We start from the raw sequence: 72,089 nt of genomic DNA, 5'->3' as shown, positions 1-72,089 counted from the left end.
AACATTTAATTATTCCTCATAACATTGTTCCTCTCTTTGTAAGTAGTCTTGGCTTCTAATGGCTGAAAATGACAAGTAATACGTAAACTAGCATGTGAGATCTTTTACAGCATACACGTTTTTTTCAGTAATGAAGTAAAACGCCGTGTACCTCTTATACAACATGTTTAACTATTATAGGTAGAAACAAAACTGACGAGTAGAGGACAATCAAATAAGCAAATATTCCTAATAAACTTAGGTTTACAAACCAATGGTTTCCCCGGTAAGATGAGTACAGAACTGCAGTCATGCCAGTGTTATAACACTGTTAATGTCTAAAACAAACTTTATTTCGAAAAACCGCAAGTGAGGCACAAGTTACAAAGTACCTAGGTACTGGTAAATAGCGTTTCCATAAAAGTTTCATAGGTTGTGGCACGCCAGAACCTGTTAGATTCTTTGTGTGCGGATATACAGGGTGATTTTTTCCACAGTGTACAAACTCTAGGGATTGATCGATTAGAGGGCAAGGAAAAAAAAGGTCTAATGAACTTACGTCCGGAAATGCATGGTTTCCATGCTAGAGTCCGTTTATTCTATCACACTTTCTTACAAAGACTGCGATCTAATACGAGTTGTACCATGCAGTCACAGTTACAGTACGAATGGTTTACTCCTAGAGGGTGGTACAGTTTCTCATACGTCATGCCCTAGTGCCCTCTCCTGCCATAGTAACTGGTAATGTTGTGTCCGATTCACTTCTCTGGCTGACTCACGTTATAGTGGATGTGATACAACGTTGTGCACTATGGTTCCGTATTGGAATCGAGAGGTTGCCGACATGGTGTTTACGTACGGAAAGGCAAATGGTAACGGTCGGCGGGCAGCAAGGTTGTATCACGAGATTAATACCGCAGGGAACAACCACAGCATTCAATGTTTGCAACAGTGATCCGTCGTTTGTCTAAGACAGGTTCGTTTCAGAAAGCAGGAAATCATGAAGGACGCACCCGAAATGTTCGGACACCAGACGTGGAGGGAAGTATCGGCGTTTCTTGCGGGTGACTTTGTCTCCCCTGCTGGGAGAAGTGCCGCTGATGATTCTAAGGGCTATGTGACTGCTACGCGATGGTGCTCCAGCCCACTTCGCCGTTAACGTCCGGACGCATCTCAATCGTGTCTTCCCTGGTCGATGGATCAGACGAGGGGGGCTAGTTGCATGGCCTACTCGCTGACCGGCCCTCAATCCGTGCCATTTCTGCTTATAGAGCCCTCTCAAAAATATCGTGTATGCTAGAGTCCTGCATGACCGAGTAAGCGAGCACAAAATACTAGATGGGGCGAGCACACCCTAACTGGATAGGCTGCCCGCACTAGTTCTAGTGACCGAGCATAGAAGCCGTGACCGAATACGTAGCACATAACTTCAAACACTTTATACGTTTCATTATCCGTGTGAGACTGCAGCCAGTACGGGCTTCTCAATTGTGGTCTCTCTCTCTCTCTCTCTCTCTCTCTCTCTCTCTCTCTCTGCAATCATGCAGCGCGAGGAAGCCAGTGCAGTTAAGACGTAAGATTGAAACCAATGTTTACACATTGAAGAAAGGGAAGGTCTAAAAAGCCAAGTATGGAGTACATTTCTGTTAGTTGTAGACGAAAACAGTGCGTCTACTGGGTACGTATCGTGCATAAACTGCTCAACATTAGTGTGTTTCCAGTCGGAAACCACTCATTTAAAGAAACATAGTTGCAAGAAACCTCACAAAGGTACAGCTCCTTCAGGGATACCGGCAGTAATAAAAAATAATATTACAGCAAAGTGTGTTGCAATCTGTGCTAACGATGTGAGACCTTTTAATGCTGATTCCAGTGAAGGTTTCAGAGAACTAGGCAAAGAATTAATACATCTAGGTGTGCATTATGGAGAAGTTAACGTGCCAGATGTCAGCCAGTTAAATCCGGGACGCGTTAGTGATTTACTGATCAACAATAACTATAATTTTGTTTCTGTTGCAGACAAGTGAAAAGTATGACAAGTTACGTCTGTAAATATTGAATGTTCTTTGTATGCTTTCTTTGTGAAGATGGTTGTCTTTTAGATTACAGGGACAGCACTTATTCAATGTTTCCTGTTAATGAAAGGAAAAATAGATCTTCTGTTTGGAAATGACACTCGTCTTCTATCCGCGATTGTATTGAAATATCATTTTACTTTCCAAATGCTTTATGAATTTAGCTGTGTCACGTACCCGTTCTTGGAAACGTTACTTTTGTCTTAAAAGAGAGAGAGAGAGAGAGAGAGAGAGAGAGAGAGAGAGGCGTTGTATTTGTACAGTAAAGTACAGTGCAGCGAGCCGGGGCGAGGCGAGGTGAGACGTCGGCGGTGACCGGTCATGCTCGGTTATCCGCGTGTCCGGAATCCGGACATCAGACATGGGGCGAGTACGTGACCGAGCCGAGTCGTGTGGGGCCGGACACGAGCGGCTCGGTCCCCCCGTCAACAGGCGAGCCGTGACCGGTCAAACATGGAGCGTTGCAGCACTCTAGTGTATGCAGAGCCCATTGAAGGTGCGAAGACACTGGAGCAGCGTATTCATGCTGCCTTTGACACTGTTCGGATGCAGCCTGGCCGACGTGAACGTGTGAGACGGAGCCGTGCCTAGTATCCGCGCGGTTTGAGGCGCCATGTCACGGATTGCGTGGCCCCTCCAGCCGGAGGTTCGAGTCCTCCCTCGGGAATGGGTGTATGTTGTTAGTGTAAGTTAGTTTAAGTTAATTTAAGTAGTGTGTAAGTCTAGGGGCCGATGATCTCAGCAGTTTGGTCCCTTACGAATTCACACACATTTGAACATTTTTGTGAGGCGGAATTTGCTACTGCGCGTACACGCATGCGTTGAGGCACGTGGAAACCATTTTCAACACATATCGTAACTGTGGTTGTATGGTACAGGGCGTGCTAGACCACAGTCTCTGCAGCAATATATGATTGAATAAATGGTGTCTACCGTGGAAACCATCCATTTTCGAACATAAGTTCATTAGACCTTTTTTGTTCCGTATCCTCTCATCGATCAATCCATAGAGTTTGTACACTGTGGAAGAAATCAGCCTGTATAAAAGCTTTTGTGTATTCCAGCGTTATTGATAGTGTCAAGTTCAGGAAATGCATTATGGATAGTTGTCAATGCCTTCGGAATACGCCTGGGATTTCTGAAAGTGTATAGGAACCTGCTTTCACATGAACACTTGTTGTATTGTGTTTGTCTTCAAGTGCGTATCCGCGGTGTGTATCTTTGGGGACTGTGTTATGGGGTGTTCATGTAGTCAGTCGTAACGCGTGGTATCGGGGAAACCACTGGTTTCCGGATCTACAGGGTGAAAAGTATTTAAACCGACAAACTCTGGGAGGTTGTAGGGGACATTAAAACAAATATTTTTCCCAAATGTCATTTTCTCCTATGAGGAGTATTTAAACCGGTAGAGGAAGATTTCTCTAGCGGCAAATTAATTAAACCAACAAAAACTTTTCATTTTTTTATGACCAAGACACTACACATTAACACAACCCAATTTCAGTTACAGTAGATTTTCAAAAATGCCTCCACTGACACGTAAACAAAGGTTACACCGTCGGATCACGTTCTGTCTGACACGGGCAAAAACCTCAGGAGTATCCTGAGTTGTTCCTGCTGCTGCTACTATCCGGGCAACCTGATCCTCTTCTGATGCAACAGGAGTTACGTAAACAATGTGGCGCATCTCTCCCCACTCAAAAAAGTCCAGAGGGGACATATCTGGGGATCGAGCAGGCCACGGTACAGGACCACCTCTGCCAATCCACTTTTCTGGGAACCGTCGGTCCAGGAATCGACGCACACAAAGACTGAAATGTGCCGGCGCCCCCTCATGTTGGAACCACATGCATTGTCTTGTAGGGAGCGGGACGTCTTCCGGCAATTCTGGCAATGCTCTGGCGAGAAAATTCTAATAGTGCCTGCCATTTAATGGCCTAGGTAGCAGGTACTGACCAGTTAAACAGTCCCCAACAACACCGACCCACGCATATACGAAGAACCGCACTTGGTGAGCGCTAGTAACTGTGGCATGTGGGTTATCCTCACTCCAAACATGCGAATTGTGCATGTTGAAGACTCCATCACGCCCGAACGTTGCTTCATCGGTAAACAACACAGAGGATGGAAATGTAGGATGCTTCACACTGTCCCAGGTACCACTGAGAAAACTGTGCTCTGGGTGGATAATCAACTGGTTCCAGGTTGTGGACACGCTGTAAGTGAAATGGACGTAACAATTTCTCTCGAAGGACTGTTCTTACATTCGTCCGATTGGTCCCCATGTTACGTGCAATTGCACGAATCCTGATAGACGGATCCCGCTCCACATGCTGCAAGACATCTTCCTCAAATTGCAGCGTTCTTACCGTGCGACGGCGTCCTTGTCCAGGTAATCTACTACATGACCCGGTCTCACGCAACGTTGGTACACCAAAGGTCGTGTGATGCGGGATACGGCGATTAGGATATTGTTGTTGATAAACCCGCTGTGCAGCTCGTCCGTTGTGGTGCGCTGCGTAGTACGCACCAACCGTATCAGTGTACTCACCCCATGTGTATCGCTCCATTAGTAAACAGAGACAATGTACTACTACACTGGTGGACAGCAGTTGCCTACAACTGAAGAGCGTAATACGGCCTTTAACAACTGAAGAGCGAAATACGGCCTTTAACAACTGAAGAGCGTAATACGGCCTCCACTGGTTTAAATAATCCTCATAGGAAAAAATGACATTAGGGAAAAGTATTTGTTTTGATGTCCCCTACAACCTCCCAGAGTTTGTCGGTTTAAATACTTTTCAACCTGTATATTTACTGGAATTATTTGCTTGTTTCTCTGTCCTGCACTCGCCCCTCTCAAACTTATGCCTCTAGATGTCGGCACGCCTGAAGTGAGCACTGTAGCCGCATCGTGCTAGAAGTACAGTTAGGACCTGACATCGCCGCGGGTACTATCGGCGTGGATATGTGCGCGGTGTGTTGTGGATTGGCAAGAGAGCCAACCCGGTGTGAGAGGAAGCCGAAAGGCACGCGTTTTAGCTCACGCAGGCTGGCGTGAGGTCTGGAACAGGTCAAGGAAATTAGACTAGCAAAAAAGGACGTAGCTGTGGAATACTTAACTTTAATCCATAAATGGTGATCATCGCTCTTGACGGTACATGTTTTACAGCATCAATAGTAACTGGTAATGGCGCCTTGCTAGGTCGTAGCAAATGACGTAGCTGAAGGCTATGCTAACTATCGTCTCGGCAAATGAGAGCGTATTTTGTCAGTGAACCATCGCTAGCAAAGTCGGCTGTACAACTGGGGCGAGTGCTAGGAAGTCTCCCTAGACCTGCCGTGTGGCGGCGCTCGGTCTGCAATCACTGATAGTGGCGACACGCGGGTCCGACGTATACTAACGGACCGCGGCCGATTTAAAGGCTACCACCTAGCAAGTGTGGTTTCTGGCGGTGACACCACACGGTGGGCGTCATTCGTGACTGACTATAGTGCACAAAGGTTAGCCTGCAGTGAGGAACGACGGCGGCTAGGTGCTCGGTAAATTACTAGGCCCAAAACACACCTGCGTGGCCATCAGAATGCAGACAGTAAAAAGTCAAAATAAAAAAGTTTTAACCTCTGCTCTGCTCGACTCGGAAATGCGGATAATGGAACAAGAGAAAGTTCCAATCTACAGTCAATGCGAGCTAGCTGACATCTGTTTTTTGAATATCTAAATGCATACCCTGAGTTATTCCTCACGTTCAGATCTAACAGCGACTGTGTGATGTGTGCATCTTGTCCGGCACCATTTCTGAGAAACGCCGATGTCTCCTCATCTGCTCGCCAGAGCAACCTGTAAACTCCTGCGAAAGAAATTCCTGCCGAGGTTCCAACCAAAATAAACTGGCGTCGTCGCGTCTTCTTTCACTGCAGCTGACTGGTGTCTGCGTGCAGTGTTTCGCTCTGTTCTGTCTTCGGCTTATCAAACTGACTATATGTGAAGGATATACAACCACAGCGGTACATTCTTTCTTACAACCACTTCTTTTAAGACAACCTGCTGTTATATCTTACTAGGGATAGTAAAACACAATATTCAGCAATTTTTTGTCTCGTTATTAAACGTTGTGTTAATTTGAAAGTTTCCCAGAGTGGTGAATAACATTTACTAATGGATTGGACGAGAGTACCATTAAGGGCCTTTTTCCTGGATGAACTGAGTTTCCTTGCAGGTCTTTTAATTCGTCTGACTCAGATAAATGGTTTCGTCTCAGCTAGATTTACCCGATCGTTGCACGTTAATTCGCTGCGGCTGGATTCCCCTTCATATCTGAAGTTAACATTTACAGTACGAAGAAAAGTTTGGGAAAAGTATTGAGAGCCGTATCCAGAGAATCAAACCGCGAGTAGATGCCTGTTGTTACCTGACGCACCGATGCACTGGATAAAATGAATGTGGTGAAGGGCAAGTGAACGCACTGGCAAAGAAACGCAAAGGATAATTTTGTGTGAAACTGACTAGCGCGCAGAATGGTGGGATTTTCAGGATAAACTCTGCAGAGAACAAAGGTATTCTGATGAGAAAGGGAAGAGAAATAGTCTAAGATCTATATAATGGGAGTACCAGGTGTCGTGGAGGAAAGCTCTCACTGGAATACTCTAGAAGAAGGTAATGAGGAATATGTACGAAGCCGGGACTGTAGCGAGGCGGACGACGTAAAAGCAAATAGCTGTTGCGAAGTATTGTGAAAGAGATAATTTAAACATATTTTACATGCATGTGCCAAAAGTTTGTTCTACGTGATTTTAGAAGGGAGGTACGGAGAAAAGTAAACTTTTAGTTAAAATAATTAGTGTAAGTACAACTACAGCTATGTTAAGTTTAATGGTAAAACACAAAAAAAACAGTGCTGCATACGTGACATTTCAACGTAGTGAGAACACTTTGGCATGGCCTTTGGACCATCCAGAGGGGGTACTTCACGTCACGTTCGTGGCTGTGTACTCATTTGGAATAAAGCCTGGAGTAGTGGAGGCGGATCATTTTACCACAACATCAAACAGTTTATACAGAAAGAAAACAGTAATGAAACGCGAATGACAGGAACGAGATAGTGATAGTAATTTTGCACATTCGACTGAAAATGATAACGCTTTTGCTATTAGGTTGATTAACAGCGCGTTACGAAGATACGTGCAGGTCTATAGCAAACAGAAGCCAAAAGTGTCTCTAGTAAATGTCATAAGCTACAGAGTACTGCGCCACGCTATTTGCATGGCCAACACGACCGGGATCGAACAGCAGCCAGTGAAACATTTGAGAGCTAAATGCAGCTTAATACAGGTATTTTCCCTTGAGGTAATAAGGTTAGGCCAAGCGGAAGAAATGTAAACAGCAGTCTCCCTAAGTGTCCTAAAGTGTAAGAAGTTCTCTGGTACACTAGTGACTTAACTTACTTTTTAGAATCGCGCAAGAAAATAACACCCGCACCTCATTGTTTCCCTCCATGATGCTTTCAAATCATTTACACCTATTGGCACTCTGTGTGTCCTATACATTTTCTTACACGAGAAAACGTATCGTAAATGATATATTCTCAGTCAGCACTTCAAACTTCGTTAAATCGCCATTGTCCGAAGTATATACACTAAAGTTCTGTGAAAAGTTATTTTGGGGGTGGCAAACCACAGGTCCGCGTTGGTACACCTTCTTTTCACAACTATGCAGGGAATATACTGAAAGGCACGTCGCCATAAAGAAGTACGAACAGGTCCGTGAAAAGCAATCTCCCATTTTTTATTTTGAGATATTTTTATTTCGTAGTTGTAATAGTGCGATCAAAACGGCTCTGAGCACTATGGGACTTAACTTCTAAGGTCATCAGTCCCCTAGAACTTAGAACTACTTAAACCTAACTAACCTAAGGACATGACACACATCCATGCCCGAGGCAGGATTCGAACCTGCGACCGTAGCGGTCACGCGGTTCCAAACTGAAGCGCTTAGAACCGCACGGCCACACCGGCCGGCAATAGTGCGATGAGTTGGACCTCGGCGTCCATTTCCTAACCTCTTTCTACTCTCTATAGAAATGTCGTCCGCAGCTCGTGGTCGTGCGGTAGCGTTCTCGCTTCCCACGCCCGGGTTCTCGGGTTCGATTGCCGGCGGGGTCAGGGATTTTCTCTGCCTCGTGATGATTGGGTGTTGTGTGCTGTCCTTAGGTTAGTTAGGTTTCAGTAGTTCTAAGTTCTAGAGGACTGATCACCATAGATGTTAAGTCCCATAGTGCTCAGAGCCATAGAAATGTCAACAGAAGGCAACATTATATGTATGAAGAAATGGGCGAAGTTGACACGCGTATTAGATAATGGGCTGTGATCGGTTTCCGGACGCTGATACTGACACTGTCACTTGCGTTCATGAAAATCCGAAGAATGTTTTTAGGGCTGCTTCAGAGCGTATCAGAGCAATCAGGCGTTGGATTTGTGGCTGAAAGCGATAGATGTTGCTCATTAAATGCAATGGATGCACAAAATAGCCACTGTGTCGTTGACGCGATTCGTGTCGACTGCTGGGTAGCAGATGAAGTGTGTCACAAGCTTCCTTTCGCCTAAGACATGTATGGCAAATCTTGGGTGACCAGCGGACCCGATTCGCATGCTGCCTTACACTGAGTTGACAAAAGTCGTGGGACTGCGATATAAAACGGCAGTGCACTGACAGAGCTATCATTTGTAATCAAGTGACTCGTGTGAGAAGGTTTCCGAAGTGATTATGGCCGCATGGCGGGAATTAACAGACTTCGAACGCGGAATGGTAAATGGAGCTAGACGCATGGGACAAGCTATTTCGGAACTCGTTAGGGAATTCAATATTCCGAGATCCACACTGTCAAGACAGTGCCGAGAATACAAAATTTCAGGCATTACATCTCACTACGCCCAATGCGGTGCCCAACGGCTTCCCCTTAACGACCGACAGCAGCGGCGTTTGCATAGAGTTGTCAGTGTTAACAGACAAGCAACACTGCGTGAAATAATCGCAGAAATCAACGTGGAACGTACGACGAACTTATCCGTTAGGACAGTGCTGCGAAATCTGGCGTTAATGGGCTATGGCAGCAGACGACTGACGCGAGTGCCTCTTCTAACATCACGACATCGCGTGCAGCACCTCTTCTGGACTCGTTACCATATCAGTTGGACACCTGACGACTGCGAAACGGTGGCCTGGTCAGATGAGTCCCGATTTCAGATGGTAAGATATAATGGCAGGGTTCATGTGTGGCGCAGACTCCCCGAAGCCATGGACACAAGTTGTCGACAAGGCACTGTGCATGCTGCTGGTGGCTCCACAATGGTGTGGAATCTGTTTACATGGAATGGGCTGGATCCTCTGATCGAATTGAAGCTGTCATTGGAAATGGATATGTTCTGCTACTTGGAGACCATCTGCAGCCATTCGTGGACTTCATGTTCCCAAACAACGATGGAATTTTGTATGAATGACAATGCGCTATGTCACCAGACCACAATTCTTTGCAGATCATTCTGGACTGTTATAGCGAATGATTTGGCCACACAGATCAGCCGACATGAATCCCATCCAGCATTAACGGGACACAATCGAGAGGTCAGTTCGTGCACTAAATCCAGCACTGGCAACACTTTCGTAATTATGGACGGCTATAAAGGCAGCATGGCTCAGTGTTTCTGCAGGGGACTTCCACGTCGAGTTGTTACACTACGCCAGGAAAAAGTGGATCTGACACGATATCGGAATGTATCCCATGACTTCTGTCAGCTCAGTGTAAGCTCGCGGGCCGCTTCGCCACGTGACGCGACAGCAGCGCTCCTAGCGGGTTAAATGAAAACTATAGCGTTAATGTGTATGGGGTAACGCACCTGTGTAAATGGCATCCCTTTTCCCACATGTCACACCCACACAGTATCCCCCAAAACACGTGTTTTTGAGACTAGATTCTTTTTATGTACATCCCATCTTCAGATATTTGTATTTACTTAGGTGTCGAGAACGTCTTATCTTCGCTTACGATAGCTGTCTTAAAAACTTCAGTTGCAAAATTCTGTAACGTCGCTACTAAAGAAACATGTTCACTACACGTAAATAAAGGTAAACCTATGAAAATGGATTGCGAGGTATTTTGAATGTCATCATTGAAAAATAAACGTAACTGGTTGCAGATAATTTATTATAAATTACCTTCAGGCTCAACTGATGCAATGTGCTACTGCGTCAATAACGGACAATACTTATTTATTCATTTTAGCATGAGGAAGAACAGAATAACAGAATACGGCAATGGGACAGGCAATCCCAATTGACAAAAATTAGGAGTGTCTTTCATTCGCAGCCCGGATTGAAATGAATCGCTGGCCGCATCCTGTCTACGGGCCCCCCTGTGGCCTTAGTAGTGTGAGAATCATTATAAATAAACTCTCTAACTCTTTGTACCAGAGCCTGTTCACGTTGGACACCGTGAAAGTTTTTCAGTCATAAAAAAGATGTAGAGATAACTGTAGCCAAAAACTTTTAGCACCGCTTCAGGATGGTGGGTAGGACTTCTTTTCAGTATGACGCGAATGAGCAATTGTGTTGAAGAGAAATTTGTATAGTGATATTCCTGTTCTATTCCGCTTTGATCATGGCAGTGGCTCATCGTCATATAAATTTCACAAGACACGGGAAGCGCTTCAGAAATATCCTCATCGGCGACTGCTCAACAACCGGCCACGGTTAAAAAAGACAGAAACCATAGGGTGCATGATGCTCTGTATCAACAGATCTGGAGGCTGATGACAGAAACCAAAGGATATTGACATATGTGAAGGAAAGAAGGTGAGGGTTCAATGCCCCGTCGAAAACTAGGTTACTAGAGATGGCGCACAAGCTCGGATTGGGAAGATGGGGAAAGGAACTAGACGTGCCCTTTGGTTGGAAACATCCCGATATTCGCCTTAGTCTAGTTAGCGAAATTACGGGGAACCTAAACCTGAATGGTCAACCCTCCCCCCCTCCCCCCCTCTCTCCACCACCACCCGATTCCGAGCGTAGTTTCTCTTACCAACTCTGTTAGGGTGTTTTAGAAAATGCATGTTGAATTTCACACGTTTATTACGACCGGTTCCGGTTGTCGAACATTCTCCATGGACCATACAAAATAGACAGAAATGAACAATACATGTTACCGACGAAAAATACACGAATCACAGTCGTGAAAAACTGAACATCGTACATAAAGATAATCAAAAAGAAGTACTTACAAAGCAAAAAACAATACGACTTTTACCTTTCATATATCATTCTACAGACGAATGTTATTCTACAGGGCATATTATGATATACATCAATAGCTATCAGTGAAATATTGTGCCTCAATCAACTGAGATACAGAGAGAGAGCATCAAGGATACCTGTAGGACCACAAGTGCCACACCAAAGAATATACCTGTCAAAGATATTACACTCCAAGAAAAACACACTATTTACAATCGATCATTATGAAAACGTCCAAAGTATTATATCAGTATATTCACATCTGCGTATTACCAGGATGTGAAAATAACGTCAGAAACATCAGGCTGATTAACATAAGCACGTACCAGCCTAGTAATTACTGCATATATATGTACAATACCTCATTGTATTGAGTACAAAAATGAAGTAAAAATACAATATTAAACATAAGATCAAAGTAAATCAGTCTGCAATCAAACCAAAATTGTTTGAGAAATAAAAAGGACAAAAAGATCACATTCCACATAAAATCCATACATGTGTGTGTTGGAGGAGTATTACATTATAAATGAAGTGACGTTGAAACAAGAAGCGTAGTTCAGTACATGACAGACAAACATGGAGTGTCTGGGTGAATCACCAGTACAAAAATCTTTCCAGACATATTTGGAATAGTGAAATATATTCATACCGAAATATACCAGTAACTTTATAATTACACCGATGTTATCACACGTGTATCATCTAAACCCCATATTGTCGTAAAGAGAATAAGTAACATGATGTGATTATCCAAGGGGGAAACGTGCAGTAATATTAGGTACCTTGTCCGCCCCCGGTAACTGCGTGGTCAGCGCGACAGAATGTCAATCCTAAGGGCACGAGTTTGATTCCCGGCTGGGTCGGAGATTTTCTCCGCACAGGGACTGGGTGTTGTGTTGTCCTAACCATCATCATTTCATCCCCATCGACGCGCAAGTCGCCGAAGTGGCGTCAGAGAAAGACTTGCACGCGGCGAACAGTCTACCCGACGGGAGGCCCTAGTCACACGACATTTACATCAGGTACCTTGACATATTTCTGGGAGTGACCATCATACAAGTCAGTCCATCCACAGGTCAGTCACTTAAGTGCAGAACACCTGGGATGATTAGGTAGTTTCTGTATCTGCTGGACGTTCTGCTGTCCACCATGATACTGTAGGTGCAGATCAGCTAGAAGACCTCTCTAGAACTCGCTTGCCTGACACCAGGTGAAAGCAAGAGACGGAGTCAACAGGTTACAGACGAGTCATAAAACATCCATCAGAACTGATGTGTCCGTACCCACGTATCCATATTATTTTCTCCAATTCTTGTGAAACAGCGACAGAAGTGTATGGAAAAACGACGGTAATGTAAAGAGTGCGCGAGTGTAGCACCTAGCCGTGTAAACAGCGCGGCCGCACCTCCTACGCTCGGCTAGCCTCCCGCGGCGACAATTACGCGGAATTACCGCCCCTGCCACGCGTCACCTCCTCTTTTTCCGCTAATCTTAATGCCCGCAAGGGGGCCGGCGCGTCAAAGTCTCTTAAAGAAGAACACCACCACCTCAATGAAGCCTGCCTGCTCCCGAGGTGACACTGGAATGTTACACGCACAAAAGTTTGTACTGTTTGGCGATTCTGGGAAACAAACGACGGTTACAGTTACTGTGTATTAACCTAAACAGGTGTGGGAAAGAGAGCGCCATCTCGGTGAAATATTTCTCATTACAGAAGGCCATCAGTCCCATCGGATTAGAGAAGGATGGGGAAGGAAGTCGGCCGTGCCTTTTCAAAGGAACCATCCCGGCAATTGCCTGCAGCGATTTAGGGAAGTCATGGAAAACCTAAATCGGGATGGCCAGACGCGGGTTTGAACCGTCGTCCTCCCGAATGCGAGTCCAGTGTGCTAACCACTGCGCCACCTCGCTCGGTCGGACAAGGACGGGAGAAACGAGAGCTCGTGGGCTTCGTCAGGGAATCGTGTCGGCAGCTACCTTACTATATTAGAGAACGGTCAAAGTGTCTTGGCTTGTAGAAACGTGACATTTATATTTGCTTTATCATGTACTGCAAAATGACATAAATCAAACATAAACATGATCTAGGGACTATAAGGTGAGGCGACGAAAGTCATGCGATACCTCCAAATATCGTGTCGAACCTCCTTTTGTCCGGCGTAGTGCAGCAGCTCGACGTGGCATGGAATCAACAAGTTGTTGGAAGTCCCTTGCAGATATATCGAGCCATGCTGCCTCTATAACCGTCCATAACTGCGAAAGTGTTGCCAGTGTAGGATTTTACGCACGGGCTGACCCATCGATTCTGTCCCATAAATGCTTGACGGGATGCATCTGGATGGCCAAATCATTCGCTCGAACTGTTCAGAATGTTCTTTAAACCAATCGCGAACAATTGTGGTCTGGTGACATGGTGCACTGTCATCAGAATTCTATCGTTTTTTGGGAACATAAAGTCCATGACTGGCTGTAAATGGTCTATTCCAGTCAATGATCATTTCAGTTGGACCAGAGAACCCAGTCCGTTCCATGTAAACACAGTCCATACCATTATGGAGGCACCACCAGCTTTCACCACGCCCTGTTGACAACTGCAGTCCATGCCTTCGTGAGGTCTGAGCCACACTTGAACTCTACCATCAGTTCCTACCAACTGAAATCGGTACTCTTCTGACCAAGCCACTATTTTCCATTCGTCTAGAATCAGACCGATATGGTCACGAGCCTAACAGAGGCGCTGAAGGCGGTGTCATGCTGTTAACAAAGGCACTCGTGTCTGTTGCCATAGCCGATTAACGCCAAATTTTGCGGCACTGTCCCAACGCATACGTTCGTCATACGTCCCACATTCATTTCTGCAGTTATTTCATGCAGTGTTCCTTTATGTTGGTACTGACAACCATACGCAAACGAAGCTGCTCTCGGTCGTTAAGCGAAGGCCGTTGACTATTGCTTTGTCCGTGTTGAGAGATAGTGCCTGAAATTTTATATTCTCGGCACATTCTTGCCACTGTGGATCTCGGAATATTGAATTTCCAAACGATTTGCGAAACTGAATGCCTCTGCATCTAGCTTCATCTATCGTTCCGCGTTCAAAGTCTGTTAATTCCCGTCGTGCGGTCATACTCACGTCCGGAATATTTTTACACGAATCACTCACAGTCACCAGAGTGCAAATGACAGCTCCGCCAATGCACTGCCCTTTAATACCTTGTGTACGCTATACTACCGACATCTGTATACGTGCATATCGCTGTCCCACAACTTTTTTCACTTCAGTATATGTTGATATCCTTTTCTAAATAATTGTGCCTTTCATTCAAATGGATAAATCTGCGGTCAGAGCGCCTTTACGTTGATCGACTCACAGACAACGTAAATTGATGAAAAGAAAGTGGTCGTACTTCTCTGGAAGATGATACACACCACGTAAGGAAAATCCAAAAAACTACAAAAACAGATGAATGGCACTGAGAAAGTGCGCAATATGCTACGGCAGGATGGGTGACTGAAGGCTCATGAAATGCCTCTCTCCGTATGGATATACGCTGATGTGACAGACGTCATGGGGACATATACAATGGCGGTAGTGTCGCGTATACTAGGTGTAAAAGAGCAGTACATTGCGCAGCTGTCACTTGTCCTCAGGGGACTCATGTGAAAAGTTTCCGACGTGGCTGTATCCGTTCGACGGCAATTAACAAAATTTGAACGCGGAATAGTAGTTGGAGTCGCACGAGATATTCCATTTAGGAAATCGTTAGGGAATTCAATAGTCCGAGATCCACAGGGTCAAGAGTATGAAGAGAATATAAAATTTCAGGCATTATCTCTCAGCACGGACAACGCAGTGACCGACGGCCTTTACTTAACGACCAGTAGCAACGTCGTTTGCATAGAGTTCTAAGTGTTAACAGACAAGCAACGCTGCGTGAATGAACCGCACAATTCATTGTGGGCGTACGTCAAACGTATCGTTGGGACACTGAGTCCAAATTTGGGGTTTATGGGCTATGGCACCAGACGACCGACGCGAGTGCCTTTGCTAACAGAATGAAATGACCTGCAGCGCCTCTGCTGGCCTCGTGACCATATCCGTTGGATCCTTGGCCTGGTCAGATGAGTCCCAATTTCAGTTGGTAAGAGCTGATGGTAGGGTTCGAGTGTGGCGCAGACCCCACGAAGCCAGTGACACAAGTTGTCAACAAGGCACGGTGCATGCTGGTGCTGGCTCCATGACGGTGTGGGCTGTGTTTACATGTAATAGATTGGCTCCTCTGGTCAAATTGAACCTATCATTGACTGGAAATGGTTATGTTCGGCTTCTTGGAGACCATTTGCAGCCATACATGGGCTTCATGTTCCCAAACAACGATGGAATTTAGGAATTTTTATGGATGACAGTGCGCCATGTCACCGGGCCACAATTGTTTGCGATTCCTTTCTAGAACGTTCTAAACAATTCTAGTGAATGATTTGGCCACCCAGATGGCCCGATATCGATCACATCGAAACTTTATGGGATAGATTCGAGATGTCAGTTCGTGCACAAAATCCTGCACCGTCAACACTTTCGCAATTATCGGCCGCTATTGAAGCTTGGGACTTCATTTCCATTTCCATGGAGGCAGCGTGGGACAATGTATCGGCAGGAGACTTCCAACGACTTGCTGAGTCCACGCCACGTCGAGCTGCTGCACTATTGTGGGTAAAAGGAGTTCCGACCCGATATTAGGAGGTATCCCATGACTTTTGTCACCTCGCTGTACATGAAGAATTAACTACGAGAGAGATTTGTGCAAATTGTGTGCTACATTCCTTGCTGACCAACTGAAAACGCGAAAGCGAAGTTCTCGGGAAGGTTTGGAGCTTTTTTTAAAAAATGATTCACTTGTCTTGTTGGTGTCATGACGTTGAAAACCCGCCCGGATAGCCGGGCGTCGGGAGGACGACGGTTCAATCCCGCGTCCGGCCACCCTGATTTCGGTTTTCCGTAATTTCTCTAAATCACTCCAGGCAAATGCCGGGATGGTTCTTTTGAAAGCGCACGAGCGACTTCCTTCCCCGTCCTTCCCTGATCCGATGAGACCGATGACCTCGCTGTTTGGTCTCTTCCCCCAAACAATCCAATCCAATCCTTCATTTATGAAATGAAATATGATAGTCGGGTGTGCTAAAGCGCCGCTTGCGGGATACGGGGAGTTGAACCTAGCCCTGAATGAATCCTCTTCGTGTGTTAACGACGAGGTTTTTGAGCGACCTGCTTGTATGTGGCTTCTCAGGCGGCTTAATATTTCAACTAGGTGAATATCTGGTTGATACCCACATCCTGCTTTAGATACACGTTACGCGAACATTTCGCAAACATTCTTTCAACTGAAAAGACGCAGACAGATGTGGTACATAGATTCCCTCCCGGGAGGAGCGCATGCGTTAAAAAGGGTGTTTGGTTACTAACATTGCCTCAACCCACAGACTAACGCAGACCCCTAAGAATAAACGGGAAAAGCCAAAAAGAAGAAGGAGAAGAAGAAGATCGGACAAGGATCCATCGTTTCATGCGAAAGCTGGCACAACCGTCAGATCGTCGGTTGGAGTCCGGTGAGGCATTACCAAAGAAGGCGACGTTGATTTCATGTTGTGGAAAAGTTATGGTACGTCTTTGCTGAGGCGCAAAAGGGTTTCTTTTCATCGATTTCCTTGTTGCTAATGGAAGAATAACTGGCGTGTATAATGCAAAATTTCTGGGACATCTGGATGAAAAAGCGCGTCTGAAGAAGACAAGGCTGCAAAATAAAAAATAGTATCTTTCGGCAGAACAATGCTTTATCCACAAAGGTACTCTGACAATGGCAAAACAGAAGACTTTGAAATAAGAATTATTGGAACAGCTGTCCTGACCACTCTATTTGTCATTCTATGCCTTTCACTTATTTCACCTTCTACAGAAATTTGTTATTGGGCAACGTTTTGAGAGCAATGAATAGATAGCTAAAGCGCACTGACCTGAAAGGGAACTACATAAAATTGAAAAATAAACGCAATTTAACCAAAGAAATAATCCTTCACTGTCGTGCTGGAAAATTAATTTTTTCTTCGTGCTTACCCAAGAAACGGAAAAATTGTTTTCCTCTCGAATAAAAGAAAAAATGGTTCAAATGGCTCCAAGCACTATGGGACTCAACATCTTAGGTCATAAGTCCCCTAGAACTTAGAACTACTTAAACCTAACTAACCTAAGGACATCACACACACCCATGCCCGAGGCAGGATTCGAACCTGCGACCGTAGCAGTCCCGCGGTTCCGGACTGCAGCGCCAGAACCGCTAGACCACCGCGGCCGGCGAATAAAAGACTCGGCTTACCTACAGCGCACCTTTCTTGGTCAAGCGGCAGGTACCTGTAATCATGCTCATCTTGCATTGATACATTAATCGACAAAATTTGACATTTCTTCGTTGCAGCTCAGTAACTACTTAAGAGAAATGCATTAGAATATTGATAAAGGCTCATCTTCCAACAATGGCTAAGAATTTTAGGATTGTAGGGAGGCATAAAATCCGCTTAATCAGCAGATATTTCTGGTGCAAGGTTCTGCGGTGGCGCGTGATTCTGGGATGCTTCGGACCAAGGCGCTGCAAGAAATTTAGTAGGCAAGTGTAGGAATGATGACTGATAATTACCAGACTATGTGGTAGTACAAAACGTAGCATGCCTTATCTGTGTGCAGAGATGGCGTGCCATATCTGTCTCTAGTCACATCTGTTAAATATCTGAGTGTAACGTTGCAAAGTGATATGAAATGGAACAAGCACCTAAGGTCGGTAGCAGGGAAGGTGAATGGTCGACTTCGGTTTATCAGGAGAATTCTAGAATATGTAGCTAAACTACAAAGGAGACCGCGTATGGATCACTGGTACGACCATTCTCGAGTACTACTCGAGAGTGTGGGATCCCCGCCAGGTCGGATTAAAGGAAGAAATGAAGCAAGAGGTGTGCAGCTAGATTTGTTACCAATAGGTTCGATTAACACGCGAGTATTGCGGATATGCTTCTTGAACTGAAATGGGAATCGTTGGTGGGAAGACGACGTTTTTTTCGCAATTCAATGTTGACAAAACTTAGTGTCTGACTGTAATACGACTCTACTATCTTCGAGGTACATTTCACGTAAAAACCACGAAGACAAGTTGGGAGCAATTGGAGCTAGTTCGAAGGCTTATGTTTCTCTCGTTTCATTTGCATGTGGAGCCGCAAAGGGAATGACTAGTAGTGACGGAAGGTACTCTCCGACACGCACAGTATGGTGGCGTGCGGAGTATGCATGTAGATGTAGTTGTAGATGGCGACTGGCAGTGTTGATGGTGATTCACCGTCGGATAGAGACAACGGACTGAAGCCGCCTAGCGGGCCAGGCTGTGAGCCGTCATCAGGCATCAGCCTCTCCCTGCCTTTCATCCATAACGACATAACGAAAACACCAGATTACACAAGCATCATCACAGTCATCCCAATGATTCAGTTATAAACTTGGTATTTCAAGACAAATCCGCCAGGACCGCGCCCAGGACGCTGGCAATGTCCCCAAAGATTACTTATGACAGTGAGTGTTTCTTCGAATAAGTAGCTTATTACATTCCAGAAGGGTTTTGTTGTGCAGTAAATATACATGTAGTTCTGAGTTCTTAGATAAACATTCCCTGAACGCTGCGCGGGGTAGCTGCGCGGTCTCAGGCGCCTTGTCACGGTCCGTGCGGCTCCCCCCGTCGCTGGTTCGAGTCCTCCCTCGGGCATGGGTGTGTGTGTTGTCCATAGCGTGAGTTAGTTTAAGTTAGATTAAGTAGTGTGTAGGCTTAGGGACCGATGACCTCAGCACTTTGGTCCCATAAGACCTTACCACAAATTTCCTGAACTGTAAAACACTTCAAATGTTCAAATGTGTGTGAAATCTTATGGGACTTAACTACTAAGATCATCAATCCATAAGCTTACACACTACTTAACCTAAATTATCCTAAGGACAAACACACACACCCATGCCCGAGGGAGGACTCGAACCTCCGCCGGGACCAGCCGCACAGTCCATGACTGCAGCGCCTAAGACCGCTCGGCTAATCCCGCGCGGCTGTAAAACACTGATCAGATGTACCGAACAGAAAGGTTACTGTTTTATGACTTTTTTCCTTAAGACTGACATTTTCCTTCCTTAAATTTTTATATTTTGTTATATTTTGTAACGTATAAGCTAATTACTGGGAAATCATACAGAAGTACACTAAGCGTGATTAATAGTGCAGATACTAAGGCAGTCGACACTCGCACATGAGAATATGATTTGTAGTAAAGCTGTACTTACTCCGAAGCTTAGTTTCAACACAAGGCACGATACTGCCGGATAACCTTGCCTTCCTCCGAACTTTGAACTGACTTAGCCATTTGTGGAGACCTACAGTTTATTGTTGACTCGATGTATGAAAACATCACGCGGGATCATTATATTTACTCCATTTAAACAGAATCCCTCGTTTTACAAATCTAAGAAAAACAGCGCTCGTGACAGAGTGGCACAAACGCCACAGTAGCCCTTTCTTACGTACGCAACTCGACTGTAACAGTTGACACGTACAAAAATCAGAATTGTAAATTCTACTCTGCACCTGGTAGCAAGACTTGTACTGCGTCCGTTCGTTACTGACGAATAATGAGAAAGAAAGTGAAATAAGTATGATACTGAGCGTACTATAATGCTCGACCCGTCCTTTGAAGCCATCCTGGAGAACATAGACCTCTGAAGACACCACGAAATTCAAGCTGACATTGCTCTTATTGTCATTTAGCTGCTGACATTCAATATAAATATCTAATGACTATGTTATCCTGTCGTTACATTATCATCAGACCGTCTATTATCTACTTATTGATCACTTCTGAGATACATTGTAAATGAGTCGTGGCCCTATCGAGCACCAATTACACAATAACGATAGTTTCGTTGAAATGCCACTGCATCGTCTAGATATTAGTTTGGCGCCGAACGTTGTCACCTACGTACTCTCCCGAGTGCAAAGCAAAAAAATAATTATGTAGGGTACGTCGTCTTCTCTTACTGTGTCGCGCGTGCATGTATCTGCTCACTTTACCACTGACGTCCTCCGAGATGAACCAAAGCTCCCTCTGTATACTTTTGCAGGACTATGACAAGTGCTTGCACTTGCTACTGGCGTACTTGTGTTGCTACGGATGAGTAAGAGATGAAATAATGAAGGTTATGGATTGAACGCAGTGCAAACCTTATGCCTGCTCCTCTTGAAAAACGTGAAGGGTGCAGCCAAGGTTAACTTCCAAATCCCCAACGGATGAGGTAGAATTAGCAGTTTCTTACGCCCTCACTCCACGACATACTATACGGATTGTTGGAATGTACTTTAGGTCACTGATAAGTACTCTGGTAACCAAGAACTGTGGGCTGCCATGTATCGATCTCGCCTCTGTCGATCGAGCGAGGCGGACACTGGTTAAAGCATTGGGTTCCCATTCTGAGGCAACGCGGTTAATATCACCGTTCCCCCGTCCCAGTTTAGGTTTCTCGTAGTTTCCCTAAGTCGACTGAGGCCACTCTCTCGATGAGTCATTCTACAAGGACACGGCTAATTCCTTCCTCATTTTGTTGAATCCAGTCTTATGTGCTGCCCGTAATGTCCCATCAACGACGAGGGAAGTAACTCTGGTCAACAAACTTCTTCTGGGTTTCCGACCGCATGATCAACTGTAAAAGTCCGACGTTTCAGCGACTATTGCAAGACGTTTTCTTCAGGATGTATTGCAGTTAGCAATACACCTTGAGGAAGGCGTCTTGCAAGAGTCGCCGAAACGTTGGACTTTATAATTTTATAGAAGAATTTTATTGACGGTGACAACGGCCACGGAAGCCTACGTTTACATTTAACTAAATACTAGTCTCCCTCCCTTCCCTTTGGAAGAGTAATGAGGTGTCCCTAATCGTGTCACTCTTTGCCACAATTTTTTTTTAACTTGTCGTACACATTTATCCTAAAATACAGTTTTTATTGAATCGCAGTACCAATTGTACCAAAATTCCCTTACAGCAGTACAATAGGATCCCTTATTTCGTAGTGCACCAGACACACTGATGGACTAGGAGAAGCTATTCTTGGCATTATACAGCAACACATTTTATTAAAACTGATGTATGAAATAGTAGACAAAAGCTCAACTTGCAGTCTGTGGTAGCTAAGAAGATCGAAACTTGAAGTGGAGAATTTTTGTGCAATTGGTGCTGTGGCTCAATAAAAATATTACTAACTGTTGCGGACGCCCTGTCTCCAAATAAACATATTCAACAAAACAATGAAGACATCACTTATTAATTTTAATAACTCTTCTGACTCTGTTGATAAGGCAACCCTACATAAAGTAATATTTGGAGTTAAAACTACACTGAAGAGCCAAAGGAACTGGTACACCTGCCTAATGTCATGTAGAGCCCCAGAAGTGCCGCAACACGATGTGGCATGGACTCGACTAATGTCTGAAGTAGTGCTGGAGGGAATTGACACTATGAATCCTGTCCATAAATCCGTAAGAGTACAAGGCGGCGGAGATCTCTTCTGAACAGCGAGGTGCAAGGCATCCCAGATATGCTCAATAATGTGTCTGGTCTGGGGGAGTCTGGTTGCCAGCGGAAGTGTTTAAACTCAGAAGCGTGTCCCTGGAGCCACTCTGTAGCAATTCTTGACGTGTGGGGTGTCACATTGTCGTGCTGTAATTGCGCATGCACAATGGACACGAATGGATGCAGGTGATCCGACAGGATGCTTACGTACGCGTCGCCTGTCAGAGTCGTATCTACACGTATTAGGGCTCTCATGTCACTCAGACTGCACACACCCCACATCATTACAGAGCCTCCATCAGCTTGAAAAGTCCCCTGCTTACATGCAGGGTCCATGGATTCATGAGGTTGTCTCCATACCCATACACGTCCATCCGTTCGATACAATTTGAAACGAGACTCGTCCGACTAGGCAACATGTTTCCAGTCATCAACAGTCCAATGTCGGTGTTAATGGGCCTAGGCAAGGCGTAAAGCTTTGTGTCGTGTTGTCATTAAGGGTATGCGAGTGGGCCTTCGACTCCGAAAGCCCATATCGATATGTTTCGTTGAGTGGTTCGCACGCTGACACTTGTTGATGGCCCAGCACTGAAATCTGCAGCAATTTGCGGAAGTGTTGCAGTTCTGTCACGTTGAACGATTTCTTCAGTCGTCGTTGGTCCCGTTGTCACAGGATCTTTCTCCGGCCGCAGCGATGTTGGATATTTGATGTTTTACCGGATTCCTAATATTTACGGTGCACTCGTGAAATGGTCGTACGGGAAAATCCCCGCTTTAGCGCTACCTCCGAGATGCTGTGTCCCATCGCTCGTGCGGCGACTATAACACCACGTCCAAACTCACTTACATCTTTATAACCTGCCATTGTAGCAGCATCAATAGATCTAACAAATGCTCGAGACACTTGTTCTCCTATATAGGCGTTGTCGACCGCAGCGCCGTATTCTGACTGTCTACATATCACTCTCTGTATTTGAATACGCATATCTATACCAGTTCTTTGGCGCTTCATTGTAAGTTGGCGAACCTAATCTGAGAAACTCTGACAGATACAACGTCAAAAGAAAAATTTTTGTGTGAGATATTTAGACCTTTCCAAACAAGCAAAGGTTTCAGTCTAGGCGCTAGTATTTCTCAACTTCTCTTCAACTATTTCCGGAAGAAAATTGTAAGAACTTGGAATGGAAAACTGAAAGGATCCAAAATTTCGCTATTCGTGCTAGGGAGAGAGAACAAAATGTTACAGTAAATTACGTAGCATTTTGTGAATGATTTTTCCACACTTTCTGGAAGCCTGACAGAAGCAGCACGACAAATCAGTCTTCTCGAAGAGACAGCTAATATGACGAGCTAAGGAATCCCAAAAGTGAAAAAAAAAAATACAAGGGTTGTAACTTAAATAATGGCAACTATTTATTCACAAACGATACAAAAGAGCTACATGTTTGCACCTGTTAGTGTCCTTCAACGTAGTCACCAGCGTTGTGTAGAACCCGTTGCCAGCGATGCAGAAGGCGTAGTATACCGTTAGCAGAGCCTGTTCTGTTGATGGTGCGAATGGAGCGGTCTAACGTTATGGTGATTCTCGTGTACCACTGTGATGGTGTTATCCTAACGCATTACGTTCCTCCACAGCAGACCGTCAATGCACAGTATTACTGTCCGTTTTTGGAACATCACCTGCGACCAGCTTTGCGAAAAAACCGGTGACACTTTCTGAACAACCCACCCATCATTTTGCACAACAATGCACGGGCGCATACAGCGCAAGCTGTGGCTGCTCTGTTCGGTCGACAGGACTGGGAAGTACTGTACCATCCACCATACTCCCCGGAGTTAAGTCCTTGTGACTTTGATTTGATTCCGAACATGAAGGAACCACTTCGTGGCATTCGCTTCAGATCTGTTCCAGAGATTCGACTGGCAGTAGACCGCTCCATTTGCACCATCAACAGAACAGGCTCTCTTAACGGTATACTAGCCTTCCACATCGCTGGCAACGGGTTCTACGCAACGCTGGTGACTACTTTGTAGGGCAGTAACAGGTGCAAACATTTAACTCTTTCGTATCGGTTGTGAATGAATAGTTACCACTATTTAAGTTCCAACCCTTGTATTCATGACAAATATAAAAAGTGCTTTAAAACACGTAAGAACAGATAATGGGTAAATTAAAAACATCATCATTATCATAAGTCGTCGTGCTCATTTCTGAGCGTCGTGACTCCATGAACCATTCGTCTCCGTACCAGACGGTTGCCAGCTCTTCTTAGTGCCTGCTGAATAGGTAGACCGAAGATGATCTTGATTTAATCTATCCATCTGATCGCTGCTCTTCCTGTTGGTCTCGTGTCCTCGATCTTTCAAATGGTTCAAATGGCTCTGAGCACTACGGGACTTAACTTCTGAGGTCATCAGTCCCCTAGACCTTAGAACTACTTAAACCTAACTAACCTAAGGACATCACACACATCCATGCCCGAGGCAGGATTCGAACCTGCGAAAGTGATTATTGTATAGACTTTTGATCAATGCTATCAAGTGGGCTGGGACACCGAACTCTGCAAGCTCCTTCCACAACTTTTCCCAGACGAGACAGTCAAAGGCTTTCCTATAGTCAAGGAAGCAGATGAAAACAGGAACACAGAACTCTCGCGATTTTTCTAATATTTGTCTTATGTTGAGGATCTGTTCACGAGTTCCTTTCCCTTCAACAAAACCTGCTTGTTCTGTGGATATGGCTGGTCGGGGTGGCCGAGCGGTTCTAGGCGCTACAGTCTGGAACTGCGCGCCCGTTACGATCGCAGGTTCGAATCCTGCCTCGGGCATGGATGTGTGTGACGTCCTTAGGTTAGTTAGGTTGAAGTAGTTCTGAGTTCTAGGGGACCGATGACCTCAGAAGTTAAGTCCCATAGTGCTCAGAGCCATTTGAACCATTTGATTTTTTTCTGTGGATATGGGAGGCCGAATGTATGGCTTCAAACGTTGGTTTAGGATGTAGAGCAAAATTTTACTCGCATGAGGTATGAGAGCAATAGTTCGGTAGTTGGAGCAGTTCCTGATAGACCCTTTCTTGTGGAAGGGGATAAAGAGAGAGTTTGACCAGTCATCCGGCCACTTCCCTGTTTCCCATACTGGTTTACACAATGAATGCAGTACATCAATACCTTCCTGTGCCATTTCTTTGCAGATACACCATCTACAGTAGGGGCTTTATAATTCTTCAGATGCTGGATCGCATTCTCAATTTCACTGCGTAAAATAATAGGTTCTAAAGTAAGTTGCTCAACTGCTTGATTGTTCATACTGTTGTTAATTCCAAAGTACAGGTTTTCACAATACTGTTTCCACCTCTCAACAACGTCTTCATTGACTCCGATAGGGTTACCCTTCTCGTCATCTACCATCCACGTACGAGTATTAAATTCACCAGTGATGCTGCTGATTTTCTTGAAGAGATCACGTATCTGATTGTGATTATGGTGCTTGCCTATTCCATTACAGATACCATTAATGAAATGTGGATTGTCCTTTCTACAATTCCGCTGTATTACTCTGCACGGGTTCTTGTATCTGTGCTGATCCTGGGTAGTGTGGATAACAGTTTTCCTCAGATGGCGTCTCTCTTCAGTTAACTGTAGTGTGGACTGCGATATCCTGGGCGTTATGCACTCTGAGATTGTTCTGATGTCGGAAGTGAAGAGGAAACAAGCTTCTTCATTCGGTCCCATATTTTTATTACTGGTGCTTCCTTATCAAAATTGATCTTGTGAAGTTTTGGTCTTACTAGTTCACCAAATTTGCGAATAGATCCTTGTTTTTAAGTGTTAGCTGTCTTTCTTCACTCTTCTTGGTAGATTTAAGCTTAATGCGCATTTTCATGGATAGCAGAATGTAATCACTAGCACAGTCAGCTCCAGGAAAGGTTTTACAATCTAGGACTGAAGTCTTCCAACGTCTTCGCACTAGGATGAAGTCAATTTGATCTCTAACCAGGTGATATCCAAGTGTACAGTCGTCTTGAGTGATGTTGGAACATTGTGTTACAGATGGACATGTCTTTACTCACACAGAAATCCATTAAGTTCCTGTCTCGTTCAGTTCTCTCACCAAGACCGTAAGGTCTAACGACGGATGGTAAGTGCGAGTGTTGGGTAGTATCTCCAACTTTAGCACTAAAGTCGCCTTGGATTATTGTCTGTTCTTCGGTAGGGATCTTACTAAGGACTTGCTCCAGTTGGTCATAGAACTTCTCCATCTCCTCATCTGACGCTGTAGCTGTAGGAGCATAGATCTGAATTATGTTGAGTCTGCACGGGGAAGCTTTCAGTTTGATAGAGATGATCCTGTCATTAATAGGTTCGTAACCTACAACACAGTTGGTCAGATTTCTAGGGACAACTGTCGCAACACCGTTCTTACTTACGTCACTACTTCCTGAAAAGTACACAGTGTTCCTTCCTTGAGTCATGAAATGGCCACTTCCTCTCCAGTGAGTCTCACTAAGCCCAAGAATATCCAGGCCATGCAGCTCCATTTCTCTTTCTATTATGGCAAGTTTTCCTGTCTGAATTAGCCCACGCACATTCCATGTTGCAATCTTTCGTACAGTGCGCAGGGATAATTTGCACTGTGATGTTGGTCTAGTGACTTCTCTCAATCCTGTTCTCCCGGAGAACCGACTGGGGGACTTGAAGCTCCGGATAATTTAGAACTGAGCAAAGCCGTGGGGTTCTCATGGGAAAAGTATCAGTGGTAGTTTTCCGTTGCCTTCCACTGACCTCCAATTGCTGTCTGCTCACCGACTCAGTTTCCCGCTGGGGTTGGTTACCCAACCTTCCTCTGAGTTGCTCGGCTGAACAGGGCGCCACGTGTGGGTAGGAAGTTGGAGAATTGAGGTGACAGAGGCTAAGAGAAACATAAAATAGTTCAAATATTTTAGGACAGTATTCAAGAAAACGGCTTAGAAAAACCTGCTTTAGCGGAAACGATGTACAAGAATGAAGAGGCATGTGGTGCAACTAAGAATACCTACAACAAAAAGAGCTTATGTAAAAAGCTTGAAATAAAGCGCTACAACTCTGCAGTGGAATCAGAATGCCTGTATGCTAGCGAACGTCTGGTATTAAATCATAAACTTGATGACTTAGAAATAATATAAAGGATAATTGTACGGAAAATATTAGGTCCTCAGGGAAAAGTAACATTTCGAAAATTAAGAAGTAACGTGAAATTTATCAGAACATAGAAAATATATCAGAAACAACAAGGAAATGAAGATTACGATTTTTTGGACACGTTAACAGAATGGATGACAATAGAATCACCAAGCAGATCTTCAGATATCTTAGGGAAAAGAAAGTAACAACCACCTGAAGTCAAGAGGTTAGGAAAGACTTGGTAAGGAATATCGTAAGAGAGGAAGTATAAGAAAGGGTAAGTTTTGGAAAAAAAGTTTTAAAACTGGAAGGATTACAAGACAGGACGGAAAAGAAAGCCAGCACAGAGTGACCTGAAGACAGGAAAAATGAACAAAGTGAAACAATAAAGGAGTTCTGGAAGGGAAAGAACATCAGAGGGATAGGAACTGTAACTGGAACGTAGTCCTTGAAAGATCTTAACGCAAGAAGAAGAAAGATAGTGATAATAGCCGACAAACGTAGAATTTGTGTAAATATTATTACAATCGTTGCCATCCTCCTTAGGACTAAAGTGAGCGGTGCCCGAAGACGGATCGACTGTACCTGACAACACAGACGTTCTCAGGGACAGAGTGGGTAACCTCGTTTGTGACCATCTCATATATCCTTTCCGTCCCCAGTCCCATCCCACAAAATGAAAGACAAAGAAAGCAGGAGTAGCTTTGTTTTGGCAGTATCTGTGCGGAGAGGATTTCCTTCCGCATCGTCCACACAGAACGTAGTATAATGTGCACTTTCGCGTTTGCTGTCTGGCGTGGTGTCATTTCCGTCGGCTTCCAGGTATGTTATATCACTGATTGTCGGCTGCATAACATCCGTAGGGTGTATACGTGGACAAGGAAAAATAATTCCCGGATATCCCGGTTGAAAATACACTTTCTCCCGGGTGAAAATACACTTTTTCCGTGTTAAATGACTGTACACTTTTCCTCGGCACTGTACAACTTATCAATCCTTAGAATGTTTATGGTTTTCTACACAGACGTAGAATTTGCCGGTACTTTAGAAAATGAAACCCAAGGGGGAAAAACACGTTTTGGAATGATCTTTGATGTGCAGCAACATGTACGTTGCATTTCTTCGTTTTACGGAAGTATAACTTCGAATTCCACCAAACACTGCATGTTACTTTCCGAAGCAATGAAATCGAGGTTGCGACGCGCTTTTGTAAGCCAGTCATATCTCATGTCACGTGACCTCGGCAGCTGATGACAGCACAGAACACGTAGTGTAGTCAACCAATAGCAAGATCACTCTTCAGTAGCGCGAACACACAAAAAGAAAAGTTAATGGTTTATATTAATACACATAGTTTTGCTAGAAGAAAAACAAAGCTTTCACAAATAATATTGGTCTCGAAGATTAATAAGCTGCAAGAGAAGCTAAGCTTCCACATAAAATGCTGACCATCTTGCGCGTGTTACACTTTAAGATACATCACACAAATGTGCCAGTAAAATTTTTAATAACGACATAAATGTCTGATCTTCTAGGCTCGAAATTCTTCTAGATCGTCGTCCTCAAAGAGTTGATTTTTAAATGAGAGTCAATCGCTCTGTGATTTAAGAAATACATCGTACATTCTCGCACATAGTTCATCTTGCGTAAAAGGAAATTTACTTTGAAAGTAACACTTTTCAAACCACCATTCCGTGACCTGTTAGAAATTGGTTCGTTTCAGCAGTTGCCAGAGAGCGCCAGATAACAGGCGTCACTGCGCCTGCGCAGCTTCGATGACGCAGGAAGCCCGCATGTTCATACGTGTGAAACATTAAAAGATCTTGCATTATGTCATAAAAGAAACAAGACACCAAAGGATACTTCAGGAGCATCAGAATTTTGTGAACTATACTAAAATGCATAATTCGGCTTAAAGTGCACAATCGTATGTCCAGATTCGGATGTAAATTTTCTTGATTACCAGTACTGTATTATCTCATGTTTGGTTCTTTATTATGGCATAATGCCATACGAGCTAGAAGATGGAAAACGTGCACTTGAAATGCAGCGAACAGTTGAAACTAGCCAACAGTGTGAAATTAAACACTTCGTTTCAAATAAATTGACTGCCTCAGCGCAAAATATTAATAAAAGCCAAATCTCTTTAGCAAACCGACAAAAATAACTTCATTGTTCTGCAAGGTGATTAATGCTTGACTGTCAGAAAGGTGGAAATAAAACCTGAAACTAACAACATATTTTAGCCTTCCGTAATTATGTGAACGTATTTTAATTCATTTGGTAGCTCCTGGCCACAGAAATCCGTTTTGTTTTCGTTTAATGTGAGAGCAATAAAGGAAGAGGAAACAACAAAATCACTAAACATAAACACAGGTCACGTGCAGACTAGCCACCTCCCCACTACAGCTCAGACTGCTCTGTGAATCAGCCCTGGATCTACGATATTTCCGAACCGGTGCAATTTAGTGCAGTCACACATCTATAGCCAGAAGCGGGAGAAGGTACTACTCATAGGCGACTCAACTGCGCATGCGCAAGAGCCCGCCCGCAACTGCTCAAATGAATCAAATGTAAACAGCTGTCATGTCACTCTCATCGGAGGCAATTTTTTGTTAGGAAGTACTGCATATTCTTCCTAAAGCCTTTGAGACACTTTGATTGGCAGACGCTTGTATGTGCACTGTGTTTTGTTGTTGTATATGGCGCATTTCCTTTGCAACTTAAGTTTTATTTTCGTTTTTTTTTCTCTCGTTCATGTTTTTTGCTGCAGCATTATTCTGCAGAAGCGGGATACAGTAATATCCTTCGTTAGAGTATTGGTTCTTATCAGTCAAAATCACAAAAATTTAATCTGGTAACTAAAACAAGGAAAAGTTCCCGGAATTCTAAAAAAATCCCGGTTTTTCCCGGTTTTCTCCCGGACGAAAAAATTCCCGGGTTTTTCCCGGATGTCCCGGGTCGTATACACCCTGATCCGATACATTCACTGAATACCAAGAACTATATGGGCAATTGCGTTTACCTACATCTACTGACAATATTTAGCTTCATATTGCAAAACTGTTGTCTGAAGCAAATAGTTACATTTAACGCGCAAACTACGTCAGCTCTGATCGAGGCTCGCAAGCGAACTGATGTAAAATGGTTGCTGAAAACGAAATGGTGGATCAGAAACTGTAATAAAACATTGGGAAACCCAGACATTGACGGAATTCAGAGACGCATTGCTAGAATCGTTACAGGTCAGTATAACCCAACACCTACATCTACAGCAAAGCTCAGCAAGCTGCTTGACGGTGTGTGGCGGATGATATTTCGGTATCACTAACTGATACCAGCTTCTCTGTTCTACTCGCAAATGGCGCGTGGGAAGAAGATTGTCGGTAAACCTCTGTGAGCTATAATTTCTCGAATTTTCTCGTCGAGGTCATTTCGCGAGATGAATGTGAGAGGCATTAATACGTTGTCCGACTCTTACCGGAAAGTACTCACTCGAAATTTCAATAGCAAACTTCCCCGTGATGCACAACGCCTCTCTTGTAGCGTCTGCCACTGGAATTTGTTGAGCATCTGTGTAACGCCCCGTGCCGAAATGGGCCGCTCTTCGCTGGACCGTCTCTGTCTCTTCTATCAGTCCTGCGTAGTAAGGGCCCCATACTCAAGAACAGCTCGAACAAGCGCCTTGTAAGCCACTTCACATTTCCTGGTGGTGGTGGTGGTAAGTTCCTATGGGACGAAACTGCTGAGGTCACCGGTCCCTAGGCTTATACACTATTTAATCTAACTTAAATTAACTTACGCTTACACTCACCCATGCCCGAGGGAGGACTCGAACCCCCGCCAGGGGAGCCGGGCGAACCGTGGCAAGGCGCCCAAGACGTTTCCTGAAGATTATTCTTTTCTTGTGTCAGTGATGAAGCCCTCTTTATTTGCATAGCAGTTTTCTAACACGGCTATTAAATCATGGTGAGTCTTTCCCATCTGCTAAGACCCTTTCGGAGCATATTCGTCTAAGATATACTGAACGATGTTTTCGAATTTTTTTCCCATTTCTGCTCCACATCTATTATCATTAGCACTGAATATTTGATCTTGACTGCTCAGATACGCTGAAATTTGAAACCTGTCACTATTTTCCTACCTCTCCTAAAATTCGTTTAATTCACAGCTTTATGTTCAGTAATACCTTTCTCTGCGTTAATTAATTCGATAAGTTTAGATCTGTTTGTTGCTAGGAGGTTTAAGTCGTTACCTTCCCGAGTTGGTTCTCTAATTAGTAACAAGAAGTAATTCCCGTATAAGACATTCAGAATAACGTTACACGAATCCCTATCTCTGGCACTAATTTTGATAGCCCGACCTATGCCTGGCAAGTTGAAGTCACCCCCTGTGAAACGGCATAGCCAGGAAACTTATTAACGATAAACCATACGGAAGTGTGACATATACACACATCAAAAAATGTTTTGCATCACCTCGTCTCCGAGAGTTCCGGAATCTGTGCGGAAAGTTGGAATAGAGATCAACATAAACATCATTTCCGCCCTTTTTATTGTTCGTGAAAACCACACATTGCATATTGTACCACCATACAGCGAGACCTTCAGAGGTGGTGGTCCAGACTTCTGTACATACCGGTATCTTTAATATCCAGTAGCACGTCCCCTTGCATTGAAGCAAGCCTGTATTCATCAAGGCATTATTGTCCTACTCCTCAACGGCGATTAGGAGTAGATTCCTCAGAGTGGTTGGTGGGTCACATCGTCCATTTGAATCTATACCAGGCATGTTCGATACGGTTCATGTATGGAGAACATGCTGACCACTCTAGTCGAGCAATGCCGTTATCTTAAAGGAAGTCATTCACATGATGTGCACAGTGGGGGCGCGAATTGTGTCGTCCATGAAGACGAATGCTTCGCCAATATGCTGCCGATATGGTTGCACTATCGGTCGGAGGATGGCATTCACTTATCGTACAGCGGTTACGGTTCCTTCCATGACCACCAGCGGCGTACATCGGCCCCACATAACGCCACTCCGAAACAGCAGGGAACCTCCACCTTGGTGCACTCGCTGGACAGTGTGTTTAGGGTGTTCAGCCTGATCGGGTTGCCTCCAAACACGTCTCCGACGATTGTCTGGTTGAAGGCATATGCGACACTCATCGATGAAGGGAACGTGGTGCCAATCCTGAGCGGTCCATTCGGCATGTTGTTGGGCCCATCTGTACCGCGCTGCATCGTGTCGTGGTTGCAAAGATGGACCTCGCCATGGACGTCGGGAGTGAAGTTGCGCATCATATAGCTTATCGCGCACAGTTTGAGTCGTGACACAACGTCCTGAGGCTGCACGAGAAGCATTATTCAACATGGTGGTGTTGCTGTCAGGGTTCCACCGAGCCATAGTGCGCAGGTAGCGGTCATCCAATGCAGTAGTAAGTAGTCCATGGGCGGCCTGAGCGAGGCATGTCATCGACAGTTCCTGTCTCTTTGTATGTCCTTCATGTGCTAACAACATCGCTTTGGTTCACTTCGAGACTCCTGGACACTTCCCTTGTTGAGAGCCCTTCCTGGCACAAAGTAACAACGCGGAAGCGAACGAACCAAGGTATTGACCGTCTAGGCATGGTTGAACTACAGGCAACACGAGCCATGTACCTCTTTCCTGGTGGAATGACTGAAACTGATCGGCTGTCGGACCCGCTCCGTCTAATAGGTGCTGCTCATGCATGGTTGTTTACATCGTTGGGCGCGTTTAGTGACACCTCTGAACAGTCAAAGGGACTGTGTCTGTGATACAATATCCACAGACAACATCTATCTTCAGGAGTTCTCAGAAACGGGGTGATTTAAAACCTTTTTTTATGTGTGTGTATTCTGGTAACTTAAATGGCAATCTCTCGAAGACACGTGACAAGCGACGTTGTTCTCGGGCACTCTGCTGCGTAAATTTAGAGAATCTATATTCGAGGAAGGTTTCTGTTGACATCATCGTATGTCTGGCGTAGGGACCATGAGAATGAGATCAGAGTGTTTATTTTTCCGTCTCTCAATTTCAGAATTAATAGGACAGAAAATTTCTGATGTTTCTACGAAGTTCACTCCGCCAAACGCTGTATAGTCGTTTGTGAGTTGCATTTGTACGCGGAGGCTCGATCGTTACAACAAGAATGATCACATTGTGCAAAACATACTGACCGTACATTCCATCCCGGCTACATCTTTCAATTTCACCATCCTTAACATGGTGGGAGGGTTGTGCTTTACCCTTTTGTGAAGCCCACTCTCGATTGCTCACAGCCACTCTGGAATAGTGATGAAAAAAAAAAATCAATAAAACCTCAGTGCCAGCGTCTGGTTTCTGCTGCAAATCCGAAACTGTACTAGCCGCTGTTGCTAATAAAATCACTTAAGAAGTTGTGCTAACGTTCACACAGAAAAATACATTATAAAATTTCACTGTGGGTTACAAACTTCTGTTATAGCCGGCCGAGCGGTTCTAGGTGCTTCACTCTGGAACCGCGCGACTGCTACGGTCGCAGGTTCGAATCCTGCCTCGGGCATGGATGTGTGTGATGTCCTTAGGTTAGTTAGGTTTAAGTAGTTCTAAGTTCTAGAGGACTGATGACCTCCGATGTCAAGTCCTATAGTGCTCAGAGCCATTTGAACAATTTCTGTTATAAATGAAGGCAGTTAGAGAAAACCCAATTTCAAGTCTTTTCTCTTGGCAAGTCCCTTTGTTCTCAGGAATATCTAAGGCCACATATAACTATGGTAGTCATTATTATAATTTTATAAACCAACTGGAAATTACGAAATATTATTCTCGTAACGAGAAATATTTTTTTTACTTGATCGTACTACCGGTGTTGTTCTCTGTGTGATCCATCTTTCCAGACAGACCTGTTGGACGTTTAGCTATATTTACTAGTGTTAGACGTTGAAATATTGCATTCAAGTGTTTTTATTAACGATGTTCATATTTACATTATGTTATCGATTTAGAAATTATATTACTCTATCGTTAGACTTCCGTATGGCTGCCCTAATCAGTCGGCAAAGGAGTAAGCTACATCGAACAACTCATGTAGAGAAGACATAGAACACCCACTGTGCAAACCAATTTCAGAAGCAATTTCTGTTAGACAGACGGATGTGTGTCGATGTCAGTATAAGTGTCTTCTTAAATCACCTGCTTTTAAAATTGGCTGGTTCAGCGGTCGTTCTATATATACGGTATTTGAATGCCTCTATGTACTCCTAATGCGATTAATTTGAACAGCCATATGGACGTTAAAAATGGAATTGTACGATTCCGAAATCGATATGTTAATGTAGGTATGAAAATAACAAATAAAGGCAACTCATTGGAATATTCCAAATTCAAATTATCCTGTTTGTTTCCATGGCCATCTTCGACAGCAGCTGTTATATTGAATTATTATTGATTTCTCCGTTTAAAGCTTACTGCAATTAAAGGGTATTTGTATACCAGACACGTTTTCCTTTTGCTTACAAAACATCTTCTGTGGTCATTCTGGAAGTACGGATACATAATATGTCAGTACTAAAGATGGGCAAATCGTTCATGACTGGGTACTAGTTCACTGGTGATCGCTCTTTTTTGGAAACCGTTCATTTTTACTCGGTCACTGTTCATTTGTGCTTGGTATATGGTTCTTATGAAAAATCGAAAATTAGTAGCATAGGTGACTGAAGATGGAAGTCGCCAAAGAGGGAGCACTTGCCTCCCCCTGGAGTACAGAGTTTTTATTCATAACAGAATTCTCACACACTTGTAATTTTATTGATTCTGAAAAACCTCTCATTTAGCCAACTGTAGCGTTATGTGGCTGATCGCGGTGAAATAATATAAGGTGGTGCACAAAAAACTGGCCCCAAGTACAGACCGCTTGCCAATTACGCACGATTTGTTGACCGCTTCGAGCGGAATAGGTAAGCATGTAATAATTAAGCAGTAAAGAAATAACAAATAAGCAATGCAAACAACTACTTCGAAACAACAGATGACGACTGGTGGGCGACAATGAGCAGTCTAGTACTCGGGGCCGATTTTTCGTGAGCCACAATGTACAACTGAAATGATATTGTAGAAGTTATCACATTCTCTTCACAGAATGTGACACCAGACACTCGATTATGGAGCGCGAGTTTCATTCGATTGTAAGTCGATCTGACTTCCATAAAAATGAATATGCTCTTTTACCTTGGATAAAAAAAGACGGAAAATGGCCACTTGTGTGTGCCGTGCCGACTTCCTTTGCATGTGTAATAACAAAACATATCTTACCTTTTTACAAATATTTCTTCTGCTGTTTATCGAAATAGTGAAGTAAGCTGATATGCTGTTTTGTTACCTGAAAAGATGTACGTATTACATACCACGTAATTTTTATGTAATTTACGTAACTATAAAATACATTTTAATTACTGGTCATGGATTCTGAATAGAATACGAAAAGAACCAGAAGTTCAGAGTTCAGAAAAGGTTTGAAACAGATCTAGAATGGGCGTGTGCAGTGAACGAAACGAATTAACAACTCGATACTGAACTAACTATGAGCAGTCGGCAGTGGAATTGCGACGAGTGGCCACGCGAAGAAGGACGAGTCCGGCCGAGCGAGACCGAGACCGAGACCGAGACCGAGACCGAGACAGACGGGAACGGGACCGAGGCCGGCCGACGTGCTGTTGCGAGAACGAGACCGACCGGTTTATGAGCCCCCAGTGGTTGATTTATGACCCCCTGGGACATAACCTGTCCTTCTGAGAAACCCCCAAACTCTCCCTATCCTCATCCTTTTCCCCCCACCCCTCAGGGAAAACTCCCAGCCGTCCTCCTCCCATCCCCCACTTGGAAATTGGCAGGAAAAAGTCTCAGCTGATTGGCTGTTGTGGGATGTTGGTGGGGAAAAGACTGTTGATTGGCAATTTGGTTGGGAATCGATCCCAGTGAAACGAATATTTTTTAAACAATTTATTGTAGACAAGTCAATGTGTGGAATATTGTTTATTTAAACAATTTATTGGAAACAATGTGGTGTATGGTTATAGTATATTTATTTATTTAAAGACTTTGGTGCGAAATTGATTGCAGTGTATGGAACATTGTTTAAACAGTTTCTGGTAGACTAGGCAATGTATGGAATATTGTTTATTTAAACAACTTATGGGGTAGAAGGCAGTGTTTGGAAAACAGTTTATTTATTTATTTACAGAATTTATCAAGAAATTGACTTTGATGTATGGAATACTGTTTATTTCATCAATTTGTGGGTGTCAAGGCAGTGTGGAATATTTAAAGAACTGTGGAACGTTCTATTCTGATCACATAGGGAATACTGTCAACATAATTACACTTTTAAAAATCATTTGCACCGACCACAGGGCATTGTATGCCCATGCACCGACTGCTTCGCCAGGCCGGCCGCCTCGCATATTCTTGCACATGCAGGACGCACTACACCTGCTCGGGACCCACAATCAATGTCAGCTGCACCACAAACCAGCTTCCTCGTGTGGTGTGCCGACCAGAAGTAGCACTATTATCCAAACAAACCGTCAGTTAGTGGCAGCCCCTTGATATTTGATACTTCAGAAATTTCTCTCTCTTTCTCTCACTCAAGTGGTCATGTCCTGTGACATGCCACTGCTGGGCCTTTATGTGCCGTTGGTCACTTGGACCAAACCACAGACATAGCACCGTTTATCTGGGATATCCCCAGCTGTGGATGTCTTGGAAATGTTCCCTCACTCTATCAGATTGATTTAATAATTAATTAAATTGTGTGCGACCAGTTTTGCCTGGCATTCTGATGGTGGGTACTAGGATTGGTATATTTGATGGAACTTCATCTCTCAACTGCCTGGTTTTCTAACCCTCTTGGTTTTTTTCCCTTTCCCCCTATTGCTGGATACTGACACACTTTAGTCATTTGGTAGGCAGTCGATTATGTTAGAGGTAGTTGAAAACTGAAGTTTTAGCTCAGTTGCATTTAAAGTCCTTAAACAATTTACAGGAGTGGCTGGACTGATGCGTGCTCACAGTGCCACTATCAGAAACAATAAATTGATCAGTTGGGAATCTGATGTTGTGACTGGGTTTTGAAAGCACTATAGAATTCCTAAATTGGTTCTCTCAGTTACACCAGGACGAAGAAGGAGGAGGAGGAGGAAGAGAAGGAGGAGGTGGAAGAGGAAGGTCTACCATGTGATGGGACAGTAACAACAACGAATACCACTGTAAGACAGAGTCCACTGTGGTGTATTGAGAAGCACAAAACATGACATACTTAAACCACTATCCAATCCGTAGCAGTAGTTGTCATTGTTACATGTTAGAGATTGCTGAAACACTTTCACACCCCAAGTGCTCATCTCTCGATGCCCACATGCAGCGTCCCAAGCCGTAGTGTCACATACCGCTAGTTGCCGCAGTGTACTCATGTCTCAGCAATTGCGTAAGGTCAGCAGCTGGACTTGGCCTGCCGGAAAGGACCACATGGCTGCGGAGGTCATCTGGGGATGATTGGAGTGGCAAGAATTCGAATGATATCAGTACATCCAGAGGCTACATTTGGCAGTGATTGATACTGAATCGCTCAATTCTCCACGGAAAACATATGCAACACATGCAATCATGATGAAAACCAAACATCTACTGAATAATAGTTTGCTATTCAGTTATCCAGAGGTCGCCGCCGCCAGGAATTGCCCCTGCAGCTGTGGGAAAGAACTGACTAGCTGGCTGGCACTTTTCTTTGTACCCAATGCTCACGAGAGTGTTAAGCTGAAAATGTCCATTTGTTCCGACCACATGCTACCTCCACTGCACGCCCCGCACACCAAATGGAGTCGTCCTAGGAAACCAGCCACATATTTATCAACGTAATTACAATTAGATATTACAATTTCAGCTCCAATCTGATGACATTCGAAAATGAACGAAGTATCAGAAAGACCTCCTCCTGTTGGATGCGAATCTGGAAATAACAATATCTATATGCCTCGCATGACTGGACATAATTTTCCACATAAAATACTTCATTCTCCTATGGCTATCAGTGCAGTGAAGTCGCGTCTTTGCATATCAGATCCATACCTTCCTTACGACTGGACACAGACATTTTCTTCACACATTGGAACAATGACCACAGTAAATTTACACCTCATTACAAACTTTATAAGCCTGCTGATCACAGAGACTATCACATTTCCCCTGCTGCATATGATACTTTGCGAATAACTGAATGCTCATGGCATCAAAAGATATTAAGCGAAAATCCGCGATGGGTAGCCTTACCTCATTTGTTTTTCTTGCAAGTGGTACCAGTCCATCTTAGGAAAGACGTAATCGTCTTATATGCGAGCAGATGTTAAAAACACGATCGCAGTGACCATGTTACTGTCACCCTGAATAAAAATGTGGTCTTGGTTCCACATGCACACACAAATACCGCCAACGATATCCACATCAAAAACTGCATGTGCCTAATAAATCAAGGTATGGTACTGATTCCCAATGAAGTGGTTTTCCACAGAAATACCGTGACATTGAATATTGATGATGATCAGAAGCGCAGATGCACATCAGCAGCAGTGTTAGCTCGTAAAAAAATCACCCTTATCACCGAATTTTGAAAGTGATTCGGCTAAGGACTGTGGAATTAAACCGATATTTGCAACTCTCTCATACCAATGCTAGATATTTCCCACACTAATAAACAGTATTTGGAACACATTCTATCTCAATACCATGTAGACAGTGTAAAAGAGGTTCTCCTGACTCCCTGCAGCTTTGTCCATGTGATCGTTCCAATTTAAGTCAGAACTGAGCAGAAGTTGGAGAGTGCTATATCGAACACCTTCTGCATCCCATGGAGAAAGAGGCTGACCCGTGTTTTGACCACTCAGCGGTAATGAGAACATGTCATAGCTCTGCCAACCGTATACAATGTGTAAGGCCAGCACCAAACAAAGCCTTCTCCTGCAATATGAAGTAGCAGTGAATGTGGTGTTTCCTATTGGGAAAATTGAGAAGACTCCACATTATATGGGGACTGGAAGAAGGATAAGGATTTTGGTACTGCACTGTGGTGCGCCTTCAAACTACGTAGAGGTACTGCAGTTCGAAGGAGACCTGTGTCCCTCAGGAAGCATTCATGTCTGACACCCAAACATTCTCTCTGTCCTCGTTATTTTCTACCATCCAACAGAGGAAACCTATGAACTATAAAATCTCCACTAGTCTCACTCTGTAGAGACCTTGATAAGATAGCCGCGCGGGATTAGTCGAGCGGTCTAAGGAGCTGCAGTCATGGTCTGTGCGGCTGGTCCCGGCGGAGGTTCGAGTCCTCCCTCGGGCATTGGTGTGTGTGTGTGTGTGTGTGTGTGTGTGTGTGTGTGTGTTTGTCCTTAGGATAGTTTAGGTTAAGTAGTGTGTAAGCTTAGGGACTGATGACCTTAGCAGTTAAGTCCCATAAGATTTCACACACATTTGAACACATTTTGATAAGATATTACCACATACCTCTTTTCTGAAATATCGAAAATAAATACTGTGTGTGTGCTGACATCTAGCATATGTGGCGAACCTATTAAATATACAGGTGTTGGTCCATTGGAATAGGTAGGCAGTGATCGAAGTCACTTGCACAGACCAGTGAAAAGTTTTGTCACCCATACTGTAGGAGGACCATATCTCATAGATTATGTAGGAAGACCATATCTCATAGATTATGTAGGAGGACCATATCTCATAGATTATGTAGGAGGATCATATCTCATAGATTATGTAGGAGGATCATATCTCACAGACTACCAATCGCAAGAGAAGGTTCCTGTGTTGCTCTTTCATAAACAGTTTGATACATTGTTTTTTTATGCTGTAACACATCCAAGCAGTGTATGACAACAACTTTGTACACTACCATATATTTTGTTTTTCCACCACGACTGTGAGCTCTGTGTCAAGTGCTAAACTAACATTAACACATATCGATCCATTGACTCTCACAGAAAGTTGAGCATCGCCTTGTGTAAACTATGCTGCTTCCAGAATAAACGGGATGGTTGAAATAAAAGACAGAAGCGGTGTTTCTTATTGACAAAAATGTGGAAGAAATCACAACATATGGAAACTGGCATAGTCTGTGGCATTGTGGAGCGTGTCCAAACAGCTGCCCAAAGATGATGACCTCTACCTTTAATCTCATCTTTCACAGTGACAATGTAGCAGCTGTCTAGGTCTTACATTTTGAAGAGACCAAGAGCATTGATTTCTTGTACTGAAGCCATGTATACAATCACTGTTTCGGTGCTGGCCATCCACAGATGTGGTTGCTCCCACCAGAACTCTCTACATCTCAAACAAATCGTGTTAGTCAATCATTATGTGGTAATTAACAGTGTACCAGTGGACCGATAGGATGGAAAAGACTCCACTGATATAGAATCATGTACTGTAATAAGCACCACAGTTGACAGTGCGATCAATTTTAGCAATTATACCGGTTTTTCCATAATGCCATGGCCGACCAATGACAGGGAAGCATGGTTCCCATTTTCTGCTTCATCGCTAAACCACCCCTCCACTACTTTGCTTGTACCATATACTAGATTGCGAATATAAATAGATGACTGTGCAGTATGTCCATTCATGGTCAATTGTCGAACATATACACCAAATAATAACAGACAGCGTCCTATACCGATGCAAACTAGGTTATATACATATCTCTAGCACGTCTGTCATAGTGCATAATTTACGATTACGATTGGCCAGCTTTCCCTCTGTGGATGGGAGTCACACAGTATTCTCACATTCTTAGGATCAAGATGGAGACTGAAAGGTGTCCCCACAATGGCTTTGACCAACCCTCCCTACAACACTGTCGCCAATTTTATTTGCAGCTGACCAGAAGTAGGAGTGTATTATACCCACTATATTCCACATCTCGTGAAGGAACAGAGAGAGCTGAGGCAGTAACTACTGTTCAGCAAAGACTTTTCTGCACCAATCTTACTCATGTCACCCACCCAAGTGCAAAAGATCTCTCCAGATGTGAGCTTGTTGATGAGGTTAGCACCTCTTATCAGTGTATGGTAGATATGGGAGTGTTGTGATGATATAACAGATGTTTAGGAAGAAATGTGTGGTTTATGCATGATGGAGCTTCAGACGGATGGAGTTTGAAGCATTTTACACAAACCAACAGTTATATCAATTCTAAAGTATTGTTCTATTGCCAAGATCAGCACCAAGAAGGTATGAGCAAGAGAGAAATGATTGTAGAACATAAACACACACACTCCTAAGGCTACGTGTTTCTGCACTTACACATGCTATAATGTTGAAACCATGTGGTTTTTGAAGTGGTAGTCATGAGGAGTGCAATGCTCTTAATACTCTAATGCAAGACATATCTGTCCAACATCTGACACAGTCACTTTGCATGTCTTCTATCTCATTCACTACGGTGACAATCTTTAAGACGATTAAATTACTTCCTTCTACACCAAAGAAAACCATAGATTCCTTGTAATACACGCACAGTATAGCTTTCTGTAGGTGTATAGCGACCACTGTACACGCCCAATTATGGCTTAGGAATTATACTATGTTGGCTTCAATCTTATAAAATGATCGCCAGCAGTGGGAAATACCTCTTACAAGGAAACAGACAGATGCACACCAACAGTGTTTGACATGTGAAATTATACACTATGTTGCACTAACTCCATAAACAGGACAACTGTCAAGCTAATGTATGTACAGGGTTTGGAGTACCTCACAAACAACTGTCACCAACTTAGAATCACTGCATTTATAAAACTGAAGACCCGATTAATGTAAAGATGTGTCAGAGAAAATGGAGTACTTTGCATACATCTTCGTTCATCTAGAGGAGGGTGTTGAAATAGGTTTTCCGTTGATTGTCATGATTCACCATACATGCACTGGAAGCCCTCTACTGACTGTGGCATGGAGACGTTTGCTGTTAACGATTTCAGGTAGCGCTCTAAGTCACAAACACAACACGCAATTGTACACAATTCGATCACAAGTTATACCACGCAACTGATGCGACCAGAGACAACAACAGAAAAAAATGGTTAAATGCGTGATAAATGACTCCGTCTCTCTAGAATGCATCAGCCTACCGTTAAATCATACCTCATTATAACCCTCCTCAACCAATCACTCCATCTACTTTGTATCATCCTTTAACGCAGCTCCATGTCAACGTAGAGGTAGATAGTTCTCTTTACCAGGAAAGCATCAAAGACAGCAGCCAAATTGTATGTATCACTATTACCTCAACAGACATACAGTAGAATGTTGTTAAAAAACCACACAGAAACTGTTCTGTAAGGTATTTGTTAGCTGACACCGCATGGTTGTGATTGGTTTATAGTACAGAGAAGCACATTGTAAATACTGTTTGTTAGGGTTTTAAACAGCTAAACAGTCTTGCACAAACTGAGACACACGATCCATTCTGTAGTCGTATGTTACAGTCCCCCAGCTGGTAATATAATGCTCTGTAACTAAGGACACTTTATAAAAATCCAAAAGGGTATTCTCAATAACTTTGGGGTCACATCTGGGCTTGTGATCCGACATATATAAATTTATTACTCTACATTTTGTAGCCATCCACGTTAAACATTCTATTCCAGCCGTCTTATCGCTGTCGACGAAAAATGACCTTTTCTCTGGTTCCCAGTGTTTCCATCTCAACTTTTTCTCGTATTCCTCTTGCTGTCACATGCTCGTTCCCATGTACAAGAATTTTCCTGCATCAAGGAAAAGACATACACGTTCTTCTTCATTTCCCCTAGATAGCCCTGCATTTTGGCGTATTTGCTCTAAATTTATACGTACTTCCCGTCAGTTTTCGTAATTTTATCGTTTTTATGTCACTTTTGCCCAAGTGATCATGGCATCACTTCTCATCATGTCTTCTAAAACTGCTTGTAAATGTAGTACAGTTGTCGGCACCTAGAGCACATACACTATTTTTCTGGTCAGATGGAATAGTACAGCACACTAATCGAATGCATCCAGTCACTTCCATCCACATATTCCACAGTCACTGTGCATTTGTTTTCTATGTGTCTGTGTCTGTGTGTGTGTGTAGTGGATGACTCCCATGACCCTGAGTAGACCTGAGTTGGTGTTCAAGTGTGGATCTGCCACATGTTATACCTGGAGTGAAGTTTGGATGGAGATGTACAATACACCACGTATGGGATATGGCTTGAAGGTGGATCCGCCAAGCGTTATGTCTGGAGCGTTTTTCAGAGGCGAATCCACAAAACCTATGTCGGGGATAGGGTTAGAAGGTGGATCCACCATGCTTTATGTCTGGAGATGTGTCCTTTGTCTGAAGGTGGATCCACCAGCAGGAGGACTGTGTCATGGGAGCCATAAGCGACACACCCACTGAGACAGACAGATAAAACAGAGGAAATGCCCTGAAACTGTAGAATATGTAGTTAGAAGTAACTGGATGCAGTCGAATACAGTACTGTACTATACCTTTCGACCAGAAAAATAGTGCATTTGCTCAAGGTATTGACAACTGTACTGCCTTTACAAGCAGTTTTAGAATATATGGCGAGAAGTGATGTCATGATCGCATGGACAGAAGTGACATAAAATCGATAAATTTACGAAAATTGACAAAAAATACGTGTAAATTGAGGGAAAATACGCCAAAATGTAGGGATATTGAGGAGGAGTGAGTGAGTACTTGCATGTCTTCTGCTTGGTGTAGGAAAATTCTTGTAGATGAGAGTGAGTATGTGGCAGTTAAGAACAACACAAGGAAAAGCTGACATGGAGGCACTGAGAACCAGGGAAACAGTCATTTTTCATCGACAGCGATAAGAAAGCTGGAACGGAATGTTTAACATGGATGACTACCAAATGTAGAGTAATAAATTTATATATGTCGGATCACAAGACCATGTGTGACCCCAAAGTTATTGGGAAAGACCTTACAGATTTTTATAAAGTGTCCTTAGCTGCAGAGCGTTTATTACCAGCTGGGGGACTGCAATATACAACCACAGAATGTATCGTGTGTCTAACAAACAGTATTTACCATGTGCTTCTCTGTACTCTCCACCAATCATAACCATGCGGTGTCAGCTAACAAATACCTTACAGGACAGTTCCTGATGGTTTTTCAACTACATTCTACTGTATGTCTATTGAGGTAAGAGTGATACATGCAAGCTGACTGCTGTCTTTGATGTTTTGCTGGAGAGAGAAACATCTTCGTCTAAACTGATATGGATTTGTGTTAAAGGGTGATAGAAAGTAGCTGTAGTGGTCGATTGAGAAGGGTTGCAATGAGGTATTATTTAATGGTAGGCTGATGCATTCTAGAGAGACGGAGATGTTCCTGTAGATTATTTATCACGCATTTAACTATTTTTTTCCGTTGTTCTCTCTGGGCGCATCAGCTGTGTGCTGTAACTTCGGATCGAATTGCGCACAGTTGCATGTTCTGTGTGTGACTTACAGCTCTGTCTTGCCGATACGTTCTTGGTACTGCTGCAGACACAAGAAAGATACTTTAGAATTCATAGAAGAGTTGATTTACGTAGAATGCTTCAAATTTCATTTGTCTGGAGCTCCACTATGCATAAACCACACGTTTCTTCTTAATCATCCATTATATCATCACAAAACTCTCATATCTACTATACACCGATAAGGGGTGCACTTGAGTGGGTGATATGAATAAGACTGGTGCAGAACAGTCCTTGCTAAACAGCAGTTATAGACTCAGCTCGCTCTGGTCCTTCATCAGCAGTGGAATCTAGTGGGTATAGTACTCTGCTACTTCTGATCAGCTGAAAATGCAATCGGTGACAGTGTCGTAGGGAGGGTTGGTCAAAGCCATTGCAGGGAGATCTGCATGGCTGCAGTATAAGAAATGAATGCTCTTGGGCTCTTTGAAAATCGAATCGCTCTGAGCACTATGGGACTTAACTTCTGAGGTCATCAGTCCCCTAGAACTTAGAGCTACTTAAACCTAACTAACCTATGGACATCACACACATCCATGCCCGAGGCAGTATTCGAACCTGCGACCGTAGCGTCCGCGCGGTTCCAGACTGTAGCGCCTAGAACCGCTCGGCCACTCAGGTCGGCCTGCGCTCTTTGAAATGGAAGAGCTAGACATCTCTATCTTGTCACTGTGAAAGATGAGATTAAAGGTAGAGGTCATCATCTTTGGGCAGCTGTTTGGACACACCCCACAATGACACAAACTCTGCCAGTTTCCATATTCTGTGATTTCTTCCAAATTTTTGTCAATAAGAAACACCAATTCTGTCTTTTATTTCAACCATCCTTTGTGTCGTGGAGCAGCATTGTTTACACCAGGCAATGCTCAGCTTTCTGTGAGAGTCAATGGATCGAAAGGTGTTAATGTGAGTTTAGCCCTTGACACAGAGCTTGCAGTCATGGTGGAAAAACAAAATGTATGGTAATGTAGAAAGCTATAGTCAGTACACTGCTTGGACGTGTTACAGAAAAAAATTATCACACCTCTTAGGATAGAGCAACACAGGGACCTTCTACTGTGACTGATAGTCTGTGGGATATGGTCCTCCTACAGTACAGATGAGGAAACTTTACACTGGTCTGTGCAAGCGACTTTGATCACTGACTCCCTATTCCAATGGACCAACACCTGTATATCTAATAGGTTCGCCACATATGCTAGATGTCAGCACACACAGAGTATTTTTTTCGATATTTCAGAAGAGAGGTATGTGGTAATGTCTTATCAAGGTCTCTACTGAGTGAGGCTAGTGGAGATTTTATAGTTCATAGTTTTTGTCTGTTGGATGGTACAAAATAACGAGAATAGAGAGAATGTTTGGGTGACATACATTAATGCTTCGTGAGGGACACAGATCTCCTTCGAACTGCAGTACCTCTACGTAGTTTGGAGACACCACAATGCAGTAGCTAAATCCTCATCCCTCTTCCAGTTTCCATATGATGTGGAGTCTTCCTAATTTTTCCAATAAGAGACACCACAATCACTGCTCGTACTACCTTTTCTGCTACCTCGTATTTCAGGAGAAGGCTTCGTTTGGCGCTAGCCTTACACACTGTACACGGTTGGTGGAGCTATGAGATCTTCTCATTTCCGGCAAGTGGTCAAAACATGGTCCTGTCGCATTAACTCAGCTCACTCTCTCTCTCCATGGAATCCAGAAGGTCTTAGATGTACCACTCTCTGATTTCCACTCAGTTCCAATTTAAACTGGAACGTTAACATGGATAAAGCTGCAGGGATGGGGGGCAGCAACTGAGGAACAGTTATGTGGTGCTGAGGGACTGTCTTAGAGCCACTGGAGTTTTGCTGTATGGGATCCTTAGCAGATAGGTTCGAAAAAGGTGACTGATTTAGAGATATGAGAGTCGCACGAATATGATTTATCAGTATCTGTAATCGTTAAAAAACATTGCATGATATCCAACACAAGTTTGTACTGGAATGGAGAGACTTCATTCCAAATTGCAGACAGCATCTCTACCAGAAACCAAAACACTATAGATATGAAAAGCCAGTGTACTGTTCATAGGATTTAGTACATTCCTTAAGACCTCAATCTCGCGTTTCATTTTTTAAGTGATTGCTCACATAATACACTATCTACTGTATGATCATTCTCAATCAACTACACTACTGGCCATTAAAATTGCTACACCACGAAGATGACGTGCAACAGACGCGAAATGTAACCGACAGGAAGAAGATGCTGTGATACGCAAATGATTAGCTTTTAAGAGCATTCACACAAGGTTGGCGCCGGTGGCGAAACCTACAAAGTGCTGACATGAAAGTTTCCAACCGATTTCTCATACACAAACAGCTGACCGGCGTTGCCTGGTGAAACGTTGTTGTGATGCCTCGTGTAAGGAGGAGAAATGCGTACCATCACGTTTCCGACTTTGATAAAGGTCGAATTGTAGCCAATCGCGATTGCGGTTTATCGTATCGCGAGATCCAATGACTGTTAGCAGAATATGGAATCGGTGGGTTCAGGAGGGTAATACGGAACGCCGTGCTGGATCCCAAAGGCCTCGTATCACTAGCAGTCGAGATGACAGGCATCTTATCCGCATGGATGTAACGGATCGTGCAGCCGCGTCTCGATCCCTGAGTCAACAGATGGGGACGTTTGCAAGCCAACAACCATCTGAACAAACAGCTCGACGACGTTTGGAGCAGCGTGGACTATCAGCTCGGAGACCATGGCTGTGGTTACCCTTGACGCTGCACCACAGACAGGAGCGCCTGCGATGGTGTACTCAGCGACGAACCTGGGTGCACGAATGGCAAAACGTCATTTTTTCGGATGAATCCACGTTCTGTTTACAGCATGATGATGGTCGCATCCGTGTTTGACGACATCGCGGTGAACGCACATCGGAAGCGTGTATTCGTCATCGCCATACTCGCGTATCACCTGGCGTGATGGTATGGGGTGCTCGCATTGACGGCACTGTGAACAGTGGACGTTGCATTTCAGATGTGTTACGACCCGTGGCTCTACCCTTCATTCGATCCCTGTGAAACCCTACATTTGAGCAGGATAATGCACGACCGCATGTTGCAGGTCCTGTACGGGCCTTTCTGGATACAGAAAATGTTCGACTGCTGCCCTGTCCAGCACATTCTCCAGATCTCTCACTAATTGAAAACGTCTGGTCAATGGTGGCCCAGCTACTGGCTCGTCACAATACGCCAGTCACTACTCTTGATGAACTGTGGTATCGTGTGGAAGCTGCATGGGCAGCTGTACCTGTACACGCCATCCAAGCTCTGTTTGACTCAATGCCCAGGCGTATCAAGGCCGTTATTACGGCCAGAAGTGGTTGTTCTGGGTACTAATTTCTCAGGATCTATGCACCCAAATTGCTTGAAAATGTAATCACATGTCAGTTCTAGTATAATATATATGTCTAATGAATACCCGTTTATCATCTACATTTCTTCTTGGTGTAGCAATTTTAATGGCCAGTAGTGTATTATCCTCCCTCACTGGCAACCCTGTGTGTACATTGGAGAACTCTTTTATACTGTCTAGATGTTACTGAGATGGAATGTGTTACGAACACTGTTTGTTAGCGTCGGTAATATCTAACAGTGGCAAATATTGGCTTAATTCCACAATCCTTAGCTGAATCACTTCCTAAATTTGGCGATAAGATTGATTTTATTATGAGCTTACATCTCTGGTGATGTGCATCTGCACTTTCGGTCTGTTAATACACACCCTGCTATCACCATCTGTATTCAATGTTACGGCACTTGCGTGCAAGATCACTTCATTCGGAAGCCATACCGAAATCTTGATTTACACTGAAGAGCCAATGAAACTGGTAAACCTGCGTAATATCGTGTAGGGCCCCTGTGAGCCAGCATAAGTGCTGCAACACAACATGGCATGGACTCGACTAATATCTGAAGTAGTGCTGGAGGAAACTGGCACCACGAATCCTGAAGGGCTGTCCATAAATCCGTAAGAGTACGGGGGGGGGGGGGGGGATGGAGATCTCTTCTGAATAGCACGTTGCAATGCATCCCAGATGTGCTCACTAATGTTCATGTCTGGAGAGTTTGGTGGGCAGCTAAAGTGTTTAAACTCAGAAGCGTGTTCCTGGAGCCACCTTGAAGCAATTCTGGATGGGTGGGGTGTCGCGTTATCCTGCTGGAATTGCCCAAGTCTGTCGAAATGCACAATGGACAAGAATGGATGGAGGGGATCGAACAGGATGCTTACGAACATGTCGCCTATCAGAGTCGTATCTAGACGTATCAGGGGTCCCATATCACTCCAATTGCACACGCCCCACGCCGTTACAGGACCTCCAATAGCTTGAACAGTCCACTGCTGCGTGCAGAGGGCAGGGATTCATGAGGTTGTGTCAATACCCATACCTGTCCATGCACTCAATACAATTTGAAACGAGACTCGCCCGACCAGGCAACATTTTTCCAGTCATCAACAGTTCAGAGTCATTGTTGACAGTTCCAAGCAAGGCATGAAGCTTTGTGATGTGCAGTCATCAAGGTTATGTGAGTGGGCATTTGGCTCAGAAAGCGCATATCAATGACGTTTCCTTGAACGGTTTGTAGCCAGCCGGAGTGGTCGAGCGTTTCTAGGCGCTGCAGCCTGGAACCGCGCGACCGCTACTTTCGCAGGTTCGAATCCTGCCTCGGGCATGGATGTGTGTGACGTCCTTAGGTTAGTTAGGTTTGAGTAGTTTAAGTTCTAGGGGACTGACGACCTCAGCAGTTAAGTCCCATAGTGCTCAGAGCCATTTTTTGAACGGTTTGTATGCAGAAACTTGTTGATGACCCAGCACTGAAATTTGCAGCAGTTTGCGGAAGGGTTGCACTTCTGTCATGGTGAACGATTCAGTCGTTGTTAGTCTTGTTCTTGCATGATCTTTTTCCAGGCACAGCGATGTCAGAGATTTGATGTTTTACCGGATTCCTGACATTCACAGTACACTCGTGAAATGGTCCTACGGGAAAATCCCAGACACTTGTGTCATATAGGCGGTGCCGACCGCAGCACCGTATGCTGCCTGTTTACATATTTCTGTATTTGAATACACATGCCTGTACCAATTTCTTTTGTGCTTCAGTGTATAAAGCATGTATAGTATTTAACATGGATATCGTTAGTAATGCTTGTGTGTGTCTGTAGAACCAAGACCGCTTTTTTTATACTGGGTGGCAGTATATATATTGCGTCTCTCTTCCTAAGACAAACTGGTACCACTTGCAAGAAAAACAAATGAGGCATGTCCATCCATCGCGGATTTTCGCTCAGTATTGTTTGGTGCCATGAAAATTCAGTTATTATTGAAGTATCGTATGTAGCAGGGGACGTGTGTTAGAATCTCTGTGATTGGCAGGCTTATAAAGTTTGTGTTGGGGTGTGAGGTTACTGTGGTCATTGTTCCAATATGTATGAAGAAAATCACTATGCCCAGTCCTAAGGGAGGTATAGATCTGATATGCAAGGACGGAATTTCAGTGAACCGGTAGTCACAGGGGATGAGGGATTTTATGGGGAAAATTATGTCGTCATGAGAGGCACATAGATAGTGAATGTTTCAAGAACCACAACTGTCAGGAGCAGGAATTTCTGGTACTTCGGTCATTGTCAAATATCATGAGAGTCGGGCTGCAACCGTCATATTTAATTGTTGGACAACACCGTTTGGCTTGCAGGGCGAGTGGAGGAGATAGTCTTTGGCTGGAACGAATGGGCGTTTCCTGCTTAAGGCTCTCACATGCAGTGGGTACAAAGTTAAGTTCTGGCCAGCTAGTCTGTTCTTGCCCCCAGCTGCAGGGGCAACTCCCATCAGCAATGTCCTCTGGATAGCTGAATAGCGAACTCATACTGAATATGCATTGGGTTGCTCCGCGATTGTGTGTTACATATACAGGGTGTTACAAAAAGGTACGGCCAAACTTTCAGGAAACATTCCTCACACACAAATAAAGAAAAGATGTTATGTGGACATGTTTCCGGAAACGCTTAATTTCCATGTTAGAGCTCATTTTAGTTTCGTCAGTATGTTCTTCCACCTACGCGCAGTGGAGCACGTTATCATGATTTCATACGGGATACTCTACCTGTGCTGCTAGAACATGTGCCTTTACAAGTACGACACAACATGTGGTTCATGCACGATGGAGCTCCTACACATTTCAGTCAAAGTGTTCGTACGCTTCTCAACAACAGATTCGGTGACCGATGGATTGGTAGAGGAGGACCAATTCCATGGCCTCACGCTCTCCTGACCGCAACCCTCTTGACTTTCAATTATGGGGGCGTTTGAAAGCTCTTGTCTACGCAACCCCGGTACGAAATGTAGAGACTCTTCGTGCTTGTATTGTGGACGGCTGTGATACAATACGCCATTCTCCGGGGCTGCATCAGCGCATCAGGGATTCCATGCGACGGAGGGTGGATGCATGTATCCTCGCTAACGGAGGACATTTTGAACATTTCCTGTAACAAAGTGTTTGAAGTCACGCTGGTACGTTCTGTTGCTGTGTGTTTCCATTCCATGATTAATGTGATTTGAAGAGAAGTAATAAAATGAGATCTAACATGGAAAGTAAGCGTTTCCGGACACATGTCCACATAACATATTTTCTTTATTTGTGTGTGAGGAATGTTTCCTGAAAGTTTGGCCGTACCTTTTTGAAACACCCTGTATTCGCTGTGGAAAATTCAGCGATTCACTCTCTATCACAGCTAAGTGTAGGCGCTGGATGTGTTGATAACATCCAAATTCCTACCACTCCAGTCATCCGTGGACACCCTCCACTCCAGATGGTTCTCCCCAGTGGGTCGAGTCCAGCTGCTGATCTGATGCAATCGCTGAGGCATGTGTATACTGTGGCAACTAGCGCTGTGTGACTCTCTGGCCTGGGGTGCTGCGTGTAGTCACTGGGACATGAGTGTGTGGGTTGTATGAGTGTTTTAGCGATCTCTGACATTTATCCATGGCAGCTGCTGCTACAGATTGGATCGTTGTCTAAATGTGTCATGTGTAGTGCTTCTCAATACATTGCAGTAGACTTTGTCTCGCACTGGTATTTGTTGTTGTTACTGTCCCATCAGGTGGTGGACCCTTCCTCCTCCTCCTCCTCGTCCTCCTCCTCCTGCTCATTCTTCGTCCCAGTATAGCTGAGAGAACCAATTTAGGAGGTCTATAGAGCTTTCAAAACCCAATCGCAATGTCATATTTCCGATTGATCAGTTTATTGTTTCCGATAGTGGTCCTCCCGCAATTTTTTAAGGACATGCATGCAGTTGAGCTGAAATTTCAAATTTTCAGCTACCTACAACGGAAGGTACTTGCCTCCAAATGACCTAACTGTGTCAGTATCCACCAACAAGAGGAAGGGAAAAAAAATCCAGTGGAGTTTCTAAACTGGGCAGTTACGGGATCAAATGCTGCCAAATATACCAAACCTAGTATCCAACAATGGGATGCTAGGAGAAACTGGTCACACACAAAGTGCACCGATTTAATTAATTAGTTAATCAATCTGACAGACTGAGCGAATGAGCTGTGACGTTCACACTAGGGGTTTACCAGGTAAATGGTTCTATGTCTGCAGTTTGGTCTGACTGTGACTAATGGCATGTACAGGCCTGGCAGGAGCACGTGACAGGACTTGACCACTTGAGAGAGAGAGAGAGAGAGAGAGAGAGAGAGAGAGAGAGAGAAAGGAGGGGGGGCGAGCATGTGTTTCGACAGGAATTTCTAAGGTGTCCATTATCAAAGGCTTGCGGCCACCTGACACTTTGTTTGGGGCTTAGCGCTACTTTTAATCTGTGCGCCACATGAGGTGGCTGGCGCATTGTGAAGCTGACTGTGGTTGTGGGGCCCAAGCGGATGTTAAGTGGCCTGCATGTGCAGGAATACGCAAAGTGACCTTCCCAGTAAAGTGTTTGGGGTGTGGGCGTGCAATGCCCTGTGGTTGGTGAGAATGATTTTTAACAAAGTAATTACATGCTGTGAGTTATTTTGATGGCATTCCTTATGCACTCTGAATAAAAAAGGGCCACAGTTGTTTAAATGTCCCTACTGTCTCGCCACCCTCAAATTGCTTAAATAACAGTATTCCACACACATCAGTCAATTTCCCAACAAATTCCTTAAATGAATAAATTAACTATATTTCAAACTCTGCCATGTCTCAGATAAATTGTTTAAATAAAGAATATTCCACACATTACCTTGTCTACCAGAAATTGTTTAAACAATATTCCATACACTGCAATCGATTGCCCACCAAATAGCCAATCAACAGTCCTTTCCCCAACAACATCCAGGTGGGGAGGGGAGGGCTGGAGGGTTTCCCAGATTGGGTGGAGAGGAAGGAGGATGGGAAGGGGTGCAGGGGTTTCTCTGAAGAACTGATTATCTCCAGAGTGTCATAAATCAACCTCCAGGGGCTCATAAACCACTTAGCAGAACAATAGATTATGGGAAGGGGAGGGGGTCAGGAGGGGGTCATAAATCAACCAGCTGTCACGATTCAGTTAATTTGTATTTCAATTTGATATCAAAAGGGGTGCAGAACGGATATTATCCTACTACTCACATTCTTGAAAATGTGTAGATTGTATTGAGAGTGTGGTAAAATATATTTTCAGTTTCTGGGCCCTACTTAGTCGACAGAACCTCTTTAAAATGTATGTTGTTGATATACGTCAACAACAATTAACGATTTTTTAACTTTTTTTGGTGGGCAAAAAGTATTCTCAAGCGCTACGAGAGATAAATACGTTCGCCAACTATTAGGGTCGACTGCGATGCTCCATGGTCCCGGACCTGAGTCTGTGGACCATGTGTATGAAAGTATGAGCTGCAGATCAGGTTGTGCATCGAACGCCAGGGTTGTCACTCTGAGAAGCTCCTCTAGAACAGGCAGGCCAGAGTTCATTCTTTAACCCGTGTGTATACCGTTATGTGGAGACTTGAATGCGTTGCGATTGTCCAATTTATTTTGAATGCAAACGGTACATTTACGGACATAGCTTCCTTTTCAAAACTTAACAGGAGCAAATAGCATTAAGGGTAGATGACAAATCAGTAACCGATGGGCATAGTGTGGCAAATCTATTTAACAAGTACTTTATATCCGTTACTGATAGAATGGGATTGTCAGGATCAGTAAATAATGCCCTTGAATATCTGAAACTAGCCTTTACAAATAGCTTCAGCTACATGAATATGGCACTCACTTCACCAAAAGAAATAACTTCCATAATAAAATCTTTGAAAACAAAGCATTCTAGTGGTTACGATGAAATATCAACAAAGTTAATTAAAGCATGTTCTTGTGAGTATGGTACAATTCTAAGTTACTTGTGTAACCAGTCAATTATAACTGGGACATTTCCTGACTGGCTAAAATATGCAGGTGTTAAGCCTCTACTCAAGAAAGGGGATAAAGAGATACCATCAAACTACAGACCGATTTCACCTTTGCCAGAATTCTCAAAAATTTTAGAAAAAGTAATGTACAGGTAGCTTCTCAACCATCTGACCACAAATAACATATTATCAAGAACACAGTTTGGATTTCTGAAGGGTTCTGATATCGAGAAGGCTATTTACACCTACAGTGAAAATGTACTGAATTCATTAAATAACAAATTACAAGCAGCAGGTATTTTCTGTGATTTGTCAAAGGCATTTGATTGTGTGCACCACAACATCCTTTCAAATAAATTAGAATTCTATGGTGTCACAGGCAGTGTTGCAAAATGGTTCAAGTCATCCCTAGCTAACAGGAAACAAAGGATGTCAGTACAAGGGACTAGTGAATTAAGCCATCAGTCATCATCAGAATGGGAAGAAATTACATGTGGTGTCCCACAAGGATCCATCTTAGGGCCATTGCTTTTTCTTGTGTACATTAATGATCTCTCATCAGTTACACTGCCAGAAGCAGAGTTCGTTTTGTTTGCAGATGGCACAAGTATTGCAATAAATAGTATGTCGAGTGTAGTTCTAGAAAGATCTGCTAATGATATTTTCATGGATATTAATAAATGGTTTAAAGCCAACTCATTGACATTAAACTTTGGAAAGACTCACTACATGCAATACAGTACCTGTAAGAGGTTTCCACACAGCATATGCATAAAGTATGAAGAAGAGCAGATAGAAGAGGTTGACAGTCTTAAATTCCTGGGATTACAACTTGATAATGAAATCAGTTGGGAGGAGCACACCACAGAACTGCAGAAACGCCTTAACAAATCTGTATTTGTAATTCGAGTGTTAGCAGACATACGCGACATAAAAATGAAAAAGCTTGCATACTTTGCCTACTTTCATTCCATAATGTCATATGGTATAATATTTTGGGGTAACTCTTCAAGTCAAACAAAAGTTTTCAGAGTCCAAAAGCGTGTAATACGTATTATTTGTGGAGTAAATTCACGGACGTCATGTAGAAACCTCTTCTAAGAACTGGGTATACTAACCACTGTCTCTCAGTATATTTACTCCTTAATGAAATTTGTCCTAAATAATATATCTCTTTTTCCAACAAGCAGCTCAGTTCATACATACAATACCAGGAACAAAAATGATCTGCACAAAGACTTAAAAGCACTTACTTTAGTTCAAAAAGGGGTCATCTTCAATAATTTGCCAGCAAACATACAAAATTTAGTTACAAATAAAGATCAACTTAAAAGGAGCCTGAAAGACTTACAAGTGGCCAACTCCTTCTACTCCATTGACGATTTTTTTAATAGAAACAAATGATGTATATATTCATACTATTAGTATTGTTATTTCAGCTAAAAAAAAAGTTGACATGTTCCACATCCACGAGGATCTCCTCAGCATGGATCTATGGAACGAAAATATAATCTAATCTAATCAACTAATTACCTTGCAGAGCCCCTACAAGCCTGTAACAGAAATTGTAAAACACCCTGTGCAGAAGAAACAAGACATGAGAATGTGAACTGAGACATCACATAGGTTCACTCATAAGGAAACTAAATGGCAGGTTTCAATTACTTAGTAGTATGTGAGTCGGTTTACGAGGTAAATTAGTTGTAAATCGGGAGAAGTGGCGCAGACGGTTACACGCTGGATTCGCATTCGGGAGGACAGCAGATAAAATCCCCTTCTGGCCATCTGTGGTTTCTTTAACTGCTTACGGATAATACTGAGTTGCCAATTATTGGGATCCACCACCGCTTCTCTTCTCCAACGACCTCGTCGTCGACGGGACATTAAGCACTAAGCTTCCCAGAGCACGAAGTTTCTCGCAACAACAAACTTGCGTAAAACATTCTCAGTTCTCTTGCGGCGTCAAATTTGGGTAAAACGTCAAGTTTCCCATGATCACCACCATGATCTCGGTCAGGAGCGAACGACAGTCATAGTTGCTGCCGTGGTGGCCTTTTGTAGCCCATAGGCGGCTTGTGATTGGCTGGTGCATATCATTATTACGTCGTGCTGCCGTAGACTGATTAAACGTCTGTGCTGGTGGCACCACCGCTACCGGAAGGACGTAAAATATTCGAGAACTTTCTCAGAATCGACTTGCAAAGGGAAGCCTTCAGACACAGCCTACCGATTCGGCTCTTATTCGGCAGTTCGGTTGTATACAACCTAAAACCAAAGACTGCAAGGTATTATGGCTCAATACCCCTACGATTCTGAGGGAACGACCCCTAAAGTTCATGACACGTAATCCACTCAAAATCGGTAGATAATCGAAAATTGAGCATTTTTATTCGTCATGTATGGAGTCCTCCAACGCCAATTTTCATGTGAATTGAAGAAAGAATGTTTCTCGACTGCCGTGTTTGTGGCCATCAGGTAAACATTGTTCTACGAAAGCGCCCCTGGCGTAGCAATCAAGGCATCTGGCTCAAGAACCAGCTAAAGTGTTTAAACTCAGAAGCGTGTTCCTGGAGCCACTGTGAAGCAATTCTGGATAGGTGGGGTGTCGCATTATCCTGCTGGAATTGCCCAAGTCTGTCGAAATGCACAATGGACATGAATGGATGGAGGGGATCAGACATGATGCTTACGTACATGTCACCTGTCAGAGTCGTATCTAGACGTATAAGGGGTCCCATATCACTCCAATTGCACACGCCCCACACCGTTACAGAACCTCCAATAGCTTGAACAGTCCCCTGCTGACAAGCAGAGGCTAGGGATTCATGAGGTTGTGTCCATACCCACACCTGTCCATGCACTCAATACAATTTGAAACGAGACTCGCCCGACCAGGCAACATGTTTCCAGTTCAAATGGTTCAAATGGCTCTGAGCACTATGGGACTTAACATCTGTGGTCAACATTCCCCTAGAACTTAGCACTAATTAAACCTAACTAACCTAAGGACATCACACACATCCATGCCCGAGGCAGGATTCGAACCTGCGACCGTAGCAGTCGCGCGGTTCCGGACTGAGCGCCTAGAACCGCTAGACCACCGCAGCCGGCTGTTTCCAGTCATCAACAGTTCAATGTCATTGTTGACAGTTCCAAGCAAGGCATAAAGCTTTGTGATGTGCAGTCATCAAGGTTATGTGAGTGGGCATTTGACTCAGAAAGCGCATATCAATGATGTTTCCTTGAACGGTTTGTATGCTGGAACTTGTTGATGACCCAGCATTGAAATCTGCAGCAGTTTGCGGAAGGGTTGCACTTATGTCAGAGTAAAAGATTCAGTAGTTGTTAGTCCTGTTCTTGCATGATATTTTTCCAGGCACAGCGATGTCAGAGATTTGATGTTTTACCGGATTTCTGACATTCACAGTACACTCATGAAATCGTCCTACGGGAAAATCCCAGACACTTGTTGTGTCATATAGGCGTTGCAGACCGCAGCACCGTATGCTGCCTGTTTACATACCTCTGTATTTGTATACACATGCCTGTACCAATTTCCTTGGTGCTTCAGTGTATAAAGCATGTATAGTATGTATTTAACATGGATATCGTTAGCAATACTTGTGTGTGTCTGTAGAACCAAGACCGCTTTTTTATACTGGGTGGCAGTAACACGGTCACTGAAATCGTGTTTTTAAGATCTGGACGTATATAAGACGATTGCGTCTCTCTTCCTAAGGCAGACTGGTACCACTTGCAAGAAAAACAAATGGGCATGTCCATCCATCGCGGATTTTCCCTCAGTATTGTTTGGTACCATGAAAATTCAGTTATTCGTGAAGTATCGTATGTAGAGAACTTGTGTTCGATTCCCTGTTGTATTCTGTAGTTTTTTCATTTATGTTTTTTTTTGCATCGAAATTGGTGGGAATAGGGGGGTTAGTTAGGAACAATAACAAGGTACGCAAATAATATAGCCGGACTACTTGGATTGGTAAAGAATTGAAATTTTAAGCTTCGCTGTACGAAAACAATTCCGAGTAAGATTGCAACGAAGATAAATATTCGATGCACGTTATCGCATGAGGGAGAGAAACGAACCCTTTTCGCAGTTGGTAGCATACGTAAAATAGCACATTCGTACACGGCCCAGTATTTCATCACACCGTCTGGAAAGATTTTGCCAAAATTTTCTGCTGAAGGTAATTGCAGCAACGAATTCGAGAGACGATTGTTAAATGGCGCGGGTAGGGGTGGCCGAGCGGTTCTAGGCGCTACAGTCCGGAACCACGAAACCGCTACGGTCGCAGGTTCGAATCCTGGCTCGGGCATGGATGTGTTTGATGTCCTTAGTGTAGTTAGGTTTAAGTAGTTCTAAGTTCTAGGGGACTGATGACCTCAGAAGTTAAGTCCCTTAGTGCTCAGAGCCATTTGAACTATTTGTTAAATTGCGAAAAGTCTATCTTCAACCTTGACAATGTTTTAAGAAGTGGAGACATCACTTTAGCAACAAAGATTCGTATACTAAGGGCTAATGTCTCTCCAGATGTGATGTACGGATGTGAACCCTAGACCAGAAAAAAGGCTGAGTGGAGTAGAATACACACTTTTGAACTGAGTGTTGGAGAAATCTCATTAGAGTTAAACGGGCCGCGAAAAGCATGAATAAGTCAGAATGGCAGCAAATAAAACCAGATTGCTTCTCGGAAGGTCTGATACTGGAACAATAACTGACCTAGTTTGATAACATAATGAGAAGACACGATTCACTGGAAAAGATGTTAATGCTGGGGAATACCGGATGCACAAGGAGACGAGGGCGGGAAAAGATGAGATGGTTCGATGGCATCGCAGAAGTAATGCGTTCCAACCTGGAAGGTCTGCGGGTGAAAGTGTAGGACAGAAGAAATTAGCGTTTTCTAGTTGATAGGGTCACGGAAAGTCGGAATCGATTAAACGAACAGACAGAGAGAGAATATGATTATTTTGAACCTCGGGGCATAGAACAGGTCACTCGTTTAACTAATTTGTGGAAAGATGTTTACGTCACTTGCTCCAAATCCGGAAGACTGACAAATTCGATTTACGAAACACATCTGGAAGATATTTTGCTGATAACACGGTTTGTATGATAACATGTTTACAGATGAAGTGGTTCAATAGGCTGTGCGGTATATGTTCAAAAAGGTTTAAATGGCTCTGAGCACTATGGGACTTAACATCTGTGGTCATCAGTCCCCTAGAACTCAGAACTACTTAAACTTAACAAACCTAAGGACATCACACACATCCATGCTCGAGGCAGGATTCGAACCTGCGACCGTAGCAGTCACGCGGTTCCGGACTGAGCGCCTAGAACCTCACGGCCACTTCGGCCGGCCGATAGATGTAACACCGTCAAACTGCACACGTGTATGGCGGTCCTGTAATGTTAATTTTTATCGTCTAGTTAAAAACTTAATTTCGAGGCTTCAAAATTGCTGCCTGTTTATAGAAACGCAGAGGGAATTGCACAACCTCGCGGATGCAATAGCGATTCAGAGCATAATTCGTGACCAACTTTCAACACCGATTTTTTTTCAGGCAATGTGGTATGCTTCGCAGTAAATTCTCGAAAGAGAAATATTTTTAAATGTAAATCGAGCTTGTTTTCCAACGAATAATCGGAAAGAACGGTGCGGTTGCGCAAAGACTACGGTCATTAGATGTTATTCGTGGAACGGGAAGCCCGCGATCAGGCTCTGAAGACAACGCGACAGTCCACCGACCGCCCTGTCAACCTCAGTCTACATCTACATCTACATCTACATTGATACTCCGCAAGCCACCCAACGGTGTGTGGCGGAGGGCACTTTACGTGCCACTGTCATTACCTCCCTTTCCTGTTCCAGTCGCGTATGGTTCGCGGGAAGAACGACTGTCTGAAGGCCTCCGTGCGCGCTCTAATCTCTCTAATTTTACATTCGTGATCTCCTCGGGAAGTATAAGTAGGGGGAAGCAATATATTCGATACCTCATCCAGAAACGCACCCTCTCGAAACCTGGCGAGCAAGCTACACCGCGATGCAGAGCGCCTCTCTTGCAGAGTCTGCCACTTGAGCTTATTAAACATCTCCGTAACGCTATCACGGTTACCAAATAACCCAGTGACGAAACGCGCCGCTCTTCTTTGGATCTTCTCTATCTCCTCCGTCAACCCGACCTGGTACGGATCCCACACTGATGAGCAATACTCAAGTATAGGTCGAACGAGTGTTTTGTAAGCCACCTCCTTTGTTGATGGACTACATTTTCTAAGCACTCTCCCAATGAATCTCAACCTGGTACCCGCCTTACCAACAATTAGTTTTATATGATCATTCCACTTTAAATCGTTCCGTACGCATACTCCCAGATATTTTACAGAAGTAACTGCTACCAGTGTTTGTTCCGCTATCATATAATCATACAATAAAGGATCCTTGTTTCTATGTATTCGCAATACATTACATTTGTCTATGTTAAGGGTCAGTTGCCACTCCCTGCACCAAGTGCCTATCCGCTGCAGATCTTCCTGTATTTCGCTACAATTTTCTAATGCAGCAACTTCTCTGTATACTACAGCATCATCCGCGAAAAGCCGCATGGAACTTCCGACACTATCTACTAAGTCATTTATATATATTGTGAAAAGCAATGGTCCCATAACACTCCCCTGTGGCACGCCAGAGGTTACTTTAACGTCTGTAGACGTCTCTCCATTGATAACAACATGCTGTGTTCTGTTTGCTAAAAACTCTTCAATCCAGCCACACAGCTGGTCTGATATTCCGTAGGCTCTTACTTTGTTTATCAGGCGACAGTGCGGAACTGTATCGAACGCCTTCCGGAAGTCAAGAAAAATAGCATCTACCTGGGAGCCTGTATCTAATATTTTCTGGGTCTCATGAACAAATAAGGCGAGTTGGGTCTCACACGATCGCTGTTTCCGGAATCCATGTTGATTCCTACATAGTAGATTCTGGGTTTCCAGAAATGACATGATACGCGAGCAAAAAACATGTTCTAAAATTCTACAAGAGATCGACGTAAGAGATATAGGTCTATAGTTTTGCGCATCTGCTCGACGACCCTTCTTGAAGACTGGGACTATCTGTGCTCTTTTCCAATCATTTGGAACCCTCCGTTCCTCTAGAGACTTGCGGTACACGGCTGTTAGAAGGGGGGCAAGTTCTTTCGCGTACTCTGTGTAGAATCGAATTGGTATCCCGTCAGGTCCAGTGGACTTTCCTCTATTGAGTGATTCCAGTTGCTTTTCTATTCCTTGGACACTTATTTCGATGTCAGCCATTTTTTCGTTTGTGCGAGGATTTAGAGAAGGAACTGCAGTGCGGTCTTCCTCTGTGAAACAGCTTTGGAAAAAGGTGTTTAGTATTTCAGCTTTACGCGTGTCATCCTCTGTTTCAATGCCATCATCATCCCGTAGTGTCTGGATATGCTGTTTCGAGCCACTTACTGATTTAACGTACGACCAGAACTTCCTAGGATTTTCTGTCAAGTCGGTACATAGAATTTTACTTTCGAATTCAATGAACGCTTCACGCATAGCCCTCCTTACGCTAACTTTGACATCGTTTAACTTCTGTTTGTCTGAGAGGTTTTGGCTGCGTTTAAACTTGGAGTGGAGCTCTCTTTGCTTTCGCAGTAGTTTCCTAACATTGTTGTTGTACCACGGTGGGTTTTTCCCGTCCCTCACAGTTTTACTCGGCACGTACCTGTCTAAAACGCATTTTACGATTGCCTTGAACTTTTTCCATAAACACTCAACATTGTCAGTGTCGGAACAGAAATTTTCGTTTTGATCTGTTAGGTAGTCTGAAATCTGCCTTCTATTACTCTTGCTAAACAGATAAACCTTCCTCCCTTTTTTTATATTCCTATTAACTTCCATATTCAGGGATGCTGCAACGGCCTTATGATCACTGATTCCCTGTTCTGTACATACAGATTCATTATCGGACCAGAGTGGAGGGTACAGGGCAGCACACCGCACTCGTGGCCGTAGTCGACCTTTCAGCCTTCGATCCGCTGCTTCTCAAATCAGGTTGCTTCTCAGTTCACATCATGAGACTGAATGCACCCCGGTCCATTCCTCCCACCGAGGACAAATCCCTGGCAGTACCGGGAATCGAACCCGGGTCTCCCGTACGAGGGTCTGTCGCGTTGACTATTTTGCTACGGACAGATGCTCTTCGTGGTGTGAGTAAATTTGCTTCGAATGTTCGTATGACGAGTACCAACCATGTAGCTCTTCGAAGGAAACGAAGCACATGTGACAGAGTGAGTGAAAGAGCCATCGTAAAGCAACCAGTGGAAATCGTTTGAGAAATAGCTTGACCTACCTCGTTATTATTCCATACTGACTTAATTATCTTATTAACCCTCCTTTTACTACCAATTTCGGAAAGGAAAAATACAAATAAAGAACTGCAGAATGCATCTGTGAATCGAACACTGGTTCTCCGCTTCGCAACCATCTGCCTTAGTCGGCACACTAGCGGCGTTTACCTTACAGGGTACACAAGCGGTGGTCAAAAACATATTTTTCTTCGTTTTCTCGGAGAATAAGCGTTTTCAGCCCTCGTGTATGTGGCATGTAAATTGATAACGGGTCAAGCGTCAAAAAAGGAAAATCTGAGTTATTGGTGAAATTTCGCTGTAAATGCCAAGACCTGTAACTTATTATCTGACACAAGCGCCAGAACAGCGTGAAACAATGTTTATAGCTGTCTAAATATGGCACTCGTGTCTCAGACCAATACCGATGTCCAAATAATGAGTCATACGCCAACACTCTGTTAGGGTCTTGGCGTGCACTTGTGTGGATTGCTGACTACTGAAATACCTCTGTGGTTTGCCTGCTGCCAATGGAGCACTGCTGAAGTAATTACTACATGTAGATAATACACAATATTGCAAAATGGAGAGGAAAACTGCATCACAACGGACGAAGGGAATCAAGGTAGTGCACAAAGTGAAAAGAAGAAACTAGGCAGCAAACGAAAGATATATACTAGAAAAGACAGCTAAAGAGGCTACCGAGCAACAGGCAGACCATGACTGTCATTTTAACATTTGTTATAAGGCTTAGAATCACTGTAAGTAATGTTAAAGTATTTTAATGCGTTTAATTTACTATTGAAAAGAATTTCGTATCGATAAAAATTATCTTTCTGATTATGAGACTGTAGTTAACTACTTGCACGGAATCATATACTTACCTAACAGAAAGGAGTTACTTTACGGAAACAGAACACAAGTTTTGGGTGAAAGAACACTCTCATGTCTTGCGAGCTTGATTCTGCTCACCTTGAGTAACGAAAGAGGATACTTCTGTGTGAAGTTCCGAATGATTTAGTCATCCTCATCACTGAATCAACACGCACAACACTATTCATAGTGACTGCCACGCAAGAAAGAGAGTTTTACGACTTTAAGTGAGCTGCTGGAAAATTATGAATTTCAGCAACGCGCGTATTTCAAAAGCACAGTAGATCAGACTGATAACTGAACGGCTAGGGGTACTGCAAGTTAGGTCTATTTTCAATGCAACTGAAGAGTTCAAGAAATATTACATCTTGAAGAGGAACGTGAAGCTTTCTGATCTTCACAAGGTGCAGCTGGAAACACTGTACTGTGAATCTATATTGTCTGAAGAAGAGAGAAGGGATTTAGCTAAAATGATTTCACTTCTAAAAGAGAATAAGTTGTTTTTCGACAACCTTGTGAAATGAGTGAAAATGGGCATGATGGCACTTGTATCGTTATTTGTGTTGAAGCCATTGCATACAGAACGTTTCATTTACTTCGAATTTTGTATCACTTTGTTCTTAGACTTACGTAGAATAAAAAGACATATATGACACGAAACCTGTATAGTTTTTGTGTTTGTGTCGCGATCCGCATTTTTATACTGCTTTTGTTTAGCTGCTGTACACATTTTGTTGATGATCTCCAAATAACATTTTTGGCGCTTGACCCAGTATTTTCGTACATGCCGCATATGATTGTGAAAAATCCTCAGTTTTTAATTGTCTATCGATCCCGTCAGTTCTGAATAATTGCGCTTAATAAAATTTAGCGGTGGTTTTCTCAAAAACAGGGAGATTTGGGGAGGGGTGTGGAGGGGGGAGGAGGAAACTGTTGATCCAAAATATCTTCGTCTTTCATTTCATGTCATACATAAGCGACCTTCTCAGCGTCGAGAGCGTGCTTCTACGCTCCGCTAAGATTACAGTCGCTGTCCCGGCTGAAGCTGTTGTCACAAATCCTTATTTGTGCTGCCTCTTTAATAACGTAGTCCCAACATGTTGATGCGTGGGACAAGATTTTAATCGGTCTTTCTTCCTTCCTTGATTCCAAAACACTCACACCCGTCATCTTCAGTTCCTTTAAGGAGTACGTGATCCATATTACAGCGAATTATAGGAGAAAATTAAGTGTATACAGAGATCGTCAACGTCCATAGTCACAAGCATGTCTTAAAGAGAGACGCTTGATATCTCGCAAAGGTGTATTAAGTATACTGATACGTCTACATTGATACTACACAAGCCGCCTTACAATTAATTCGTGTTCCACGATCATTTCCCACTTTCCTGTTCCATTCACGAATGATGACCAGAGGAACGACTGTCGGCATAAGCCACTGTGTGAAATCAAATTTTTCTGATTTCCCAACGTAGTTATTTCGTGATATGCATGCGGGAGGAAGGACACGCTATCGGAATATTAATTGTACACACATCTATCTTATAGTGTCTGACACTGGCGCGGAATGTTTCAAGGACGGGGAAGGAATTTGTCAGTGCCCTTTCGAAAGAATCATCCCGGCACTTTCCTGGAGCGATTTAGAGAAATCACGGAAAACCTAAATCTGGATGGCCGAACGCGGAATTGAACCGTCGTCCTTGCGAATGCGAGTCCATTGTGCTAACCACTGCGTCACATCACCCCGGTCTCTGCTTTTGCAGATTCAAGAGAACCTCCGTAACGTAACTTTCTGCTCTTCTTTGCGTCATTTCTATCTCCTTTATTAACCGCAGCGGGTAAGGGTCCCAGTAGGACGAGCAGTGCTTAAAAGTCGGTGTAACGGGGTTTTTGTACCTATACTGTCGTCGGTGATTACACTTTCTTAGGACAGAAGAAATACTGAATTTAATTGATGAAAGGAGATAATATAAAAATGCAATAAATGAAGCAGGCAAAAAGGAATACAAACGTCTCAAAAATGAGATCGACAGGAAGTGAAAAATGGCTAAGCAGGCATGGCTAGAGGACAAATGTAAGGATGTAGAGGCTTATCTCACTAGGGATAAGATAGATACTGCCTACAGGAAAATTAAAGAGACCTTTGGAGAAAAGAGAACGACTTGTATCAATATCAAGAGCTCAGATGGAAACCCAGTTCTAAGCAAAGAAGGGAAATCAGAAAGGTGGAAGGAGTATATAGAGGGACTATACAAGGGCGATGTCCTTGAGGGCAATGTTATAGAAAGGGAAGAGGATGTAGATGAAGATGAAATGGGAGATATGATACTGCGTGAAGAATTTGATCGAGCACTGAAAGACCTAAGTCGAAACAAGGCCCCAGGAGTAGACAACTTTCCATTAGAACTACTGACAGCCTTGGGAGAGCCAGTCCTGACAAAACTCTACCATTTGGTGAGCAAAATGTATGAGACATGCGAAATACCCTCAGACTTCAAGAAGAATATAATAATTCCAATCCAAAAGAAAGCAGGCGTTGACAGATGTGAAAATTACGGAACTATCAGTTTAATAAGTCACGGCGGCAAAATACTAACGCGAATTCTTTACAGACGAATGGAAAAACTGGTAGAAGCCGACTTCGGGAAGGGTCAGTTTGGATTCCGTAGAAATATGGGAACACGTGAGGCAATACCGACCCTACGACTTATCTTACAAGTTAGATTAAGAAAAGGCAAACCTACATTTCTAGCATTTGTAGACTTGGAGAAAGCTTTTGACAATGTTGACTGGAATACTCTCTTTCAAATTCTGAAGGTGGCAGGGGTAAACTACAGGGAGCGAAAGGCTATTTACAATTTGTACAGAAACCAAATGGCAGTTATAAGAGTCGAAGGACATGAAAGGGAAGCAGTGGTTGGGAAGGGAGTGAGACAGGGTTGTAGCCTCTCCCCGATGTTATTCAATCTGTATATTGAGCAAGCAGTAAAGGAAACAAAAGAAAAATTAGGAGTAGGTATTAAAATTCATGGAGAACAAATAAAAACTTTGAGGTTCGCCGACGACATTGTAATTCTGTCAGAGACAGCAAAGGACTTGGAAGAGCAGTTAAACGGAATGGACAATGTCTTGAAGGGAGGATATAAGATGAACATCAACAAAAGCAAAACGAGGATAATGGAATGTAGTCGGATTAAGTCGGGTGATGCCGAGGGAATTATATTAGGAAATGAGACACTTAAAGTAGTAAAGGAGTTTTGCTATTTGGGGAGCAAAAGAACTGATGATGGTCGAAGTAGAGAGGACATAAAATGTAGACTGGCAATGGCAAGGAAAGCGTTTCTGAAGAAGAGAAATTTGTTAACATCGAGTATAGATTTAAGTGTCAGGAAGTCGTTTCTGAAAGTATTTGTATGGAGTGTAGCCATGTATGGAAGTGAAACATGGACGATGACTAGTTTGGACAAGAAGAGAATAGAAGCTTTTGAAATGTGGTGCTACAGAAGAATGCTGAAGATTAGGTGGGTAGATCACATAACTAAGGAGGAGGTATTGAATACGATTGGGGAGAAGAGTAGTTTGTGGCACAAATTGACAAGAAGAAGGGATTGGTTGGTAGGACATGTTCTGAGGCATCAAGGGATTAGAAATTTAGTATTGGAGGGCAGCGTGGACAGTAAAAATCGTAGAAGGAGACCAAGAGAGGAATACACTAAACAGATTCAGAAGGATGTAGGCTGCAGTACGTATTGGGAGATGAAGAAGCTTGCACAGGATAGAGTAGCGTGGAGAGCTGCATCAAATCAGTCTCAGGACTGAAGACCACAACAATAACATGATTTTATCAGCGAACTTAACTAGGTACACAACGCGTAAAGTGAATCGTGTCCGATTAAAGGCCGAATTCGGTTCCATACAAATTTTCGTGAAACGATATTGAAATCAACACTCGCGAGAATTCTGCACTGCTCCTGACGCATTGAGTTTACTTACTATAGAGAACTCTGAGACAAAAATCGAACTATCTCCCATCCAAAAACCACTGTTAACTTGAATACAGAAACAAATGGTTCACATGGCTCTGAGCACAATGGGACTTAACTTCTTAGGTCATCAGTCCCCTAGAACTTAGAACTACTTAAACCTAACTAACCTAAGGACATCACACACATCCACGCTCGTATACAGAAACAGCACGTCATACTTACGGAGCTTCGACTATTTTGATGCGAGAACTACTGATCATCGCAGAATGTCCTAGTTATTTCGAAACAGTCATCAGAATAAAGAAAAAGCGAGAATTTAAACTCCAAAGAAAAAAAAATTATATTAAGCAATTTCTTCTAGGTTGTTGAACAAAATACACGACCTGAAAGCGCCTCTCGCCTTCAGTGTCTGCAAAGAAACTCTCATACACGTGTGTATTACAAACATTTCAAACAATCTTTCACAACATTGGCACACATGTCGGAAAAAAACACATTCATTTAACGTTTGACAACAAGAGCCTATAATTCAAGAAAACGTAGCTGTTTTGTATACTATGACAGGTACCCTTTTACCAATGCAAATGCCTTCCCTGGCTATTACTGCGAATTTGACTTGTTGCATGCATTTTTAATAACACCCACATTGACTCAACACGCGCACTCATGTATGGTTGAGACCGGTTGTTATACGGGGTGTTCCCGTAAGAGCGTGCAAAAATGTAACAGGACATAGAGAAAGTTCCACTGAATAATTTGAGGTAGAGAAGCCAGCTTAAGGAGATAAGGAAGTAAACTTTTTTACCGCTTTGTCTAACATTACTATTTTCCCGCTTATCTACAACTAACGTGCGTAGAAGTTGACACATAATTTTCTGTTTATTTGCACGTACGTTCTTAATTTCCTGCAAAGAAACAAGGAGGATGGGCCTGATTAGTAGGAAGTCTACCTGGCCGCCTGAATCACCACCTGCACTTGAGGTTCGTGCAAAGAGTTCTGGGTTGTTGGAGAACGTACTCATAGCTGTTTGTTAGAGTGTGGGTGACCGCAACCATCTCAGTGCTGTATTTCCTGGTCGCTGGATTGTCAGGGGAGGTCCTATTCTATGGCCTGCGAAGTCACTTGACCTGAATCCTCGTGATTATTTCCTATGGGGATATATAAAGTCACATGTGTATGGGACCCCAGTGGATACGGAGCTGGAATTTGTTGCCAGAATTGTAGCTGCTTGTGATGTGATCCGAAATAAATCAGGAATATTTGTCAGGGTGCGTCAGAATCTACACTGCTGGCCATTAAAATTGCTACACCAAGAAGAAATGCAGATGATAAACGGGTATTAATTAGACAAATATATTATACTAGAACTGACATGTGATTACATTTTCACGCAATTTTGGTGCATAGACCGGAGAAATCAGTACCCAGAACAACCACCTCTGGCCGTAATAATGGCCTTGATACGCATGGGCATTGAGTCAAACAGAGCTTGGATGGCGTGTACAGGTACAGCTGCCCATGCAGCTTCAACACGATACTACAGTTCATCAAGAGTAGTGACTGGCGTATTGTGATGAGCTAGTTGCTCGGCCACCATTGACCAGACGTTTTCAATTGGTGAGAGATCTGGAGAATGTGCTGGCCAGGGGAGCAGTCGAACATTTTCTGTATCCAGAAAGGCCCGATCACGAGCTGCAACATGCGGTCATGCATTATCCTGCTCAAATGTAGGGTTTCGCAGGGATCGAATGAGGGGTAGAGACACGGGTCGTAACACATCTGAAATGTAACGTCCTCTGTTCAAAGTGCCGTCAATGCGAACAAGAGGTGACCGAGACGTGTAACCGATGGCACCCCATACCATCACGCCGGGTGATACGCCAGTATGGCGATGACGAATACACGCTTCCAATGTGCGTTCAGCGCGATGTCGCCAAACACGGAAACGACTATCATTATGCTGTAAACAGGACCTGGATTCATCCGAAAAAATGACGTTTTGCGATTCGTGCACCCAGATTCGTCGTTGAGTACACCATCGCAGGCGCTCCTGTCTGTGATGCAGCGTCAAGGGTAACTGCAGCCATGGTCTCCGAGCTGAAAGTCTATGCTGCTGCAAACGTCGTCGAATTGTTCGTGCAGATGGTTGTTGTCTTGCAAACGTCCCCATCTGTTGACTCAGGGACCGAGACGTGGCTGCACGATCCGTTACATCCATGCGGATGAGATGCCTGTCATCTCGACTGCTAGTGATACGAGGCCGTTGGGCGTTCCGTTATTACTCTCCTGAACCCATCGATTCCATATTCTGCTAACAGTCATTGGATCTCGACCAACGCGAGCAGCAATGTCACGATACGATAAACCGCAATCGCGATAGGCTACAATCCGACCTTTATCAAAGTCGGAAACGTGATGGTACCCATTTCTCCTCTTTACACGAGGCATCACAACAACGTTTCACGAGGCAACGCCGGTCAACTGCTGTTTGTGTACGAGAAATCGATTGGAAACTTTCCTCATGTCAGCCACCGGCGCCAACCTTGTGTGAATGCTCTGAAAAGCTAATCATTTGCATATCACAGCATCTTCTTCCTGCCGGTTAAATTTCGCTTCTGTGGCACGTCATCTTCGTGGTATAGCAATTTTAATGGCCAGTAGTGTAGTTCGCCGATGTCACACTTGCACTGAGATTGATGGCCATCTGTTTCAGCACATTTTGTAAGATACAGTACAATTGGAACGTTCATTGCGTCAGTGATGGTGTTTGCAGTTAACTGTCTAATGTAAATAAAGAAGGACCCAGTAATGTGATTTTATTCCTATAATCTCCTTAAGCTGGCTTCTCCGACTCCATGTTCCCTGCATCAAATTTTTCAGCTGAGCATCCCGTATGTCCTGATTAATTTTTGCACGCTCTTACGAAACACCCTGCAGGTACACATTGCGCTATCAATTGTAATACAGATGAGAATAAACACACATAATTCAGGTTCCCAGCGTGAGCTTCCTCCCTTTCATGGAAAATATAAGTGCGAAAAATATGAGCAAATGCAGGCAGAGAAAAGATAATCTGCCGACCTCGATACAGCAAGATCACAAAATTATATGAGAGGTGGATTGATGGACATCTTTCAAGGGAAAGACAAGCAAACAGTATACATAGCCTTCCAATACTTCCTACAGAATCAGGAATATACAAGCTCAAATGTGATCCACACTCAAAGTTTTACATTGGTCAGACAGGATAGAAGGTACAAAGGACACCTTAACGCTTTAAGACTTGATAACTTTGACAGATATACAGTTTCAGCCCACATTGCTGAAGAAAGCACTCAGTGTGAAACACGTACAACAGCATGAACGTGTTACACTTCGCCGATAAGGAAGTCGTTACGAATATTTTAGAAGATACACAGATACGATCATAAACTAACAGTTTTCCTGATCTTATCTCCAACGAGAGGACTGAGTCGGTTAATACTACTTTCGTTAAAAATTAGCAGAAGATACTTTCCATGCTCTACTATAATTGAATTTTTCCACATTTTTTCAGATCAAATTACTAATCTTGTAATATTCTACGTCACTGTTATCGTCAATAAATTCTACGGCATTAAATACACTCCTGGAAATGGAAAAAAGAACACATTGACACCGGTGTGTCAGACCCACCATACTTGCTCCGGACACTGCGAGAGGGCTGTACAAGCAATGATCACACGCACGACACAGTGGACACACCAGGAACCGCGGTGTTGGCCGTCGAATGGCGCTAGCTGCGCAGCATTTGTGCACCGCCGCCGTCAGTGTCAGCCAGTTTGCCGTGGCATACGGAGCTCCATCGCAGTCTTTAACACTGGTAGCATGCCGCGACAGCGTGGACGTGAACCGTATGTGCAGTTGACGGACTTTGAGCGAGGGCGTATAGTGGGCATGCGGGAGGCCGGGTGGACGTACCGCCGAATTGCTCAACACGTGGGGCGTGAGGTCTCCACAGTACATCGATGTTGTCGCCAGTAGTCGGCGGAAGGTGCACGTGCCCGTCGACCTGGGACCGGACCGCAGCGACGCACGTATGCACGCCAAGACCGTAGGATCCTACGCAGTGCCGTAGGGGACCGCACCGCCACTTCCCAGCAAATTAGGGACACTGTTGCTCCTGGGGTATCGGCGAGGACCATTCGCAACCGTCTCCATGAAGCTGGGCTACGGTCCCGCACACTGTTAGGCCGTCTTCCGCTCACGCCCCAACATCGTGCAGCCCGCCTCCAGTGGTGTCGCGACAGGCGTGAATGGAGGGACGAATGGAGACGTGTCGTCTTCAGCGATGAGAGTCGCTTCTGCCTTGGTGCCAATGATGGTCGTATGCGTGTTTGGCGCCGTGCAGGTGAGCGCCACAATCAGGACTGCATACGACCGAGGCACACAGGGCCAACACCCGGCATCATGGTGTGGGGAGCGATCTCCTACACTGGCCGTACACCACTGGTGATCGTCGAGGGTACACTGAATAGTGCACGGTACATCCAAACCGTCATCGAACCCATCGTTCTACCATTCCTAGACCGGCAAGGGAACTTGCTGTTCCAACAGGACAATGCACGTCCGCATGTATCCCGTGTCACCCAATGTGCTCTAGAAGGTGTAAGTCAACTACCCTGGCCAGCAAGATCTCCGGATCTGTCCCCCATTGAGCATGTTTGGGACTGGATGAAGCGTCGTCTCACGCG

This window comes from Schistocerca cancellata, chromosome 4, assembly GCF_023864275.1.
Source record: "Schistocerca cancellata isolate TAMUIC-IGC-003103 chromosome 4, iqSchCanc2.1, whole genome shotgun sequence".
Taxonomy (NCBI): Eukaryota; Metazoa; Arthropoda; class Insecta; order Orthoptera; family Acrididae; genus Schistocerca; species Schistocerca cancellata.
Note: the sequence above shows the minus strand (reverse complement) of the source record.